General features: G+C 42.9%; 1 protein-coding gene across 1 annotated transcript; it reads left to right on the top strand.

The window, feature by feature from the left end:
- The first annotated feature begins 32,726 nt into the window (after nucleotides 1-32,726).
- Bloc1s5 (biogenesis of lysosomal organelles complex 1 subunit 5) lies at nucleotides 32,727-69,344 on the top strand. The gene is made up of 5 exons (XM_038335128.2): nucleotides 32,727-32,883; nucleotides 37,028-37,110; nucleotides 49,876-50,005; nucleotides 57,187-57,245; nucleotides 65,894-69,344. Exons 1-5 carry the CDS (start codon nucleotides 32,763-32,765, stop codon nucleotides 66,071-66,073), a joined length of 573 nt encoding a protein of 190 aa, XP_038191056.1. The 5' UTR covers nucleotides 32,727-32,762; the 3' UTR covers nucleotides 66,074-69,344.
- Nucleotides 69,345-72,089: the final 2,745 nt, after the last annotated feature.

Below are 72,089 nucleotides of genomic sequence, written 5' to 3'. Positions count from 1 at the left end.
GTGCTGACGAGGAGGAGGAAAGATTGGAAGAGCCAGACATGGAGCTGACTCCAGGGAAACAGTGTCTTCAAGACACTGCAGGACTCAGACACAGATGAGCCCACAGAGACTGTGGCAGCAAGCACATTCAAGCCGGAGGGGGTCCCGGCACTGGGGGGAGAGGGGGAAGTGGACACAGTCTCCCTCACCCCCCCCCCACAAAGAAGCCATCTGCAGCTGACACCTGCTGGCAAGAGGAAAATCAGCTTTCTTCAATAGATGTCACTGGAGACATCAATGGCACCCAGAGCGTGCCCCATGCCCAGGAATAGGTGGCCAACACAAAATAAACTATACGGGTTTTATGTTGTTGTTGGTTTGTTTGGGGGAGACTGTTTTTAAGGGGGGTGTGTTTGGTCATATTTTTTCTTTTTTGTCTTACTGACTTTTTTCATTGTTGGTTTTGATTTTTGGTTTTTTTTGTGGGGGGGGTGTTATTTTGGTTTTTCTTTAATTTTTTTTTAAAGAGAGAAAGTACATGAAACTGGGCAGATAGGGAAATGGAAAGAAAATGAGAGGTGTTGGGGGAGGGGAGAAAATGTAACCAAAATGAAAAAACTTTAATTAGAAAAATAAAATTAAATTAAAAAATGTTAAGTCCTAGTCAAATTTAGATTCAGTCAGCAAGATCACTACACAGGTTCTAAGCAATGCTGACACCAGGGGCACATTGTCTTAGTCAGGGCTCTCTGAGGCACACAGCTAGCAGAATGAATACATATTGAACCAGAGAGATGTTTCCGAAGATAAAGGAGTTCACGCCAAGTCTTACACCCTGAGTTCCATTCTCGGGTCCCACATGATAGAAGGAAAGAACTGGTTCTTGAAAGTTGTTCTCTGACCTCCATACACATGTACTGTGGCATCCATAATTCTACACACACACAGAGAGAGAGAGAGAGAGAGAGAGAGAGAGAGAGAGAGAGAGAGAGGAGAGAGAGAGAGAAAGAGAGAGAGAGAGAAATGTAATAAGAAGCATATCATCAAAAGCAAATTATATATTACTGAGGGTATTTATTAAACTGGCAATAAACAATACTGCTATCTGCAAGCCAGAGGACATTGAGATCCCAATAGCTATTTTGTTTAGTATATGTGTCTGGATGCCTCAGCAGTCCCAGTATGGTGCTCAACAGCCTGATGGCTTCCCAGAAAGCCACTGGCTTTCAGTCCACATAGGAAAGCTGAAGGAAATTGATTTCCAGTGTTAGTAAACCAAGGCAACAGCAGCAACAGAGAAATGTGGTCATCGGCGGGGATTGACAGCGAGCAAGGAAAGCAGCACTCTTCCTGCCTTAGATCTTCCGTTCTGGGCTACCTAGAGGTAGTGCAACTCATTCTGTGGGAGAGTCTGCCCCCTCAAGCGATGCTTCCATACAAGTCCTTTCACAGACTGTTCAGTTGATTGTAAATCCAATCAAGCTGATAACCGAATTAACCATTACACTAATCAGTATTGGGGTGGGTATCCATGTATATGAACATAGAGGGGTGTTCATCCCCAGGGATGCACATGCAGAGGCAGAGGGAGAGACCAGGTGTCTTCCTCAACCTCATGCATTTCCTGCCAATATCTAGAAATGGCCAGTCTCCAAAGAGCACCTATAAATTCTGTGGAAATGTCAGTGGAAACCAACATTTGTGGTTGGGGGTCGGTACTCTTTGCCACTAAGTTGTGTTTGTTTTGAAACTTTGTTTGTTGTGAATAAACCGAGCAAGCTAAGAAAACTATTATTTCTTAAGACAGACGCATCCAAGGTCATCTGTATATTTTGATTTAAATTCAGCGACAAATGAGTTTGATTGTAACCTGACCTATCATGCTGCCTGCAATGCCCAAATCCCAACTTCCCAATAATGCTACTAGGCTATTCCTTTGTTTTATCCCACAGTATATACATGCAACCCCATCAGAATAATGCAGCTACTCTAAAACGGTCAAGAAGCTGGAGACACAATGTCAGCAACAAAATGGCAAAACATTTTCCATTGAATGTGTTTGCTTGAGTATCCATGATTAGAAACTTACTGATAATCACATATCAAGTCATTAAAAGAACACCACACTCAGGGATGGAGACATGGCCCCCATGGTTTAAGACCCCGCATTGCCCTTCCAGAGAACCTGAGTTCAGTTTTTCAGCAACAATATCAGTGGGCTCAGAAACACCTAGAGCTCCCCACTCCAGAGATCTGACACCCTCTTCTGACCTCTATGGGCACTGCACTCTTGTGCACACAACCACAGACATGTAATTAAAAATAAAATCTTTTTTAGAGAAAGAATTCCATAGCCTGTGGACATCTCATCAGTCTGATGTACCATGTGTCTTGTATTGCTTTTCTGGAGATTTCTTTCTCAGTTTGATAAATTTATAATGACATAAAATGTATAGCCACACAGCCTCGTCCTAGTTCTTGTCTATACTTTATAAATGTTTGAGTATATAATTTGGTTTTTAAAATAAATACAAAATGTGTTTTCATTTGCTGCACACCAAATGTTATTAGATGGAGAGTACACCATAAATTCTTTCTTGCCTTGTTTTTTTCGCTGACGAATCCTAGAAACCATTATTACCACTATACTGTTCAACTATGTTCATGGCAGCATTATTTGTAATAGCCAGAACCTGGAAACAACCTAGATGCCCTTCAATGGAAGAATGGATGGAGAAAGTGTGTAATATATACATATTAGAGTACTACTCAGCGGTAAAAAAAAAATGAGATCTTGAATTTTGCATGCAAATGGATGATCTTTTTTAAGCATCCATTCACACATTACAGACTCTGGACTTTTATACTATTATAGGTTACCATGGTACTAAGTTTTTTCACCTGAGTCCCCCCTTCTTTTTTTTGTGTTTGTTTGTTTGTCTTTTAAGACAAGGTTTCCTCTGTGTGTAGCTCCGGCTGTCCTCGAACTCGCTCTGTAGACCATCTGGCCTCAAACTCAGAGATCCACCTGCCCCTGCCTCCCAAGTGGTGGGATTAAAGGTGTGTGCCACTACACCCAGCTCTGACCCTTATTTCATGCATGACTTATATAACTACTCAAACTCCTTATTTCTGTAAGCTTGTTTACCTGCAGTATGTACATACAGTGTGGATGTCAGTGTATCGGAGGGCAGAGGTGCAGGCACCACGGGGCACATGTTCTTAAACAAGAACAAACTGGAGTATCAGTCATTGCCCTCCACTTTGTCTCCGAGCAGGGTCTCTTGTGCACTGCCGCTCACACCAAGGCTAGTTGGCCTGCCTGCTTCCAAGGACTCCTTCTTGTCTCGCCTCTGGAAGAAAGTGGGCGGGATTGCGTATGCTGGGAAAACCATATCCAGGTTTCTCTGGGTTCTGGAGATCCAACATTTTTGGCCCCTCAAGCCTAGCTGCAAACATTTTTATCCACTGAGCCACGTCTCCACCCCAGCCTCTATTTGACACAGTCAGATATAGAAGCCATCTTTATAACTTGTGCTTGGATCTGAATTCATGCTATAGATTAACGCCCCTCACAGTCTTGCGTGGTGCTTGTGAGCTTTTCACTTTGTACAGGTGAGTTTTTCACACACTCGGAGTTTATCAGCATGAAGCTAGCAAACACTGTTTGGTAAAAGTCCACCTCAGGGGCAGAAGAGATGATCAGCAATAAGAGGACCAACTGCTCTTGCCGAGACATGAGTTCCATTCCCCAGCACCCTTGTTACACAGCTTACAACTGCCCATAACTCAGTTCGGGAGATCTCAGTCTTTAGCTTCCCAGACACGCACACACACACGCACACGCACGTGCACGTGCACACGCACGCGCGCACACACCACACACTTACAAATAAAAATAATTTTAAGTCCATTTCAGGCTGGCAGGTAATGGCACTTACTATCAAATCTGATAACCTGAGTTTGATGCCCAGAACCCATGTGGTGAATTGAAAAAAAGATAATAGTTCTTAGGTTGTCCTCTGACCTCCATACCGTACTGTGTTACAGGAGTGAAAGCCCACATATTTAATAAATAATTACAAAAATGCATATGCCTAAAAATCCATCTCGAAGAACTTGGGATATAGCGTCAGTGGTAGAGTATCTGCTTAGTATACCCTGGATTTGCTCTCTGAGCCCTCACACAAAAAGTAAAAAGAAAGGCCCCATGTTAGACTGAATGAAGATTGACATCTATATGGCAGATTGAGCTGTCCATTTACTTTAAGTTCCAGTTTGAAGCATGTGTGGCATTTTATTACCATAATCACTATAACCAGTTAGCCGATGGGTTAACTCTGAGTGTGATTTTGATTGAGATTTTCCATTAGTGTAAGTAGTAGGACCTTCTCTTCTTTACTTTCTAGTATGGTTTTTTTGAATACTGTTCCTCTGTTTGCTACTTTTTTTTTTTTTTTTTTTTGGTTTTTCGAGACAGGGTTTCTCTGCCGCTTTTTTAGCAGCCTGGCCCTGGAACTAGCTCTGATTAGACCAGGCTGGCCCTCGAACTCACAGAGATATGCCTGCTCTTGCCTCCCGCGTGCTGGGATTAAAGGCGTGCTCCACCACCGCCCGGCTTCTGTTGCTACTTTTATAAATTCTCTTATTGTTTGTAATTTTTCTTCTTGATGAGTTTTTCAAAATATGAAACTACACAGTCTGTTAACAGGGTCAGTTTTGGCTTCTTGCTTCAAAACACATGCTTCTAGTGATTATCTACTCCAGTGTAACACAGTATAACTAAGTGGGAAGCTCGGAACTTAACCAAGGATGCTCAAAATGTTTCCATCATTTGTCTTAGTTAAGGTATCTATTGCTGTGAAGAGACGCCATGATCATGGCTACTCTTATAAAGGATAATATTTAATTAGGGCTAGTTTGCGGTTCAGACATTTAATCCATTATTGTGGGAGGCATGGAGGCACACAGGCAGACGTGATGCTGCAGAAGGAATCAGAGAGTTCTATGCCTGGACCGGCAAGCAGCAGGGAAAGAGAAACACTGGCCGTGGTTTGGCATCTGAAACGGAAAGCCCATCCCCAGTGATACATTTCCTCCGATAATACTACACCTACTCCAACAAGGTCACACCTCCTAATAGTGCCACTCACTATGAGCCTATTGGGGCCATCTTCATTCAAACCTTGCCATGATCAATGGCCCTCGTCTATCATTTTTAAATGATGCATTGGTCTATAGTTTCTTATTTGGAGAAACTACTGTGATGGGTTTGGGAATTGATGTTTTTATATTTTTAAAACAAATAGCCTAAACTTTTCTTCTTGTTTCTACAATAGTATTACAAGCATTGCAATGATTCTGTCAAACTATCTGGACTCCATGCTTCTCTGGTGGAAGGTTTCTTCACACTCCCTGCAAAGCAATGCACCTGTCTCTGACCGTAGTGGGCCCCGCCCTTTATAAGACCCGCCCCTTGCGCAGGCGCGCTTGCCGTCCCATCAAGCCCAATCGTGGGGACACAAGCGTGGGGGCCGGACATTCCTGCTGTATCAGTGCCCCTAGCAGTTCTCGGGTTCCGCCCCCGCCAGGAGCTGGGCCAGAAGATGGCGGGCGGCCCGCGGAGCTGAAGCTGCTGGAGAAGTCTCTGGGACTGAGGCCAGGGAAAAGTACAGCGCTCAGGGCGAGCGACAGGTGAGGCGGGGCACCGTGGTGGGAGAGTGGCGAGTTGGACCCGGCGCCTACCGGGACTCGTAGCAGTAGAATTCGGCCGGGGCTCGAGACGTGGACGCATGCGCCCCCCTCCACGTGGTGCTCTGGACGGGCCGCAGGCTCTGTCTGGACTTCCAGATCAGTGTCATCATCCCCCGCCCGGGAGCTGCAAAGCCGGTCGGGAGGCGTAGGCAGAGCCGTGGGTTGAGATCACTCCAGGCCGGAACCGTAGCCGAGAGTGCTCCTTTTTATTCGGCGCGACCACCTTACGATCAGTCACGGGGAATGGGGCAGGGGAGTGCGGCGGAACCTCGCCCCTGCAGGCGAACAGAATCTGAGTGATTCCTGGAAACCTCTTGGCGGAGAGAACAAGGGCAAGGGCGCCCTGCTCGTTCTGGGGACATCATTGGCTTAGGACATGCAGTGTGCAGGGAATTGAAGTTACCCGGTGTGGGACTGTGAGGCTCCTGGTGGAGATGTAAGGAATTCCGATTTTTTTTTTAGGGTGTTGGAAATGAGTTGATTATAACATTATTTGCCCAGGAAAGACTCTGTACCTAGGGAAGAATGGTGGTGGGAAACCCAATATGAATGTGTATTTGGGGGAGTGGAGTGGTTCCAGATGACTTGTCTTGTTTGGGCCCCTAATGCTTTTTGCATTAGGTACAGCTTAAATTTTTGTCCAAAACGTAGCAGTAGTGTGGGGTTTACACTAACTAAAAGTGACACTGGAAAGGTTAAGCCTGTGATAGGCTGCCTTCCCAGGGGTGATAAGGGTCTCGGTCTTCACCCGTTTCGTTTGCATCAGCCACTACTCCCACGTTTTGGAAATTTGCCAAGATGTGAATATTGCTTTCGAAGATTACTTAGTATGAGGGACAGTCACCAGCAGTTAAGAGCCTGACAGAACAAGCATTGGGAAGGAAAACGGTGAGGAATGGCCCAGGGGAAGTGGGAGATTGTTTGTTTGTTTATTTGTTTGTTTGTTTGTTTGTTTGGGTTTCGAGGCAGGGTTTCTTTCTGTACCCCTGGCTGCCCTGGAACTCACTCTTTGGCCACGCTGGCCTTGAACGCTTAGAGATCCACGCCCCCTCTGCCTCTGGGATGTGCTGATCTTAAGGTCCCTAGTTAACACTTCCACCAGGCATGTTTTTAATTTTCCAGATAATCAAGGTCCCTCTTCTGGTCTCCAAGGCGTGCTTGTGGTGCACAGACGTACAAGGCGAGCAAAACACCCATATACATAAAATTAAAAATTAAGTTTTAAAAGAAAACCAAGCAAACAAGCCAGTCCCTCATGTCTTGGGGAATTTCTAGCCTATAAAGGGGGGAAAAGAAACCTGTTTCCTTTGTCTTGTAAGGGTTCCAAAGTTGGTTGTAGGTAACATCCTTGAGAGTTCTCAGAACACGGTGTGTTGGGTCATGGGAAGGTTACGTTTCCCACAGTCTTCCCTGAGTCAGTGGTTCCATGAAGAGGTATGAACATCACTCCCCAGAAGGAAAACATCTGATTGCTGGCACAAGTAGCTCACACTGGCTATTCCCCTGTTGTGGTTTTAGAGCTGCTTCAAGGAACTGCTACAAGGCACAAGCCAGGGTTGCTGAGGCCCTGGCACAGAGTCTCCTCGACTTCTCATAGGCTTTTGCTTAAGTAAGAGACTTATGGGGCAGGGGCTGTGGCTCAGAACAGGGAGGGCCCTGGGTTTCTATCCCCCAACACCACAAAAATAAATGTATAGACTTATTTTTACTAAACCAATAAGATTTTAGATTCGAGAAGCTGTATAATCTAATTGTCTAAACAGGTATTATTTGGTTATGGGTAAGGGCAATCTTTTTTCTTGTTTTTTTTTGTTTGTTTGTTGTTTTGGGGGCAGGCCTGAAACTTATAATTACTCTTGCCTCAGCCTCCCAGATTGCTGTGACTATGTGTGGCAAATCATGAGTGAAATTAATCAAGTATTGTGGTTTCTGTTTTCTCATGTGTATGTTCCTGGTTCTGAATTTTGGTAACATTTAGCCAGTAGTACTACCAATTACATCATCCAGCATGCCATTAAATTATAAACCCCTATGACTGCTGGTGTCCTGATACATAATTTAGTATTATAGAGCATTTCCAAAAATTGGGGATTTTAGTGCTTACCTCCAGTTTCCAATCATGATAGTCTTTGTTTTTAATTTTTCTTTTTAAGGTTCCAGTTCTGCAAACAAACAATGGTCCCAGTCTGATGGGATTGGCTACCATCGCGACCCATCTAGTCAAGCTAGCCAATAAAGAACACTTGCTGGGGAGCACCCCAGAAGAGAAGGCAATCGTTCAGCAGTGGTTAGAGTACAGGGTCACCCAAGTGGATGGACACTCCAGCAAAGAAGACACCCACACTTTGCTGAAGGTATCGTGACTGTGTCTGTAGGCTGTACTGCAGGAGCCTCGAAGTGGGAGACCTTCCCCTCAGGGTCGTTACTTGGTGGCCTTCTGTCCTATTCCCCTTTACACTGAGTGAAATAACTGAGTCCCCTGAAGCATCTACACAGAGACCTAGCCGAACAGTGGTTACCAGTGCCTAGAGGAAAGGGGGAACCATTTAATGGCGGTGCTTTAGTTTTGTATGATAGAAAAGCTCTGGAGATTGGTTTGAGATTAGTGTGAAACTGAACAGGCTCAGCCTTGCAGCTGCATTCTTAACCATTCTTGAAATGGTTGGGTGATCAGCTTTATGTTATTCATATATAATTAAAGTATTAATGTATATAACAGTCTTTGAAATATACATATTTATTTGTATTTATAGGTGTGTATATATATGCACATATTAAAAACCAATAACAATTTCTAGAGATAATCATCTGAGAAATTTTTTGTGTTAGGAAAAATTTAACAAGAGCATGATTTTTAAATTTTATGTCTGTAGTTTGTGTGCACGTGAAGGTTGTGTATGCATGTGTGTGCACATGCAGGCGGAGGTCAGGGCTAACCTCAGGTATCTCCTATTTTCTCCATCTTGTTTGGTTGAGACAGGTTCTCTCACTAAACCCAGAGCTCACGGGTGGCTAGAGAAAGTTGGCCAGCAAGCTCTGGGGATTCCCCGTCTCTGCTTCGTCAGCACCAGGGTTACAGACAGGTACTTACCTACTACTGAGGCATCTCCCTAGCCAGAGTGAGCATGGTTTAGACATGATAAGAACAAAACACTATACTCTGACGTACTCAGATGGCATTTAGAATGTTGCTTCTGTTGTTTTTTTTTTCTTTTAGATGATTGACATCTAATTTGTGATTTCTGTTGTCAATATTTGTCTGTTTCAAAAGTGTCTCCTCACACTGCTCTCTCCCCAGTCAGCCTGCCCCATTCTCCCCAGAGCTGACATGCGCCACCACAGCCAACTTAAAGATTAAGTCCATGAAATTTAAGTCTCGTGGGGCAGCAGTGATGCACACCTTTAATCCCAACACTCAGGAGGCTGGGGCAGGAAGATCTCTGTGAATTTGAGACCAGCGTGATGTACAAGAGCTAGATCAGGACAGGCCCCAAAGCTACAGAGAATCCCTGTCTCGAGACCAAAAAAAGAAAAAAGAAATTAAAATTAAGTCTGAGTCCTTTTCTTTGGCTAGACTTCTGAATGTTTCAATTGTATGCCGCAACAGCTCATTTTTACTCTTTTTAAATTAAAGCATTGTTATTCTTTTTTTAGGATCTTAATTCCTACCTTGAAGACAAAGTCTACCTTGCGGGATATAACTTTACCTTGGCAGATATCCTTCTGTACTACGGGCTCCATCGTTTTATTGTGAGTATTTACAGGGTGGTTAGCTTTTATGTGTAATATTCAGAATCACTTTTTTTAAATGTTGGGAATTTTAGTCAGATTTACATTTCAACTTATCAAAACAGGGGTTATTTTTAATCAAGGCACTATGGGCAAAACCCACCACATAGTCCATTTGCGGGGTTGTGTTCTCTCTTTTCCTCTTGACTCCTGTGTTTTCAGCTTCTGCTCCCGTCCTTCGGGGCTACGCCTCTGGCTCTGTCATCATGCCCCCCCCCACACACACACACACTCATGCCCCCCTATATACCCTACCTTCTGTGCGCCTTCCTACCGAAGCTCTTGAATCCAGTATCTTGGTTGCTAATCCTGAATTAATGACTCTTGTTTACTTACTGCCATCAAGTGTCACCCCTCCTGCTTGACTTCAGCCGCATCTTCTTGGCACCTTCAGCTTCTTTGCTGTGCTGTCTAGTTACTGCCATGTTAAATGTCTTCATTTTTTGTGCACAAAGCACTCTGTTTTAGAAATTACATAAGTATAGGTTGCTAAATCTGATGGCAGCTAGGCTTGTGTAGTGACCAGCTCTCCTTCCTTCCAGGTGTCTGTAGGTGTTTCTCCCTCTGACTTCCTTGCCGTAGAACCTTTCTTCACAGGCTTTCTCCTCGTTCATTGAATTCTTTCATCTTCAGCCTCCCTGCTTATAACCTCCCAAGTACCCTTCTCCCATTCCTGGCCTCAGAAGAGCATCCCCCAGCCTCACACCTTAGCTCCTCTACCTTGCCAGCCCTTTCTGGGTCATCTCCCAAACTCTGTTTTCTTTTTTCTCTCATTCTTTCACATTTATGCTTTAAGTACTTGGTTACTCTCTACATTTTAAATCATGTGTCATCATCCAAACTCACTGACAACTACAGACACCCCGTTTTCTTTCACTGTTCTTTATTCTGTTTAAGCATCAGCTCATTGGTCCTTGCAATGTTCCAGTGGGCATTATTAATTGACTGAGACACGGCGAGGTCAGTCAGGTATCAAATAATTGACAGACCAAGTCCCAAACCCAGGCACTTTGTCTCGAGTTCATGCCTTCTTAGATCTTTTTCTCTGCCTTAAAAAAATAAAACTCTCAGCTCCCCAATACCCTTCTTCCATTGTGGGGAAAAAAACTTCAGAACATTTTCTATATTCTCTACTTTGTGTATCCAGTCAGGGTCTGGTGTCTCCACTCGCTGGGTCCTCTCACCCCAGTTTCTTCTTTCCTGGGGTCTGGAGTGAGTTTTGCCTGTGTACCGGTCAGTTTTATTATTTCTAGTCCATATAAAGAAGATAGAAATAAGACGGCCTCTATGGAGTGAGCCTGGTGGCCACTAGGCCAGTCTTTCTTAAGACCAGGCTATTTCTCCCAGTAGTTCAATAAATCCCAGCAAGTTCAGTTTGTCAACATGGAAGGGCTTTCTTCTGGCTCCTGCCACCCTTCTGGCTTTGGCCCTGTCTCTCTGCCTAAGCTGTAACCCACCTGAGTCTGACTGTCGGGTCCTTCCTGATGTCTGCTGGCTGCTGGGAATCTGTAACCCTCCTGAGTCTGCTGGCTTTGACACTGTCTCTCTGCTGAATCTGTAACCCTCCTGAGTCTGCTGGCTGCCACACCTTTCCTGAAGGCTGCTGGCTGCTGGGAAGCTGTAACACCCAGAATCTGCTGGCTACTGGGTCTTTCCTGCATGTATTTTTACATTGCCCTTCTCTTTTTCATCCTGGTCTTTGGTACCTTCCTCTCCAGTTATTTCTTTTTCCTCAGACATCTGTCTCCTCCAACTTTGCCTCCTTGCTTAGGGCTGTCTCAGGCTCCTGAAGCATACTGAAGTGCTCCTCTCTGTTTCTGTTTGACCCTCGTGAAGGACTTCCTAAAGCTTGACTTTGTTTTGCTTGTACTATAATTGCTATTTGGTAATTTCTGTCACAAACTGCTTACATCATAAATGTAGAGATTTCTGTCTCACGTAATTCCTAGCACATATAGTCAGGCTTCCATAATACCCAGTAAACGTGAGCAATGTATGCTGTCCAAGGGAAAGGATACATATATACTTGTATAGATATATTTGCAAGGACCAAGGCGGATCTTTCTAAAGGTCTTACTGTATAGAGAAGCCCTTTGTAAACCCTAAACCACCACAGTAAGAAGTGATGCAGTTACATTCTGCCCTCTGCAGCAGCAGGTTCCACGTGACCAGACTGAGCCAACCACAGCAGAAATACAGAAAAAATGACGTCTGCACTGAACATGCACAGACTTGTCTTTACCTCACCACTAAATTGTAACATCTGCTTGTCCCAGCGCTTACTGTTGTATTTGATAGCACCACTTAAGCCATACTTCTCAATTTGGATTTGCTTAACTATATTAACAGTTATTCCCCAAATTGGGAACAGCGACACACACCTATAATGCTAGCACTTGGAAGACTGAGGCAGGAGGGTTGCCCCAAGTTCAAGACTAACCAGAAGTACATAGTGAGATACAGGACAAAGGAGGCTTTCTTAAGTGGGTGCATTATGTTCTGTAACACGGCAATGGCCTACTTGATTAGCTTAGCGCTCCCTGCTATCCACCTAAAATTATCAGGAGCCTCCTGAGTTGCCCACTACGCTGTATTTCAGAGGGACATAAAAAAGAACACAGCCGTTCTTTTTCTTTTTTCTTTTTCTTTTTTTTTTTTTGCTTGTTCATTCGTTTGTTTGTTTGTTTGTTTTTGTTTTTTGAGACAGGGTTTCTCTGTAGTTTTAGAGCCTGTCGTGGCTCTTTTAATCCCACTTGGGAGGCAGAGGCAGGCGAATCCCCCCCATGTGTTCAAGACCAGCCTGGTCTACAAGAGCTAGTTCTACTACAGACACCAAAGCTACATAGAGGAACCCTGTCTTGAAAAACAAACAAACAGGGCTGGAGAGATGGCTCAGAGGTTAAGAGCATTGCCTGTTCTTCCAAAGGTCCCGAGTTCAATTCCCAGCAGCCACATGGTGGCTCACAACCATCTGTAATGAGCTCTGGTGCCCTCCTCTGGCCTGCAGACATACACACAGACAGGATATTATATACATAATAAATAAATATTTTTTTTAAAAAAAGAGGTAACACAGGGGAAAGACACATGACAAATATGACAGAATATGATTGTCCTTGGCTATGTAGTTCCTAACAGGTAGAATGGCCATATAACTTCTCATCAAAAAGGAGTGGCAGCTGGGACAGGATGCTTTTCGCTACTCTGCTGGTGCAGGGAAATAGAGTCCCGGAACTAGATAGAGTGGACTCATTTACACAAATCCAGGAATGCTTACATCGGTGTCTTATTTCTTTTCCCCCCTCCTGACTCTGAGCACAGTGGCTTTTACAGATGCAGGCTTATGAGATTAGCAGTATTAGGTATTATGTACCGTATGTGTTCCTGTTTTACGTCATTCATCTCCAGTGAAATGTAGTGTTTAGTTATGTCCTTCAGTGCGTTTAGAGTGATTTATTTACATGTGAAGAAAGCATCATCACTGCACCTCTTTTTATTCCGCTCTAGCTTCAGTGTGTCTTAGTAGCGTCTTGAACTTAGAAGGATGACGTGGCACAACTTACCTCATTTCAAAAATAAAAAAAGCCTCCAAGGTAAAAAGGATTTGCTGCCAAGGTATCTAAGCATTTCTCCTGGTGGCAGACACAGTCTTTCAGCTTGGGGACCCCTGATTGGACATGAGCAAAACCGTAATGGCCTTACTGACCCAGCTGTAAGAGCAATCACACTCAGCAGAGTTGTCCGCTTTACACATTTAGCACATACTTTGGCACATATTTTGTGTTATTTGATATTTAATACTGGGAGAAATGTGCAGTGACTATCAGCAAGCTAGTGATTGTCTGCAGAGCTCTAAGGTCTGATCCTTTAGCGTGGAGCTGTCATGAAGAAGGAAGATTCCTCCTATCTAATCCACACAAAGACTATAGTAAAGTGTATAAAACTCAAGCGGGCTAAGTGAGGGTTTGCATTCTCCTCTGCTGGGCTCATGCAGATTATGGGCAGGAACCTGTGCAATATTGCTCTGCCATCGCAGCGAACAAAATCATAATTTTATACTGCAAAATACTGCAGTTATTTAACTATGAGTCAGGCATCTTGAAAGGCCTTTGATTTCCAGGAGACTTTCAACTGTTTCCCTCAGTTCTGAATATTAAAAATCAGAGTTATCCTAATCTTTAGCCGTTTAAACCTACTGACATTTCTTGTTCTGGAATATGTATCTTCTCTCCCTGTAGTGACTATTGAGATGGATTAGAGGTATTATGGTTATCGTTCTCAAAGCAACATTGAACAGAATAATTCCTAAATCTCTTTGTTGACCATTGTTTTGGGCTTGTACAAGTCAAAGTGTGTGTCCTTTCCCAATGCGAGAGCAGGCAAAGTATTCCCAAGGAGAAAAACCTTAAGAATAGGCCTCATAAACTAGAACTCTGGTGGTAGGGTGACACCATGGTGTTAAGTGGCATTTGTTAGTTGGATCTGAGCATACACAGGTGTGAGAAAAGTGACTGCTAGGTATTAAGTTTGGCTTGGCCACCTGCTTTCCCAGCTCTGCTTGGTTAACAGTACACTGATGCCTGCCCAGTCCTGCATTCCTTCACTTAGTGTTTTATGTTGTTGAATCTTTACTCTGTAATCGGCACAGTCTATGAAACAAAACCTTTAACAGTCAAGGAACCTCTGGGTCATCAAATCACACACATACACACACCCCAATTGTTTCTGTTGGCTGAGTTTTTGAGACCAGGTTTAACTTAACACATCTTGGCATATTATATTGTGTTTGTCAACAGTGCCCAAGTTGTGACTGTTGATTCTAGCTCTAGTACCAACTGCTTTCTTCCGTGATTCCACTAAGAGACAGTCCCTTATAATCAGACTGTGTCTCAAGATTGTTAGAATCCTTTGTGATGCTGTGGCTGGCCCATAAGACTGTTCTGAGCAGAGATGCATTTGTTCTGAGCACCAGTGGAATGTGGGTTCTTGGAAGGAAAGGAGAAGGGCACGAAGTCAGTCTGAAGCAGCCCCGAGAACACCGTCCAGAGACAGTCTGGTGCCGGCGGAAGGACAAAGCCAGCACTAAAGCCAGGCTGCAAAGAGTTGGTTTGAATGTTTCCCACATTTCTTAGTGGAAAATAAGTAAATCAGAATGTTATCTGTTTGGCTTTAAGGTTCAAAGTAATTACTAAGTTCCAATATAAACAAAAATGAGTACGTAGGAGAAAGAACCGGCACCACCAGAGACAACTGTTGTCTAGACCAGTGAGAAGCAGGAAGCAGCTTTTGCATTGTGTTCCCCAAGTTAAAAAAAAAAAAAAGTAAAGTAACTAGGTGGTAGTGACATAAAGCTGTGCTATAAATGAAATAGCCCAGGGATGGCAGCAGAACCGTTTTGTAAAATAGTGTGAGTTCGGTAAAGAGATCTCCTGCTTTTTTTGTTGACAGTAACTTTATGTGAAAAATGTTTTTTAAAGAGTAGCAGAGGTAACATGCCAAGTTAGTCATCATTTTCTCAGACTCAAGCAGAAGGACATTAACAGTGTTCTCGGATCCATTCAGGAGGCCTGTGTATTGCTAGTAAAAGAGTAAGTTAGCTCAAATCAACCAAGACAACTGTGCAATAGATATCGGTCCAAAAATTGTCAGATTACATTTGAAAATATTAGACTAAGAAGCTCTTAGAAGCTGGGCAGTGGTGGTGTATGCCCTTTAATCTGGGAGGCAGAAGCAGGTAGATTTCTGTGAGTTCAAGGCCAGCCCGGTCTACAGAGTGAGTTCCAGGATAGCCAGAGAAACCCTGTCTTGAAAAACCAAAAAGAAGGAGGAGGAGAAGTTATTAGAATAAAATGTTTTATCCTTAGGTTAGATTATAGTCCTTTATTTAGAGTGTGGAGTTAGTAAGGTGAAGCATATTTATTTTGATTTGTCATCAATTGGCATTGTTTTAAATAATGGACCTAGTAGCAACAAATACTAGTTCTGTATGTTAGCAAATGTTTCACAGTATAGAATATGAAATATGCATATTCCTTTTCACCTGGTTCCAAATCTCAGTGCACAAACTAAAGAGAAATCAGATAATTGTTACTACCTTCATGTTTGGAAATGTATTATTCTTCATTTTATTGCATATTGAAAAATAACACACCATGAGATGGTTATGTGCGGTTTTGGTTTAATGAAATAGAATAAAATTCTACGAAGTTTATCGTTCATTCTTTCATTTAGCAATCAGTACTGGGAATGGAGCCTAGGTCAGCTACATGGGCATGCATTCTGCCACTGAACTATACCCTTGTCCCTAAACTATTTTAAAACCTTGCTTTTCAGGGCTTAGGCAACTCAGTGGTAAAAGACTTACCTGACATGGCAAGGCCCCATATTCAACCCTTAGCCCCAACCAAACAACACAAAAAGAGCAAACAAAAACCGAGTTTTCTCTTGAAAATTTATAATATATTGGTAGAGTTTTTAAAAAGTTAATTCATTTATAAAGTGTTTTGAGTACAAACTAAGGCCCACAAGTGTACCTGCTATTTCTATGTTGATGTGGCACGTGCTTCTGTTATTTCAGATGTAAAAATCAGGAACATGTGGTACCATAAATTCTCTTGTAATAAAATTAGCCTTTACAGTAAGGTTGTTGGTAATAGTTATCACACACTGGTTTGTTCTTCATCTCTCAGGTCCTGTGACTTGACAGGTATTTGTCTCTAGGCACACCTGCCTACAGCCTTGGGATGTCATCTCACTAAAAGTGCCTCCAGACATACAGACCTCTGCCTGGTGTGGGCCTGTGGGGCCCAATTTGTTTCTGTGTTTATTTTCTCTGTGTTATAGAGACTTACAAGCCCTTTATAAATGTAGAATTAACCACAGGAGAAGGGGCAATATCACCCACACATGGGATCATGGCTGCCAGTTATCGCCCTATTTGGCTTCCTCTTACTGGACAACTTAATTCCAAAATTTGTCTTAAAGAAAAATCTTGAGTTACCATCTAGTTTGGAATTTGATCCCAAGGGAATGATAAGCACCTGTCTTTGCATCCAAGATAGTTAAGTGCCTTGAATCCCTGCTGCATCTAGTAAAGCATAGATCTTTACTGCCCACAGGTTGAGGTGTGTTTAATCAGCTCCTAAGTCATGAGCCACTAAATAGCCTTTTCTTGTATTAAACTGTAAGCACTTAAAGTTAAGCAGGTCACTGACTTCATGTGGGGTTCTCCCTCTCAAGCTGAGAAGGAAGATAGCAATAGTCTCTGTGTGTAAGTGCGTGTCTGTGTGTAAAATGTGATGTGTATATACATAAATAATGTGTGTGTCCGTACTCCTTTCTTTTTATTAAATTGTGTTCTCTTGTTAAGTATGTTAGACATCAAACATTCTTTGTTTTTAAGGCTTGCTTATAAATCAGATAAAGAACCTTAGCTTTTTGAAAGCTCTTTTCTATCTATCTATCTATCTATCTATCTATCTATCTATCTATCTATCTATCTATCATCTATCTATCTGTTGGCTTTTTGAGACAGGGTTTTCTGTGTGACTGCCTTAGCTGTCCTGGAACTAGCTCTGTATCTGCCTCTGCCTCCCGAGTGCTGGCATTAAAGATGTGTACCACTACCACCACCTGACTTACTTTCTTTTTTCTGATAAAGTGATGAAAAATCCTTTGGGTTTCTAAATTCAATATTAATGTCAATTTTTCTATTTATGGAAAGCTTGATATTTACCTAGAAAGCACAACTGGTTTTGAACTGAGCATTAAAATATTAAATGTATTGACTATCAAAATTGCCTGCAGCTTTCACTTCTGTGTAAACATGTTGGCTTTGAAAACTGGGGGGCTAGGTGTTATTCAGTTTCTGTCAGTCACCTCCCAGTGTTGACAGCTCTGCTTGTGTACAGTGAATATTATCTGCTGTGTTTTTAATCTGCACTTAGGTTGACCTGACAGTTCAGGAAAAAGAGAGCTATCTGAATGTGTCCCGCTGGTTCTGTCACGTTCAGCACTACCCCGACATCAGGCAGCACCTGTCCAGTGTTGTCTTCATCAAGAACAGACTGTATGCTAACTCCCACTAGAGGCCCCTGCTGTGCAGCAGCAAGATTGGATGTGTAATAGAAAATGTATTTTGGACCATGGTACTAATGTAAATTAACATGACGTCGTATCTTTGTTAATGTTGGTAGAAGTTTTAAAGTGTAAATTTGTCTGAATGTTTTATTTGTCCCTTAGTTGAAGCTTTGCAATTTTTTAATGTAAAAATTCAACTGTTATTCAAACAAATCACGATTGGATTACAAATTATCTCGTTATTTATAGGTTAAATTTATTAATAAAATTTGGAGATCAGTGGCTCAATCTTAAAAAAAAGCCATCCTGTCAGTGTTTCACGTCTGGCTTTTTCATGTTTTTAAAATTCATTTTCCTCTTAGATATTTATAGTAGTTTATTAAAACTTATGATAAATTATGCTAAGGATTCAGAAAGGGAAGATGGATATTTGTTCTCAAAATATTTATGTGAGCTAGTAAATGTGAGTTTAAAAATCAGCTCTGCTTGTTTCTTTCTTTCCTGTAGTCAACATTTACTGAGGTAACACTGACTTCTGAGCCCCCACCAAGAGGTTATTAAAGGCATTCCTTTAAGCTTATGACTTCTTCCTCTTGTCGGGCATCTTGAAAGACAATGTGACTTAAGAAACTGGGCCTCACCCATCTCACCACGTGACAGAAAGCCGGCCGGCACACTGTGAAGAGCAGGGACCCTGGGACACTGTTAATCACGGCTCTCTTCATGTTGTAACTCACCAGTGCGATAGTCGTGGGTTATTGAGAGTTAAAGAGCCTGTCTGTCCAAATAAGAGAAACCAAGTTGGGCATTTCATGACCTTGCATGTTCATAACCCAGCCATGGTCATTAAGGATCGCAGATTCAAGGGCAGCCTAGACTACACAGGGAAACATTGACTTAAAGAAAACAATGAAAGGCTAGGGTGTAACTTAGTGGTGAGTGCCTACGGAGCACCCCAAGTCCTGCGTTCAGTCCCCAGAGACAGAAGGGAGGGAGAACCTAGGTAATACTATCCAAAGTTCTAGGGAAAGAGTAAGAAATTTGAAAATATTCAGCACCGGTTGAATCTTACTGTTACTGCTAAGCATGAGATTCTGAGCAAAGCAAAAGCCCTGCTTCTAAACATTACTACAGTGGAAATCAGTCTTTCAACACTTGTGCTTTTGGGGACATCTTAGCTCCAAACCATCAGTGTTCAGTAAAATAAATGTACTTAAAATGTCGAAGAGCAAATGAAATGGTTGCACACTGTAGCGATCATATTACAAGGATATAGCTCAGTAGAGAAGTGGCGTAAGTCCGAATTAGACCACTCTCACCCTATGGTAGCGATGAGACCCTGGTTAAATCCAGGCGTCTGATGAAATTCCTCTTCTGGAGTGGAAGTAGGAGTCACTGATCTTGTCTCACTTTGATGGGAATCATAAACATTCCATGCCAGTCTCTTCCCACTCCATCCCTGAGACGCCAACCTGCTCAGCATGTGACTGCATCTGAGATAGGACAGGAGGTGGCAGTGCTTCATCTAATTGTGGAAAAAATAGTCCCGTTACTGCCTGGAAAAGCCAGTCTTTGTTTCCCTCAAGGTGTTGTAAAATGTTCCTTATCATTTGTTCTTATGCTTCTGAGATGTCCATGAGATACACGTGAAATGTGAGCACTCAAGTGTGTGCTGCTCCTTCTGAAAAGTGCGCGTCTCTTTTCCACCCTGTCTGTCTGTAATGCCCAAAGACTTGCTGCACTGACCATTCAGTGATTGCCTTAGTGTGCTTTTAGCACTTGCCATAGATAGGCTTCAAGACTTGGGGGTAACATACAACACATTTTCGCTCTTAGAGAATCTACACCCCAACCACCTGTGAACAGGGTCCTGAGGGAGGGCACACAGATTCTTTTGGGCGCTGCCTGACCCCACCATTCCCTGGAAGTAAATACTAAATATTGAATATAACTGTCTGCTGTGTTCTGGGCCCTGCACTGGAAACTTATAACTCATGCTAACTTACAAAGCAAGGAGGACAGACTGTGCCACATGAGAAGCAACACTTCAGACCATAGTGGAATAAATGAGAATTATAGTACCTTTCAGGATTGGTGACGGCCTGTCCATATTGTTCATTGATGCTCCTGTGCTGATGGGTCTTTATTTCACATACATGTCTATATTCCACATGCAAATTTCAGAAACAGATAAAGAACTCCAAGTAGGAAGGCATTGCTTTTCAGTCAGGAGTTCTTGGGTTAATTCATTAATTAGGATAAATACTAGTTTAAGTTAAGAAAGTAATATCAAAAAAGGTCATTTGTTCATAGACAAAGTTACATAAAATTCATGTATTCTGAGCCAACTTCCCAGCTGAACACCTCCTCCAGTTAATGGATTATTTCAGTAAAGTTTTTACAGACTTAGTTGTCCCCCACCATCTATCTGCAGACAGAAAAATGGTATAAGGAACCCCAGCTGATAACTGAAGCTATAGATAGTACCAAATTCTATATATACTATGCTTTTCCCTATATATGCATGTATTTGATGAAAATTATAAACTAAGTACTGTAAGAGACAAATGATAGAGTAACTTTGGACAATTAGGACAATACATTTCTGCCACAACGGTTAGTCTGACAGCCAGGACAGTTACTAAGCTACTAATGGGTCGGTAAACTATACAACGTGGATACATTGGACAAAGGTACTTGGCATTAAGGCAGAATTTCATAAAGCTGCTCCAAAACCATCACAATGTAACATGAATTGTCTATTTCTTGGAATTTCCACTTTAATATTTTTGGTCTACATACACCTGTTAGTGGGTAACTAAAACCAATGTGAAATCTTTCATGGGGTGGAACTGCTGTACATGGGAATTTTCATGTTAGACACTGGTTTCACCTCTTTCTACCTATAATTAGGGGACAGAAACAGACACTGAAGGTTTCCTACAAGGACAAGGCAAGAAGGTGACAGCAGTAGAAAGGATCACCCACTGCCAGCACGTCATGCCAGCACGTCGTGTCACTGCCCCTTAGAAGCGTATCTAATTTAGGAAATCCTTGCTGGAAGTCTGTCCAGAATTGTTTCAAGATATGATGATAAAAATTTAAACAGACCTACAATTAGGAAAGTATAGAACTGCCCTGTAATCAGCTACACGTACATCACTGCAACAGCTGACAAGTCATCAGATTAGAATCACTGTGAACTATCGCCTTTTCAGGTATATTTTTTTTCTTAACATTTGACTTCATTCCTTTAATAATAAAAAAAAAAGACAAATGTTACATGAACTTTAATATTAATCTAGCTTTGGCAGAGATGTGGTGATTTAATGGATTAGAGCATTTAGCTTTTTTACCCCAGAGAGCAATATTTCTTCTTTCTCTCCATAATTAGATAATCTGCTGCTACCCATTACCAAGGGCACTAAATTTCAAATTCTCTGTACACCTGAACAGGCTGCTACATATCTGGCCATCTTAATTTTAGTCTTGATTTATGGAAGCTGAATTACATTCCCAACCCTTCCTGGAGCTCTGGGTGAATTTCATTGCGGAAGCAATGGAGAGAAAAGTTAGCATCATATATCTCTCTTGCCGGGCAGACTTTTCGACACACAAGGGGCTCCACATCCCGCTGTTCCATGTCTTGTATGGTGGATTTATAACACTGTGAAGGTCAGCTCTAGGGTTACACACAAGCATATCGCAGATGAGGTGGGGAATTTGATTTTGCAATAATGATTACTTGTTGCGGAGCCCGGATTCCTGTAGGCTCTGCCTCTATTCCCCAAACTGCCTGTGAATGAAACTAATTCCTGCTGCTTCCCAACCGAGTCAGACTCATCTCTCACAGAGCTGAGGGAGGGCAGAAGAAGGCAGGTGGAAAGTCAGGAGAATCCAAGACCTGGCCCTTTTTTCTGTTATGTCTCAAGTGTCTCTACTTCCGTGATTATTCTGATTTTTAAGATTATTGCTTCCTTGTGAGGGAACAGAAGCCCTGAACCTTTTCCAGCTCGGTGAGTTAATTTGATAGTCCCTTCATGCTGTCGCTTCCACTTCTACAAGGCCAGGTCCCTAGGGCTTGCCGGTTGGATTATAGATCCCGCAGATTTGGCCTGCCGTGCCTGCTGAGTGTCATCTGTCCCTGCAATCTTGCCATGAATAAAATTTATTCTCCCTCACATCATCTGCTTGAGAAATCTGTGCCTGGCAGGCCTGTCTGTCCATGTTAAGTTTGAGCCACAGTAGCCATACAACTAATTTGACAAGGCATGACTTTAAATAAGAAGGCCCCAGGCTTGCTTTGACCAAGACGAGAAACTTCCAATCCCCAGATTACCAATTCCGAAGTGCAGTCTCAGAACTGGACCGTTCCTGTGGTATAAGCTATCAATCTGCACAGCCCCATGTCTCCTGCTCTTCTGCGGCACTTACCTCTCATGTCATAAAGGTCCTTAGAGACTAACTTGCCGACTGGCCTCTCCTGTCCTGTTTTCCGCATATGAGCCCCATCTGTTGAATTTAAAGAACTCAGTATAGGAGAGTCCCTTATTGCATAGAGGATAAACTCTTACCATAGAGGAGACATTCTGATGCCTCAAGTGGATGCCTGGAACCCTAGGTAGTACGTATGTTAGCTTTCCATTCCAGATAACAAAATTCCTAGGATCATGAACTCAGAAGATAGATTTACTGTGCTTGATGGTTTGAGGAATTCCAGTCCACGGTCTGCTGGGCGCTTTTCTCCTGTTGCTTTAACACCTGAGGTGAGACAGCATATCAAGGCTGGGAGCATGTGAGTTAAGTGCTCACCTACCTCATGGGGGGAGTGTGGAGAGGGGGAGAAGAAGAGAGAGGGTGGCATCCCAAAACTTCCTTCAAGGATATGCCACCAGTGACCTAATGGCCCTCCCTAAGGCCCCATCTTTTAAAGGTTCCACCACCTCCCAGTAGCCCCGAGCTGAGGTCTGAACCCTTGTTGGCACACAGGCATTTGAAGAACATTTCAAAACCAAAACTAGAAGTATCATATAAAGTAGCGATATATATATATACATATATATATCTTTTTATTAAAATCCAAATTATAAGTTAGACCCATTAGTTAATTTTCTGTTGCTGTGATAAAATACCATGACTTAGACTTTATTTTAGTTTATGGTTTCAGAGGGATAGAGTCTTCATGGTGAGAAAGGCATGGCATGAAAGCAGGAACAGGAAGCTGGCTGATCACATTTTATCTACATACAGGAAGCAGAAAGAGAGCAGGAAGTGGGGTGAGTCTGTAAGTACACACACACACACACACACACACACACACACCTCATGCCAACACTTGCCCAAATCAGTGACATACTTCAACAAGGCTACAACTCCTAAAGATGGCATAACCTTCCCAAATGACATCACCAACTGGGAACAAGTGTTCAAATAAATGAGCCTATGGGAGCACCTAAATTATCACAGGCATAGGTAAGAAATGAATAACTAAAAATAATTATGAGTGCGTTGTAATGAATTTAAAGCATGAGTTATTTGTCTGTGGGACTTTTAATTTAATACCTTCACTGCAGCTGACTTCATGACTGACAGTGGGACAGTCACAGAGGAAACACTCTTCAAGCCTTGTTACCAGATGCCTGTGGAGTAACACTTGGCGCTCAGCCGTGATTCTCTGATTTTGGATGTACAGAAAGCACCTGAGGCTTCTTCCAGTGGATTCCTAGGCTCATTCAGGTTTCAGTTTACAAGATCTAGAGTTGGAGGGCTTGAGAATGTGTGTATCTAAGTAATGCTGGAGTGATGACTGTCCTAAATAGGCAGAGTTTTTCACTGGGACTGCCAGCTCCCCAAATAACTACACAGATTTATTATTAGTTATAAATGCTTGGTCAATAGATTAGGCTTGTTACTAACTAGTCTTTTAACTTAACCCATATTTCTTGTCTGCATTCTACCACGAGGGAGTATCTTTTTTTCAGCATGGAATATTCATCTCCTGTTTGCTCTGCATCTGACTTTTGACTCTGCCCTTCTTCCCAGTATTTTCTCAGTCTGACTCTCCCACCTGGCCTTTTTCTGCCTAGCTATTGGCCAGCTGACTCTTTATTAAACCAATGAGAGCAAAACATCTTCACAGTGTACAAAAGGATTATTCCACAGCAGTCCTGTGAGAACCTCTGTTATACCTATTCCAGCCCAGAGAACTGTCAGCCTTCAAGGTATCCCCCCCCCCCATCCCAGAGCTCAAGTCTTCCTCTTTTGGTGTGGCTGAGCCGAGTTTTATTTTTTCCAGCATTATTGGGATGATTTGGTGGCTTTGTTCCAATGGAGCAGCTGTCACAAGAGCTTCCTCACAACTCACGGAGCATCCTCTGAATGCCGTGTCACCAGAAGTATCTCTCAGGGGAACTAGCTGCATTCAGGTCAGGAAGGTTCAGTATGAGGTCTATGGGATTGCTGCCACTAATGAGCCTGGTGACACTCGTTCACAGCATGGTGCTTCACACCATGCTGACCTTCACACTGGGCATGCCATATGTGTTTCCTAAGCCAGGAAGTTAATGCATACAAATTTGTAGGCTTTTACCCCCAAGACCAAAGATCCTCTCTTCTTGTGTGTGCACACATGCCCACAGAAATCTAACTAAATGAAGTGTAATTTTGATGTTTTCAAAAATATGTATAGAAAGCTCCATTAATCCAGATACAAGAAAGACAGTAAAATCCCTTCAGAAGAATGATAGAGAGTTCCTCTGTTGTGGTTTGGATTTGAAATGTGTCCCCAACACACACACACACACACACACACTTGTGTATTGAACAATTGGTCTCCAGGTGGTGCCGCTATTTTGGGAGGTGGTGGAGACTTTAGCAAGTGGGGTCTGGCTGAGGCATGGGTCACAGAGGTGCATGCACCTGTGAGCTGCCCTACTCTGTTCTCGAATTAAAAATTTCTGCACAGTAGAAGGTACAGAGGCATATGCTGACCTTGCCCATCCCAGAGAACAGTACAACTCCACGACATAATAAAGTCTGACCTGGCCAGGGCCGTGGTAGTGCATGCCTTTAATCCCAGCACTCAGAAGGCAGAGGCAGAGGCAGGCAGATCTCTGAGTTCGAAGCCACCCTTGTCTACAGAGCTAGTGCCAGGACAGTCTCCAAAGCTACACAGAGAAACTCTTGTCTCAGGAAAAAAAAAATCTGGCCTGAAGGTCACAGGTCAGGTTGATCACGAGGTTCAGAACATCAAAATAGCAGGAAGGCAGTATGTTCTCACTGCGTGTCGTCTCACTGGTAGGCTGAGAGCTCTGTGAGAGAAGAAAGATGCAGAGGCAGCCTTGGTCTCTGCTCTACACAGCTCTTAACACCGTATTGAGTACATAGCAGGTGTTCAATGCGTATTTATTGTGTGTTTTTTTAAATAAGAGCATGAAGGATTTATGTGCCCTGCTATAGCGAATGTGTTTTCTCTCTTCTTCCACAATCTCCCTTCCCCACCATCCACCCACTCCTCCCCACAAACACACGGAGACATTTGCTGAAGTAGTTATTCCCGGCACATAAAAGGCACATAGTCATTTAGCCACATAGTCAGAAAACTGGTACCTGTTTCAAAGGAGAGCCAGAGAGTGAAGTGAATTCCTATTCTTGGGGTGCTTACCTCAACACCTGGCAGGTAGCATGTGCCGCATGAATGTCTGCTCAGGGGCAATGCAGTTCGGACACTGGCTACCTGGAGCTAGCATAGGCTTCAGAGGTGGAGAGCACAGTGCTCACAAATTCCTTATATTTTAGACTGGAACCACAAGCTCCAGGGTTCCTAAGACACCGGTGGATTTGATAATTCACTAAAATAACTATAGCTCAGGAACGTGCTCTATTTACACTTAGTTTTACTATAAAGTTGCACAAGAGTATCAGTCAAATGAAGAGACACAAGGAGCCTTGGAAGAGTCCCAGACATGTGACTCAGGCATCCTCACAAAAGCATCTTCCTCTTGGCACATGGATGTATGATTGCCAAACAAGAAGTCCACCCGAGCTCCAGCGTCCAGAGATTTTTATTGGGGTTCCTTTACAAAGGCACAGGTGATCATATCACTGCCCATGAAATTGAACTCAGGCCCCCTCACCCTGCCCTTCTCAGTAGAGCAAAGCATGAGGCTCAAATATAATTGACTATGGACCCACCTTCAGTCACCTTGCTAGCATAAATTTAGGTGGGTCCTGGGTCCACCATGAATAAAAACAACACCCCCATATAATGATATTTTATTTATGTTTTATAAGTAAAGCTTGCCTGAAGACCAGAAGGTAAAACTAAGCCACTAGAGGCCAGGCAGTGGTGTCGTGCACCTTTAATCCCAGAATTTGGGAGACAGAGGCAGCTGGATCTCTGTGAGTTCAAGGCCACCCTGGACCACACAAGATTAATGCTGAAACAGATCCAGGTGGTGGTGGCTCACACCTTTAATCCCAGCACTAAGGAGGAATATAAACTGGAATGGGACAGGAACTTGTTCTCTTCCAGTCTGAGGATTTCTTAGAGGTAAGAGCTCTCTAGTGGCTTAGCTGCTTTACTTTTCTGATCTTCAGGTTAAACCCCAATATCTGTCTCTGGGTTTTTATTATTCGTCCAACACTCCCATCCCTTGGAAAGTTCCAGAAATTTATGGGATTACCTTCCAGAAAGGAGGGAGAAACATCAGCCAACTTTTTTAATTTAAAATTTATGTCTATGGGTGCTTGCCTGTGTGGAAGTTCTGTGTACCACATGCATGCTTGCTGCCCAAGGAGGGTAGAAGAGGGTTTCAGATCCTTTGGGACTAGAGTTACAGACAGCTGTGAGACACCACACAGGAGCTGGGAATTGAAACCAGATCCTCTTGAGAAGTAGCCAGTGCTCTTAACTGCTGAGACATCTCTCCAGGCCCCTAGCCAAATTCTTTACTGTACAAGTTAGTTGGTGAATTGAACAGGTAGTGGGAACAAATGAAATATCCCAGAGAGAGAAAGTTAAGAAGAAAATGATTGGGAAACAGCACAGTAGGAAAAATCTCCACCTCACTAACTGCTAGTTTGCTACTTTGAGATCTTCTAGCAACTCATGACCACTACTTTGACCTTGGCTCTTCTGTTGACTGCTCAAGAATGTTAACTTGTTTCTCTGTCTCTCTCTCTTACATACATACACACACACACACACACACACACACACACACACACACTACAGGGCTTGATCTGGTGGTTTCTTGCACTGCATGCAGATCATGTGACTACAATTAGCTGGCTGACCAGCTGGAAAAGTCTCACGCCTCTGGGACAAGAGAGGAGCTGTTGGTCTGCCTTGGTTCTCACCCTGCAGCCTCTCTCTACATGTGTCTAAACTAACATGCTTCTACACACGATGGACTCACTCAAGCAGGACAGCCTGAATGTCCTGGCAAGGAAATGAGGGCAGAAAGCTGCTGGGTCTCCTAGGGTCCATTTATAAGCACAGCGTGTTCTGATGGTCAAATCAAGTCACAAGGCCAGGCCAGATTCGAGGCGAAGGGAAACAAATCCATCTCCTGGCAGGCAGTGCTGGTAATCCCACCGGTGAGAATAAGGCCACTACCATAAGTTTTGAGCCAAATTTGAAGCAAGCTTTATTAAATACTGGCCAGGATGATGGACACTGGCCAGGTCGATACCAGGGATTCCGAGAGATGGCAGAGAAACACATTAGTCAGAGTTTTATAAAGGCAAAACCTACAAGGCTATATACTTCCCACCTCTGTCCAATCAGAGGCAAGCATAAATCCTGATTACTTCCTGTCTATGTACCTCCCGCCTGCACGAGATCAAGCATATCCTGGGCAGTTGGGGCAACCAAGCTTGTTTACAGAAGCAAAAGCAAAGGTCTTGTTATCTTACATGAACAACAGGCCCCAGCATTCCAGGACGGTATCTGCCCTTGGGCAAGTGGGGCCTACAGTAATTTAAACTTAAAACATAACTTTATCCTTCCCAGTGCATCATGTAGCATGTTTCTACAGAGAAGGCAGGAACTGCTGTGGCCGTTCTGACCTTTAGTCTCCTCATCTGAAAATGGAGACGTTCATAAGTCAGCCCTCCTCATATTCTGCATCCACAGATCAATCACAGAGAGAAAGTGCTTTTTAAATGTCATATTGTTGATGCATGTATCACAGAATTAAGCCTATAATGACGGCGTCTGTACTGAGTAATGGCCTTTTATCCTATCCTTGTTCTTACTCCAGAAATAATAGAGTATTGATGAGAACAGGAAGTAGAAACTGGTCAAATAGGGTAGGGATCCCAAAGCAATGCTTCTAAGAAAGTCCTTGCTGGAGGGTAAGAATGCTGGAGGGAAGCTCTGGTTCCTGGCTCCGTTACCTCGGACCCTTTTCTGGAAGCTGTATGTAAGGGCCCAAATGAAACTGAAACATCTGGATCACTCAGCTGGGCCAGCTCTACTGACCATCCCACTCCCATTCCATGCTGCCCTCCTATTTCACCAGACTAACAACTCAATGTTATCCTATTTCTTGGGACACCTCCTGTTAGATAGGAGCTTCCTCTCTCCTTCCCGCTCTGCTTTCCTCCCCCTTCTTTCCTCTGAACCTACAATAAAATTCTCTCGGAAACTCACTTTCCGTGGTCCATGAATTTTTCTTTGAATTTGAGAAAGAAGAACCTGGAGGTACCTGACTCAGTGGAAGCTTTGTGTGACCGTGAGTATCCCATGAGTTAAAAGCCCACACAAGAGCCAAGGAAGTTTCTGCTGTTCTCAAAAGACCTCAAAGCTTTCCCTTAACAGTGTAAGAGCTATTTACAGCACACTTAGGTTGTATAAAGTGTTAAAAGCAATCTGGAGATGATTTAACAACTACAAGAAGGTATGTCCCAGTTCTTGCATGAAGTACATCATTTCATACAGGATACCTGAATATCGTTTATTTCAGTTCTCCATGGGGATTCTGTAGCTGATACTTTCTTGGACCCTTGGTTAATGACAGGTTTAAGAGATAAAAGGTGTGTGGTGGAGTTTTGTATATTTTAAAATGCTAGACAAACAGAATAAACTTTGGTGGTGATGATAAAGAAAGGTTAAGTAGAAGAATTGAAGCTGAATATACGATGTCCTAAAAGCAGAAAGAGGTGCCTGGAGGGATGGTACTGACCTGCAATTCCACTACTTGGGAGACAAAGGCAGCAGAATCAGGCGTTCAAGAACACCCTTAAATATACAGCAAGAGCAAATGTGAGTCCAATCTGAGCTACATGAGACTCTAGAAGAGGGTTTTGTAAAAAATACTTTGAGGTTTATTTATTATGTGCCAGGTATTATAGTGATGGCTTTGTATCATTTTTATTGTTTTTTATTTATATTTTTTTGAGACAGGGTCTCGTGAGCTAGAATTCCTGATCCAGGTGATAGGACCACAGACGCACATGACCTTACTAAGCTTATAAATATTATCTTTAATTACCACAAACCTCCCAGACAATTAATTACCTTCAAGACAATTAAGCAGAAAAGAAACTTGGCAATAAGTGGCAGCGCGAGAATCTGAACCCAGTTCTGTCTCCAAAGTGGGTGCTAAAATTCCTTATATCACTCATAGCACAAGGTTGGCAAATTTCAGAGAAATCCAGAATCAATTTTTTATTATTTATTTATTTATTTATTTTTGCTTTTTAGAGACAGGGTTTCCCTGTAGTTTCTAGAGCCTGTCCTGGAACTAGCTCTTGTAGACCAGGCTGGCCTCGAACTCAGAGATCCGCCTGCCTCTGCCTCCCGAGTGCTGGGATTAAAGGCGTGCGCCACCACCGCCCGGCCAGAATCAATATTTTTTAAACGCCATATTAATATAAGAAACACATTCAACTTTTTTTTTGTTCAAATTGTTTTATTTCCATCTTTAACACTAGCGGGAGTCCCAAACAGACTGATATCCATGAGCATAGTTTAAATGTAACAAAGAAAGAGTTAAACTATATACATTAAGGAAAAAGGAAAGAGATTTTTTTTCTATACCAACCTTTTCCTATTAATTTAGTTTCTGATTAGTAGAACTAAACACAACTTTTTCTCAATTTAATTTAGGATGAAGTAATAGAACTTTTATGATCAACTTCATTAACTGTCTTTAAGGAGAAAATGAATTTTTAAGTGGGTGTCACGATATTTACTAGTAAACTGGCTGCGTGGTCACCTTGGCTTCTTTAAGTCTGGCTATCATTAGAACTAACAAGGGCAAGTCCATGAGGCCCACAGGGAACTCAACGGCTGTGACATCCAAGGGGAGGGCACACTCCACACATCTCAATGGTGAGAGCTAATGCTCCCACCCTCTGAGTCCACGTAAAAAAAAAATTACTACTCTTATTCAAACTAACTGGAAGTCAAACAGTTTAAAAAGTCAGAGTAAAGAATAAAACTACTTTCTTTTCACTTAGAGGAGGGACACTCCTTCAGCTCCATTTAAAGTGAGTTCTGTGCTGAGTCCCTGCTCCATCAGAATGGTAAACTGAAAGTCAGTTACTGCCAGCAAAGCTCCTTTCCCACCTCAAAGAAACATATTCAGCTTACACAAAAAGCATATTATAGTGAGTCTTCATAGGCCTTCACCAATCCAAAGTCTTAACGGAAAATGATATTTACAGTGCAGGAAAACACGATTGAATAAGGAAGTTTCTTGAAAGTGGGGAGTGTAATGTTGAAACTGCAGTACAGTTCCCAGAGGGGCAGCAGCGGGCGGGAGACAGCAGCGGGTCATCCAGTCAGTCCCAAAGGAGCTGTGGCGGGGGAGAGAGAGACAGAGGGATAGGCACGCCATGCAGAGTGAGGCTGGATATTTATTTAGTGGAATATGAAAGGGAAGGGGAAAGGGGAGAGGGAGGAAGAAGAGGGATGAGGAGAGAGGCAGAGAGAGAGAGAGGGGTGGGGAGAAGCTACCTCTTCAGGAAAGGTAGAAAAGAGAGCTCACAGACTGGAAGTGGAAGGAAGATTCACTTGCCTAGGTGGAAGGGGAGAGAAGTGGGAGGGGCTTGTCTCTTATAGGGACAGGACAGACTTACAGTCCTCTCTCTCTCTCTCTCTCTCTCTCTCTCTCTCTCTCTCTCTCTCTCTCTCTCTCTCTCCTCTCTCTCTCTCTTAATAAAAAGGTGGGAGGTTAGCTACAACAGGTTTAAGGAATTGGGATGGCGAATTCTCAAGACTGCTTCCTGCTTATTTGTAGGTGTTGTCTTGAGGGGGGGCAACCTGAGAAAGCTGGGTGCTGTTTAAATCGTGGGGTAGCTGGTCTCTTTGTTCCTGTCTGGTGTTTGTGGTATGGAAATGTGTGGTGTCTCTTATACCTGTTTATAAAGTATTGGCAGAACAGCATACAAAGTTAAGTTTTGTGAATAAAAATTTTTAGGACTAGGGAACTGAGAGAGGTGTATCTAACCTTAAATAGGTGGATCCTTTAATTAGGCTCCCTGGAACTCACAAGAATTTTGGGGGTTTATGAAAACATAAGTTTTAGATAGCAGCATATTTATATCAGAATGACTGTGAGAGATATTTTTTTAAAGATTTATTTATTAGTGATGTATACAGTGTCCTGTCTGCATGTATCCTGCCCGCCAGAAGAGGGCACCAGATCTCATTACAGATGGTTGTGAGCCATCATGTGGTTGCTGGGAACTGAACTCAGGACCTCTGGAAGAGCAGCCAGTGCTCTTAACCTCTGAGCCATCTCTCCAGCCCCGTGACAGATATTTTTTACATAATGAAAAGTATCTTTAAGGCTATGAAAACATGATAGAGACTATCTTATTGAAATGTGTTTGGTGAGGCTGTCCTTTTAAATGACAAACCTCTCAGTTATCAAACTGCATCAGGGAAGATAAGTGCCCTCTACATATTGATTAGAAAGCTGGGAGGTGAAGTTTTGTATTCGTCCTTGCTTTTGGGTTTATTATTTCTTCTGCTAATAATCCCCAAATTCCTGCTTCACCTAGTCATCCTCTCCACATTCTCACACATCTCATTTCAGGCCCGACAGCAATCACTCGCCTCTTCTGGGAATGCAGTCCCCCATCCTGTTGTTTATGTTGCTTTACATTCCTCCTAAAGCACTGGCTTAGGTCCTTTAGGATGAGCGTTGTTCAGAAGATAGGAGCAAAAAAAGGGGGGGGGGGGAGGGATTCATAGCTAAATCCTTAGAAGCCCTGGACGAACAGGAGGTAAATGCCACTGGGAAGTTATGTATTGCTCTTTGTAAAACATGAATATTTGTTGAGAAAATGAACATTACCTAATTTATCACATATCAGCAGTTAGATGCGTGGCAACTGGATGCTTTTCTCTTCATTTCTAGCCATTCCAGCAGTCAATTCTTTTTAGAGTTACACATATTTTTAGTCTGTATAACAAATGATTGGAATTTTGTAACTAGGAAAGACACAGCAGGTATTTCTTTCTTCACATGATCACAAGTGAACCTGGTAAGTAACTTGTGAAAATGAGGCATGGTGGCAGAGGGCTGTAATCCCAGGTAGCAGGAGGATCCTCAGCTCAGCCTAACCCAGGATGCATAATGAGTTCAATTTAGGAAGACCATCACAAAAAACAAAACAAAGAAAACAAAAGTCACTTAACCTCTAACCATGTTGCTTCATTTGTTAAAAATTATGATCTATCTCCTCAGGTTGCTATAATGGCCCCACTGTGACAATTCATGTCAAAATGCTTTATAAAATAGTAGCGGCCAGTAACAATATAGAAAATAAGCATATACTACTACAGTTATTCTTCTGTACTCCACTCCAGCCCTAACCAGTGAGTTCCTGCGGGCGTAGGAAGGAATAACAGAAATAACTGTACTTTTCAGATTTTTCAGATCAACTTTTCTGTATTTCGAAATATTCTCTATTAACTTAACTTTCAGATTAATTTTCCGTATTCAGATCACCACTCAAAGCCAGCATCGCAGCCTCCGCTACACTCCGAGCGCCTTTCCGGAACCCAACGACTCCGACGCCCTGTGATGACGTAACGCCCCTCTGCCCCGCCCCCTCCCGCGCGTGCGAGCGTCAACCTTCCAAACTAGCCTCCTGGTTTGCGCCTGCGCAGCGGCGCCCGCGGGTGGGCGGAGCCGGCAGGCATGAGTGGCGGAGGGACCGAGACTCCCGTGGCGTGTGAGGCCGCCCACGGCGGCGGCGGCGGCGGCGGCAAGAAGCGGGACTCGCTGGGGACTCCGGGTGCGGCGCACCTCATTATCAAGGGTACGGAGTGGAGAGCGTGCTCTTCCGTGCGGGGTAGGGGAGCGTGCTGGGACCCGCCCCTCCCGGTGCTCCCTGGCCCGCCCGCCGCCCTCAGCCGCCTGGCCTGACCCTGTCTCCGCCCCACGGCCACTTCCCAGCCCTCAAGACCCACCTTAATGCCACCAGCGAAGGGCGCCCAAGTTGGGAATGGGAACTAGTTTGGGCCCCACACAGTCACGTAGTAGAGTGACCCCCTCACTACCCTCTTCCCCTGGCTCATGTCAGGGAGAAAGGACAACTCTTGGGAAAACGTCCTGAAACTCCCGTACCGATCTGACCTGTCTCCTCGGAGCCTTAGAAGGCTTCGATCTAAATTATTACAGTAAGTCAACTAGGTTTAATTCCTAAACTTCAGAAAGTCCCTGTCTCCCGAGGAAGGACCTCTTCGGTTGCATTTTCCACTGCTCCCTTTAACTCCTGCTTGCCCGGTCCATCTCACCAGCTTCAGCTACAGACCCGCACTGCGGGGGGAATGGTGTCTCATCATCGGTGTGGGTGTCCATTTTAATCTTACCAGATCTGTGGACAGCGCCACAAAGCTGACTGTGACTGTTTTTCAGGTTGTCTCTGAAGTTTCATTTGGAGTCAAGGTTAAGTAGTATTGTCTGTGTACTAAGACTAAGTAAGAATTATTTCGGTGTGCAATCCTAGTGAAGAATTTACTCGTTTTATGACTGTTGTTGGCCAACCGTCACTCCACACATGTTTTTCATCCTGCAGAACTTTGTACATATTAAACTATAACTCATATCACATCTCTGACAAAAATCTGAATTTGCTCCCGCGCCTCTGTGGAGCTGGGCGGCTCCACTCTGACTATTGGAAACAATGCTGCTGGAGCTGTGACTGTACAAACATCTTTTCTGAAGCCCCCTTGTTCGGTACTTGAGGATATATCTCCAAAAGTGGGATTCCTGGCTCATATGATGATTCTTTACACTTTTTGAGGAGTTGGCATTTTTATATTTGCTACACCATTTTCAATTCTCTCAACCTTACCACTTGTTACTTTCTGCCATTAGCAGTAGTCATTCTAATGAGTGAGAGATGATGTCCCTTGTGGTTTCGCTTTGCATTTCCTGGAATGTTTGCTGATAAGTGTGCTTCTTCTTGTGCACTTACTGACGACCTGTTTTTATAAAGATGACTATTTAATTCCTTTACTGAGTTAAAGTTCTTGAAATGTTCTTGGAAGGCAGATGTGCTGGCCATTATACCGTCTGTTCTGTATGTATATCTTTAGTGTCTTTGAGCAGGAGTTCACAGATATTTTCTCCCATTTCTCTGGTTGTCTTTCATTCTGTTGATTGTGTCTTTTGAGGGCAGAAACGTTAAATTTTGAAGTAGTACTGTACTGGAGACCAACCCAAGCCTCCCACGTGCTGAACAAGAACCATACCCCTAGAGGCTACATCACCAACCTCCTTTTCTGTATTCTTAGTTTGACACTGATTCTCAGCTCCACATTCAGGACCCAAACACACATCCCTCCCTTATGGGGTGCTGAGAGAGCTGCATATTTGTTTCTTCTCATCCTGCAGCTTTATGGCTCTTCTGTCAAAACACTTCTCTGTATCTTTGTGAGGAGATATTTATCTAGCTTTTATGAACATGCAGAGATGAAAAGATTATATATTTTAGTAACTTATTTGTATGACAAACAGTAAAAGAATACATAGCCTGGCTAGAATCGATTTCTATGGAAATCTGTATTTTACACATACATGATTAAACTAGAAGAATTTATATTTAATATTTAGGATGCTTCCAAACTGAATTATTATAATGGACTTGTTTTGTTATAGTGCCACCAGGTAGCATTATAACCAACTAGTGACTGTGGTAATGTATATTTCATGATATGTCCCTCTACCCATAGTTTTCCACAGTTGAGGTTTTAGAAGCGACCGTAAATTTACTCTGTGTAGAACTCGATTATCTCTGCAGAGTTAAAGTGCGCTCCTGCTATATCAGGCTGCAGAAGCAGATGTCTCCAAGCCAGCAAACCTTAACTGCTTCTCAGTCATGTGGAGAGAGACAGTAACTCATGTGTGCTGTGAGACTAGCACAGACAGCTTGCTCTGAGATACTGACTGGGGAACATGTGATTTGGGGACCTCATGGTACACGGTATGCTCTAAGTAGACGTCTCTGGTGCCTTAGGAACACAGCGTGCAGGCTGTCTCTGAAGCCTGGGAGCAAGCTGGTTAGCGTAAAGGTCAGAAGAATGAGGGCTCGGCCATTGTAGAGGAAAATTGGTATTGCATGAGATGAGTAGTTGGGATATAGAGTTCCAGGCCATGGCAACTGTAGGAGCCGCATCAGGATACCCGAGGCAGCAGGGTGTGTTTAGAAAACTGCAGGTGGTTCAGAATGGAGAACTTTTAGATGGACTTTCTGGAGCCGAACCAAATGTATGTGTCCTGTTGGCCAGTTGTGCTTCAAAGACTCTTGTGTTCTTGGGCTGCAAATAGATGCTCTCTCTTGAAAGCATATTCTTTGAACAAAGTCTATAAGCTCCTACATTCTATTGATCTTACACAGCCAGTTATAACTCTTAGTAGACCAGTGACTCCAGATCCTAATAAAGAACTCTACGTACTCTGTTGCGTATCATGTTTCTTAGACTTTCTAACCATAGAACTTCCTTCACTGAAGAAAACTTCAAATAGCTACTTATAGAAACTGTGGGTAATAACCTACTGAGATATTTAAACAAAAATTGTGCTTCTGTTAATTTTTTCTACTTAGATACATCCTAATAAAGCTTATAAAACATAAAATTGAAATGTTATTCACTTATAAAAATATAGGGAAGCTCTTACCAGCACATGAATATAGAACATACCTATTTTTATTTGGGCATTTAATTTCTCTGGGCATTTTGAAGTGCATGTCTTAAACTAGTTGTTTTAAGAAGAATGAGTAGACTGGCTTACCCAAACAGTTAAAATTCAGAATTTTTCCTTCATAGCTATGGCTTTTTCTTACCTAGTATAAAATGAAGAATACTTAAAATCAACCCTCACCACCCACCTTCACAGATAAATCACTAACAGGCTTGCTGGCCTAACTAAGGACATAGCTCCACAGTAGAGCACTTGCCAAAAATGTGCAACGCCCCAAGTTCAATCCCCAGTACTTAAAAAGTCTCGCCTTGCTCTTGGGCCGTCTGCGGGGGCCACTGGCAGTGGGACCAGGATTTATCTCTAGTGCTTGAACTGGCATCCAGGAGCACATTCTCTTTGGAGGGAGACCTTGCTCAGCCTAGATACAGTGCGGAGGGCCTTGGTCTTGCCTGGAAGTGAAATGTCAGACATTGTTGACTCCCCAAGGGAAGCCTTATCCTTTCTGAAGAGTGGGTGGGGGCTGGTGGTGGAGGAAGGGTGGGACAGGAGGAGGGGGAGAGAGTGGGACCTCTCTCTTAAATATATATATTTATATAATATATATATATTATATAGCTATATAAAATGAGAAGAGATTGTATTTTTTAAAAAAAATCTTTAAAAAATCTACCGTGCACTTCACTCTTTGACTTTCATTGCCCTCTTCTCCCTGATGTCAGCCTCTATCTTATATTTGGTGTCCCAGGGGAAGTATCATTTTGCATATCTTTAAAGTTTATGTAAATGGATTTGGCTCTTCTGAAGCTTACTTTTATTCAATATTATATTTGTGAGACTTATCCATGTTAATAGGTGCCAGTCCGGTATATACATTTTTATTCCCTGTTCACAATATTCTGTTGTGTATCTATACAGAGTGTTTCCTTTTAATTATTCTTATGATAGTATACATGCCTCGGTAAACATGTATAGCTATCATGTTCATGTTCATTTGTGTAAGTTTTTTTTTAGGTAATATATCTCAGCATGGAATTGCTAAGGATATATGTCTTTCAATCTGTTAGCTATTGCTAGATGGCTCCCAAAAGTAGTTCTACCATTTAACATAGTGGAAGTGGTGGGATTCCCTCCTGATCCATGGTCTGAACTGGATTTTAACCTGTTTTCACCCGTTCTAGACAAAGGGAAGAGGAAAATAGGCCAGGGGCTGCACAGGTCAATATGAATTAATTCTCCATTCTACCTTATCTTTCTAGATCTTGGAGAGATTCATTCAAGGCTTCTGGATCACAGACCAGTTACCCAAGGGGAAATTCGATATTTTGTAAAAGAATTTGAAGTAAGTATCTAACTTATTTTGTTGAAAAACATTACACTAATTGTTAATGACCTGCTACACTGAAGGGTAATTTCTGAGATTTAAAACCTGACTTTATTTTATGTCTTATTAAAAATATATGTAGTAAAAATTCTGAAAAGATAAAATGTACTTGCTAAGTCCAAGACCAAACAACAGGAGATGGGGCCACATTCTGGTAGCTACTCTAGACTATTTAGTGTTTGTCAATTGTAAATCTTTTCCCTATGAAATTAGATATTGTGAAAAAAAAAAAGTACTCTTAGGGATTGATGGGTCTGAATTTCCAGACGCATTTGTTGCATTTTTTTTCCTTGGTTGGAACATAAACAGTCAAGCTGAAACATGAGAACTCTGCTTGCCTCTTCCTTTCTGTTTATACCCATGTCCATGACCAAGCCTTCTACACATGACTTCATCTAGGAATTCCCGTTGCTTCTGACTGCTGTGCCTGTCTAATATCCAGTCAGATACAGTTTCACTCTGTCTCTCCGAGAAATCCAACAACATTGCACTTTTTAACATCCTTTGCCAGTTGCAGGATGACATTCAAGCATCCTTCTGTGACCTGCCCCTCCTGTAGCCCCACCACCTGCCGCTCTTCACTTTGCATGGGAGAACGTGCAGTCATGTTTCGTGTTATTCTACATCTGCCCAAGCATTGAGAAGTAATCTCAGAAGCTACTGTTAGATCGTGATTCTATGTCAGTTGAAGTTCTGTCTTCAGATGAGAATGTCTGAACCTGTCAAAAACAAAATCTCCCAAGAAACCCATAACCGCGCAGCAAGTCTATGTGCTCAACCCTCCAGATAGAGCCGTAGCACCAGCCAAACACTTTGTGGCCCAGTCGGTCCTGTAACTCAAAGCTGCCTAATACTCCACAAGGTTTTGAAGTTTAAAGACATGTGTAGAGGTGATTGTACCTCAGGCCTGTCTGTTACTTGTTTCTCATCACTTTGACCAAACACCTAACAGAAACAACAGAGAGAGGAAAGTTTATTTGGCTCACAGTTTAAGGAGATGCTTCTCAGCCTGGAGGGGAAGGCATTAGAACAGGTTGAGAAGGTGGGACTCTCCACACCCAAGAGGATCAAGAAGCACAGACAGGACAGGAAGCTAGTTCCGGCTGTAAGCCTCCAGGGGCAGCCTCAGTGAAGAACTTCCTCAGTGACAGCCTTCCTTCTCTAGGTTCACAACTTAAAACATTCTGCCAGCCCAGAAGAGTTGAGACACATGAGTGTGTAAAAAACATTTAATACTCAAACAATAATCCCAGGAATAGTTAGCAGTTTTCAACTTATTTATTTTATGTGGATAAGAACAATGTAGGACACAGAAAACCACTCAAAGGGTGTTATTACTTGTCATGTAAAAACCATTACCAATTCCTACAAACTTGCTATGATTCTTCAATATTACATGAAGATGTTTAAAAATATTAACTATTCCATATGAAATGAGGATATAATTATCCTTAAGCCCTAACTGAACTCACTGTATAGACCAGGCTGGCCTTGAACTCCCAGAAATCTGCCTGCCTCTGCCTCCTGAGTGCTAGAATTAAAGGCAGGCACCACCATGCCTGACCTTAGTTATCCTTTTTAAAAATGTGATGCTGTTTGTATAACTTCACAGACTTTCTAAGCCTACAAAAACAGCAATGTTACCAGCCATCTTTGAGGCCAGAATGTGCTTGAATATTCATTGCTGTAGTGGTCGTTCACTCTGCTGACAATGACGAATTCTGCAGTTTGTTTAAAAAGTTTAAAAGCTACCACACTTAACTAAAAGAAAAATCCAAACACTTCCTATGCCGACTCATCAACTCCTCCTCCCCTTTCTCCATAATTAATGTCAGCTGAATATTTTGTCACTGTGTACAAGACATCCTGAAGCTAAAAGGATGCCCACTGCAGCAGCAACACATCCAGCCTCACAGCACGTTCCATGGGCTACGGCAGAAGGCATCTTCACCACAGCCTCCACCACAAGCAAGGAGCATCAGCAGTTTGCTTGGTGTCTTGTTCTCTTTACAAAAACTAAGATATGTGCAGCTCAGGATTTCTGTCCTATAACCACGTAGTTAATGCCACCTTACAGAAATGCTAGGAACATCTTCAAATGCCTTGTCGCACCAACCAAAGTGCAGACTGAGGGGAACACGGAAGTGCCTTTTCATTTTAAGAATATTTGGATGGGCTGGAGAGATGGCTCAGCAGTTAAGAGCACTTGCTATTCTTGGAGAGGACTTGGTTCCAGTACCTAGCACCCATGTCAGCTCCAAAGGATCCTCCTCAGGCACTGTATTGATATGCACAGACACAAACACACACATAATTTAAAACAAAATATAAGAGGAAAATACAAATGTTTGGAGATGTGTATAACTTGGATACTTTTAGGATGCTCTGGACACTTGTATAATCCACTGACACTTTGAAAGACAATATGATCATGATAATTTTGTAATAAAACCTAACAAGGGTAATAGACATACCTCAAATAGATAGTTCTCTACTCTAAGTAGACAAAGAAATGCTTGTTGTTGTGTGTGTTTAAAATGCACCTTCTCTCTCCTCTTAATCTTCCTAGTCTACCTTTTACTGGGCAACCTTAGCAGGATCCTTAGCACCATCAAACTTCCCTTCGATTTAGATTTAGCATCACCCTTCCATCTTTCTTCAGCTTTGTGGCCTTGGTGATGTGTGGTGTATATGTATATGCATGCCTGGTGCTGCAGAGGTCAGAAGAGGGTGCCAAGTCCCCTAGAACTGGAGTTAGGGATGGTCGTGAACAGCCATATGGGTACTGAGTCAAGAACCTGAGTTCTTTGCAGTAGCAATGACGGCTCTTAACAGCTGGGCCATCACCCATCCCCTAGGTTCAGTTGTTAGTAACTCTAGATAAATAGGGATTATCTAGACCAATTCTCTCTACCTTTTCTCCATCCCCCTTTCCCACTGCCTCTTCTTCTGTTTTCCCCATCTTCTCCCCTCTCCTGTTTTTGTTGTTATTTTTGTTTTGCTTTGTTTTTTGAAGACTCTCTGTACAACCCACTCTATAGGCTACTCTGGCCTGGAACTCATAGAGATCCTCTTGCCTCTGCTCATGAATGCTGAGTTTAAAGGCATGTGCCACCCCAACTGAATTGTATCAGTATTCTCTTAAAAACATGTTTACCAGGACCTGGTAAGAGGGCTCTACGGGTCAAGTCACCTGCTGCCAAACCTAAGAACTTGAGTTCAATCCCCAGAACCCACGTGGTAAAAGAGAGAAGTGCTTCCTGTAAGTTGTTCTCTGACTTCCTACATGTTTGTGTGCACATACATGAACACACACACACACACACATACACATGAAAAAAGAAAATGTAAAATATTTTGAAAAAGGAAAATTCTAGTAAGTTTTCCACATTGGCCATGATAGATGTAACCATATAGAGAGGGTTAAACAAAATATGTTGAGCATTTGTGTAAGTCAGATGTCAGGAAATAAAATCGTACGATAAATAAAACAGACACAGACACATGGTGACCCACCCTCCAGGAAATAAGTCCTGTTTTGAGGAACTTCTCACTCAATGGTCTTTAAAGGACCCAGGAATGGAGTCTTGGCCTTGTTTGGTCTGCTCTTTTTGTCAAACACTCCGTCTGTTCCTTTCCCATGATGACCTCCCATGTTGTTCTTCCAAGGGCTCAGTGTAGCACAGATGCTCTGGAGTGTCAGGATCAGGATCTGCTCCTCTCTGTGTCTGCTGTTCCGCATTAGAAGGGAAAAGCTGGGGGCTGGGGACCACCTAGCTGTTGAAAGCTCTAACTGCTCTTGCAGAGGACCCAGATTCAGGTTCCAGCACCCACATGGTGACTCACAGGTGTCTCTAACTCTAGTTCGAGGGGACCCAGTACTCTTTCCTGGTCTCTGTGGGTACCAGGCACACATGTGATACACATACTAACAACATACTGGCAAACACTTATATATATGAAGAAAAATAAACCTTAAAAAAAAAAAAAAAAAGGCTGCAAGCAGTCCAGAGACGTGAGAGTCTAGCACCACTTTTAGCACATACAGACAGATGGCAATCAGTGTGCTAAGAAGCAGCTGTCATCTCCCGGGGTCCCATCTCTAGTGAGCCTCTCTGCATCTTCTCTTGTAAAATTTTCTCTGCAGAAGAGGGAATAAGTGCCACATGGTGGCAGCGTTTCTCAAAATTCCTCAAGTACTGGTAGACTTTGACAAGCTCTGTTTTCTTTTGTGTGTAAGAACAGTTGACAGCCTCTCTCCTGACTTTATAGCTCCCCCCTGAATTCCAGTGAACACGATGGGCAGAGCTTGTGAAGGCGAGCAGCCTATGTTAGGGTGCTCTCCCACTCCAGCCCTGCAGTGAGGGGTAGCATGGTGGTTTCCTGGGGAGAGGCTTTGCCCTCTAAGTCACTGTGTTGCTAGCTGTCAATGAGACATCATGGCCTTTCTCATAGAGAAGAGAGAGAGATGTTAGAGTTTCAGGAGGGGCTTGCAGGGCGGATAATTTTATGCATATTACTAGAAAGGGCTTGGCATACCCTCTGCCTTCAGTGCGTTAGTAAACACTTAATCACATTAGTAGGAATGTGTTTAGTTACTAGGAACAGATAGGTGGAAAACAGGCCTCAACAAGGGCTTATTTTTCTTGCCTAGTCCTGAGACAGATTTGGAAACTCCAGGGCTGGCATGGTGGCTCTATGATGTCAACTTCTTCCAGCCTCTGTCTCCTTGGCACTTTGCCCTTACACTTAAGAGTGGCTTTGGATCCTGAGTCATTGTGTCTGCAGGTTGTGTGGTAAAAGAGGGCAGGCAGGAAGCAGCAGTCAGCCTCTTTCAGGGGCACGTAACTACCTCAGATACAGTTCGGGTGTTGGTGGCATGGCACACAGTGATGCACAAGTTTCTTCAGCCCAGTGAAACCGAGTGAGAAACAATCCTTACAGACAGGAAGTGTCCAGCTGCAAACTCAGAATGTTTACAAGAAGGAATCCCTGGAGGTCCAGAGCTGCCCTGCTGCAGTTACAGACAGGCAGAGTCCCTGAGAGAGGACAGGATTCCAGGGACAGTGCCCTGCAGGGCTCGACAGGAGAGTGCCACAGAAGGGTGACACTGGAGCACAGAAAGAAAAATAGATGTTGGGGGGGGGGGGAGAATTGGAAAATAAAGAGGCCATCAAAGTATGACAGAAATGCTGTAATACAGGAATTGAAAGGAATCATGTTGATGGGTTTTAATATGGGATAGTGGCCATGGTGGTATGCTCTGTAATCCCAGAATTTGGAAAAAAGACAGAGTGATTGTTATGAGTTCAAGGCCAGCATGGAATGAATAAATAAATAAATTTATTCAAAAATGAATAAATAAACTCAAATGTGAGATAAACTGGTCAAGAAAAATCTCCTTAAAGACAGCACCAGCTAGAATTTTATAACGTTCCAGTCTTCAGCCATTTGGGGCCCACTAGCGTTGTGAGTGAAAGGAGTTGTGGCCTTGTTCCTCTAGGGCCATCCAGTTACATCTCTGGTATAAACACTGTAGTTACGATTACTAGGCATTGTCGTAAGCATGTTACATCAGCACTTGTTATTAATCAACTCAAGGAATTAATGTATGTAGTTTTATTCAGGGTTACATGTCATTTTATTGGTGCTAGGCATTGTGCCAAGAGATTTTACCCTGGAAATAAGATGGAACTTTGAGTGCACACATTACTCTAGCTTTTTCCTTTTGTGATTGATATTGATAGTGGTCCACATCAAATACATCAGTTTAAAAGCAAGCACATATCAGATATGAGGGCTCAGTGAAGAGACTATTTACAAGACCTGTGTAAAAGGCAAGCCACTTCCACAGGCCTCGTCATTATTTAGGCATATCCTTGTCATTAGTGGGCTGAGAGGTGCGACTGCTAATTCCCTTATAGAGCTAAGGCTGTACTTCAGTTGGTAGACTGCTTGCCTAGCGTGAACTTGGTCCCCAGGACAGCAAAAACCTGTATAATTCAGCACTCAGAAGGCTGCGGCAGAAGAATCGTATGTTTAAGGCCATTCTCAGCTACAAAACAAATTCAAGGCTGTCTTGGACTCCATGACGCCATTTGTCACAACAGCAGCAGTAATAACAATGCCGGGTGTGGTGGTTGCTGCTTATAATTCCAGCCCTTTGGGATGGAGGCAGAAGGGCCAGGAGTTTAAAATCAGCAACAGCTTCATAGTGAGTTTGCGACCAGCCTGGATTCTGTGAGACCCTGTCTCAAGAAACAAAAAAGCAAAGGAGGGAGGGAGGGAGAGAAGGAAAGCCTACCCAGAAAAAAATAGAAAAATAAATAACAACAATTAATTTGCTACAGAGAGTGATTAACAATCCTTTGTTTGACTGTATTTCAAGGGGATCCTATTACCCTCAAATTTCTCATGGACTGGGAAGAGCCTGTCCCCTGCCAGGAGCTACAGGGCTCTGCTCTCTTCCCTTTGTTTCTGCATTGAGAGACTAGTCCTCTGACTAATGATAAAGGAGTTAATTTATATAAGAACTGATGTATCTCCCCTAAACGTGATTCTTCCCAGTTTCAATGCCATCTGGAAACAGCAGCATTAATAGCATAGTTTTTAACTGCCAGTTTATTCTTCCTCTAATCTTGTCTGTGAGAACATGCAGCAAAACTCAAAACATGGTCAGCAAATACAAGCAACAGCAATAATAAAGCCAAGGCAAAATGGCTCCAGAATAGCAAATGGCCAAGTCATCCATAGCGTAAAAGTTTCTGTGGTGGCTTGGAAGAAAATGGCCCCCAAAGGGAGTGGCACTGTTAGGAAGTGTGGCTTTATTGGAGTAGGAGTGGCCTTGTTGCTGGGGGGTGGGGAGGCTTTGAGGTCTTCTTTGCTCAAGCTATGTTCAGTGTGAACGTGGTTCATTTCCTGTTTCCTGTGGATCAAGATGTAAAACTCTCAGCTCCTTCTCCAGCACCATGTCTTCCTGCATCCCACTATGTCCTGTCATGCTGATAAAGGACTAAACCTCTGAAATTGTAAGCCACCCCAATTAAATGTCTTCCTTTATAAGAGTTGCTGTGATCACGGTGTCTCTTCACAGCAGTAGAAATTCTAAGAAAGCATTCATGACACCAGAAATGCCAGAGGAAGTGGGGGGTGGGGGTGGGCAGAGGGATTGGGAAGGCCCTGAATGCTACAGACCCTCCAAGCCCCTCAAAATTCCCATCAAAGGCCTCTTTGGAAACCTTGGGCCTTTTGGAGAAGAACAACAGAGCCTAGCAGATGGAACCAAAGGCTCTGTCTCAGAGTGAGGAGGGAGACTCACAGAGTGAGTACCCTGGAGGCCACTCCACAGTGGCCACACTGTGGAGAAACTGGAGAAGCTGAAGACTGGAACATGGGGTTCTCTGCCTGAAGTCAGAAGTTGTGCCCATTCCTCCTTCCCAACAACAGAGGAAAACAAGTTCCGTCTGCTTTGAGCAGAGCTGGGTTCCTTGGAGGGTGCAGAGCATGCAGCTGTCCTTATGGAAGCAAAGTGATGGTGGGAGGAGTAAAGATCACGGCTGTTTGAACTCAAGCTTAAGGGACAGAAGAAAGATGTAGACAAAGGTAAAGCTGGAATCAGAAAACCTGTCCCAGTGATTGGGTAAAATGAACAGTAAAAAAGTAAGGGGAAAGAATCTGGGAAAATGAAGTTTTGTTTTTTGTTCTCTCTCTCCCTCTCTCTGTCCCCCCTCTCTCTCTTTCTCTCTCTCTCTCTCTCTCTCTCTCTCTCTCTCTCTCTCTCTCTCTCTCTCTCTTTCTCTCTCTCTCTCTCTCTCTCGTTTTGTCTTCTCTTGTATTTTTCAAGACAGAGTTTCTCAGCTGAGCTTCACCTTTCTACTCTTAGACCTGTCTGGCCAAGATCACCTTCCTCTGCCTTCTGAGGGCTGGGATTAAATGTGTGCTTCACCATCCTGGCTTCACCATCCTGGCTAGGGAGAATGAAATTTTTAACTTATTTCTGAAGTGAGAATTAAGCAAAGAGCCCAGGGAGGAATGGACAAACTGTCGTCCTAAAGTAGATTGAAAAGATTTAATGTTAACAAGAGAGGGACTCAAAAAGAAGGAATGCATACTGATGATGAGTACAGAAGACCCAAGACTGACAACAAGCCCAAGAAAAGATTACCAAAAAAAAAAAAAACCCACAAAACAGAATTCAGAAAAACTCTCCTTAAATTGCTATTGAACTCTTGTTGAAGTATGAACTACTTTCCAAGAAGTGTAATTCAGAGTAGCTGATGCTTGAGACCACTTCTAAAAGAAAGAAAAAACAAAACTTGGACTTTATAGGGGGAAAAAACTCCTCTGGGCATCCAGGCTAAATGAATAGGCCCTTTGTAAAGGGAACTGTTAGCAGGATTGTCTGTGTTATGCTAGAAAACAAAGGTATAATGACAGTGGGCTTTGTATCTAGCTGTCTGCACCCTAGCTGAAAAGTGACATATGCACTAGTAGGGTTGGGCAGGGCAAGTAGTCTTAACCACTGAGCCGCTTCTCTAGCCCTTCACTGGGTCTTACTCACGAGTGATAAAAGAAACATCTCTGTATCCTATTCTGTTTTAAAATGAATTTAAAGCGTATGTGTATATACTCGTGTGTGTGTGTGTGTGTGTGTGTATGTGTGTGTGTGTGATAAACACACTGTCTAGACATACCTGTGCATCCAGGTATTTGTATCCTTATACTTAAACCAATGGTTAGATACATTAAATATCTAACATGAAAGTATAAAAAAGGGTACATATAATTTTGAAGCCATGTAAATATTTTGTATATTTTAAAATACTGACTGTCAAAGATCAGTCCCTAAAGCCAGGTTACATATAAAGAAGCTCCTGTGTGGTTCTGAGTGGTGACAGTGTTACTCAGACATTCTTACAGATAACCCTGAGCACAGTGATTTGGTAGCTGTAGAGATGTATCTCTGTAGTCCCCACACTCAGGAAGCAGAAGCCGGAAGATTATGAGGTCCAGGCCAACCTGGGCTACATAGTAAGATCTTTTCTTAGACAAATAGTGATTTAACTGTACATTTATAGAATAATACATCTTCAGAACAAAAAAAATTCTTTTAAAAACATCTTAGTCTTTAGTAATCATGTTGGTGTTTTAATTTAAGTCAAAGAAAAGGGAACTGAACTGAGTATGTTGGTATTTTAGAAACTGGAAAGAAACACAATATATGAAAGTAATTTGAATTTGGTCAGTATGACCTCAAGATGTAATTTTTCTTTATATAAAAATTGGGTAATTTCCTAGGCCAGTCAGTCATGGTAGCTCATAGCTGTAAACCAGCACTTGGGAGGCAGAAACAAGAGAATCCAGAGTTCAGGTCCAACCTGTAATACATACTGAGTTCCAGGCTAGCTTGGGCTACAGAGGTAAACCCTGTCTCAAAAAGCAAACTTGTGAGCCGGGCGGTGGTGGCACACGCCTTTAATCCCAGCACTCGGGAGGCAGAGGCAGGCGGATCTCTGAGTTCTAGGCCAGCCTGGTCTACAAGAGCTAGTTCCAGGACAGGCTCTAGAAACTACAGGGAAACCCTGTCTCTAAAAAACAAAAACAAAACAAAACAAAAAAAAGCAAACTTGTCCCCTGTGTGTTAGACGTGGTAGCCCACCCCATGGCTGTGAGCAGCCTTCCCCCTCCCAATTTTGTCTCTTAGTGCTATCAGTCTTAGAGAGAAGTACCAGTTGAATGAGGACACGAGGTCATACCAAAGCAAAGAGCCCGATCAGGAAAGCCAAAGCTCACTGAAGCCACCACAGCTGGCTGGAACAAAGCTAGAGCACTGTGCTCCTCAAGTTTGGAAAGCCCGGGTACCAACAGAGTGTGCAGTGACTGAGATGCTCTGGGTTAAACCTTTGGGATGCGTGTAAACACAGTCTCCTTCTGATTGTCCTTAAATGCCTGGGAAATGACTTAGCGCTGTTGCTGCTCCCAATACCCCTGAGATAAGTGTCTCTCTGAGCCCAGGCTGGCCTAGAACTGCAGCTGAGGATGTCTTTGAACAGAATCCTCCTGCCTCTGCCTCCCAAGTGCTGTGATCACAGGCATGTGCTGCCATACCCAGTCCAACTTGTTACTTTTTAAATTGACAAATAAGGGAAGGAAGTTGTGTTTTTTTTTTGTTTTGTTTTGTTTTGCTTTGCTTTGCTTATATGACTGTTGCCCAGAATACTCAAATTGCTGACAAAAAGCAGTCTTCACTTTCAGTATCCCTGTTAGTAAATGAAGATGTCATGCCACCTCCATCCTGTTGCAAGAGTGGACATCCGCCTTTGAAAACTTCATGCAAACAATCAGACAACTCCTGAATCTGATTGCACACGTACTTCTAACTACTGACTTACAGGAAAGGGAACAGACAGCAGAGGATGCTAAATTACACCATGGAGAGTCATTCATTAAAACAGTCTGTGGGAAACTGCAGAACAGATGACTCGCTGCTTCTAGTGAATGCCAGGGGAAATGTGATAGAGGAGAAAGCTGTAGATTGAAAACAGATTAGCCATCTGCAGCATGTAACTCTTATTTATATTTTGGTTCGAGTAAGCTTGGGTGAAAAGAGCATTTATAGAACAAGGGACTGTGAAAGCACCACTATTTAGTGATATTAAAGAGTTGCTGCCTTTGTGTGTGTGAGACTTTTATTGTAGCTGTTATTTTAACTTTTAAGATTATCTTTATTTGTGTGCACCTACATTTATGTATGTGCACCATGTGCATGGTAGGTACCCACAGAGATCAGAAGAGGATGTTGCATTCCCTGGAACTGGGATTACAGATAGTTGTGAACCTCCTTGTGATGGCTGAAAACTGAACCTCAGTCCTCTGGAAGAGCAGTCAGTGCTCTTAGCCTCTCTAGCTCTGTATCTTTTATTCTAAGGAAAGGCATATGTTGAAATGTTTACAGTAAAATGGTATACTATCTAGAGTATGCTTCCCAGTGCCCTGGGGGAGGTGTGGTACATGGAGCTTTAGAGAGAAAATGAGTCAGTCTGAGTTGAGCATTGCTAGGGCTTGGCGATGGTGCGGGGCATTATGTCCTTTTCTCTCAACTTTTGTATGAGTTGTAAGTTTTTTGTCATAGAACAATGTGTAAAATATAAGAAACTAGCCACAGCTGCTGCATAAGCTCGCTCAGAATCCAACAAATGCTTCAGCAATGTAACTAATTTGTTATTTTCTTGCAATCAAGCTTAGCAACCTTCCTTTTTAGTTAACGTTTTGTTTTATATTAATTTTAGATCTACAGAACATTTTCAGGGTAAATACAGTGTTCTCGTGTATCCCTAGCCCATTTTCTCATTCCCAGTGTCTTATTTTACCACATTTGTAAAAACTGAGAAACAACACTGACAAATTGCTATTAATAAAAATCTAGAGTTTATTGTCCCTTCATCATCTTTATTTTGTGACAGTTGCTCGGTCTTCCATTTTCTTCCCTGACCACCACGGGTCTAAAGTACCGGCCAGGGTTCTGTAGCATGCCTCCCTACCTGCGATTGTCCCATTTTTTTATGATTAGACTGGGTTTATGGACTTGGGCAAAGAAAAGTAGCCTTGCAAGACGTCACATCCTGCTGCTGCCATTAGAGGGCTTTCACTGTGCATGAACCTGCCTCGGTTGGCCGAGGGAGCTCTTGCAGCTTCCTCCACTGTGGAGTGAAGTGCTTCATTTTCCTGTGCTATTCTTTGGAAGCACGTCACTCAGTCTAGCCCACACTCAAGTCAGGTGGGGAAGGTGGTTAAACTTTCCCTAGTGGGATGCTGAGACCACACAGGTTCAGTGATTGGCTGAGACTCACAGGACCTGGCATGAGGCTGTATGTGAAGCTGTGCTGTCACAGCAGAAGCAAGGGAGATGCCTGGGGAAAGATTTGAGAGAAACCAAACAGAAGCTTCCACAAGTCCTCACTCCAGGAGTGCTCCAGGGGAGTACGACTCCTCTGCAGCAGCTGTGGCAACGCTTGCAAACCAGAAAGATCCAAAGCCGCTGAGTGGAGAAGCCCAGTGTTGTCTGGCTGGTTGCACAGACATCTGCCGAGCATGGGTCAAGATGACACATACCTGAGGAAGCAGATATCGGCATTAACCACATTCTCAGTACAAGCACTTCAGGCTCACTGGAGTCCACTTCCAGCTTAGAGGTAGAGTCATCCCAGGGCAGAGACCTGGTTCTGAGGCAGGTTGCCAGCCTTGAAGGCCGGCACAGCCCGTCTAAGAACAGCTGGCCTTCACTGCTCATTTTTCTGTGTGGTAAGGTGTCTGTATATCATTACTTTGACTGCCGCTGCTATTTTGAAGAGAAAAAAGGCAATAATAAAATATGTAGCACATTATAACATAAGTGATATGGCAATAAGTGATTAAATGAATATTTAAGTCAGAGCAGGGCTCTTTCTACTGAAATATGTGGCCATGTAGCTCTTTGGTTGCTTCTCTTAACATCTCCCTCCACCCCCTGTTTCTGAACACTACTATGAAAACATTACCCCTACTGCGGCTTTCGGAGTCTTTCATAATAAAAATGCCTCCAGGTTTTCACCTCTTCTGCCAGAGAATTAAAAGGCAGTATGTGTGTTCCATAGTAATAATACACTAGTAACGCAAGCTCATCGGGGTGGGATACAAGCAGTGACTGCTGAGACCTAGGTACTACTCATTTACTTTTTCCTATAGGAAAAACGTGGCCTTCGCGAATTGCGAGTTCTTGAGAACTTGAAGAATATGATCGAGGAAACAAATGAGCGCATGCTTCCCAAATGCAGAGAGACCATGCAGGATGGTCTGGAGGAGACCCTGCAGAAACGTAAGTCCAGCTGCTCCCGCAGCCTTGATCAGATGCCCCCGTGCTCAGGCATATTCTCCTGAGTGTTGTTGATCAGATGCCCCGTGCTCAGGCATATTCTCCTGAGTGTTGTTGCGGAGGGGAGGAGAGTTACCAGAGGGCAACCCAGCCGCAGACAGTGGTTGTCCAGTGTCGTCACGATGTCGTTGGCATTGGTATCCAAAGGGAGATGTATGTACAGCATCTCATAAGATGCTTTTTATCTGTAAAAAATTTAAAATTTTCTCTCCAAGAAAATATATGATGACCAGGAAATGAGTTTCCTTTTCAAATGGACTTTGAGAGGTTTTGGTTGTTTCCAAAAAAAAAAAAAAAAAAAAAAAAAAAAAAAAAAAAAAATATTTATAAATGTTTATATTTTATCAATGTCAGTATTAAACAGAGAAGAACTAACAGACAAAAGAATATTTGTTAATGTTTTTTAATATTAGACTTTAACATAAAAGAAACTTGTTGCCGGAGTCTGATGTTAAAACTAGGCTTGCAGAATAGCATCAAGGCATTTCCTTAGATGTCTGCACTAAGAACTTGCAGCTTGCTCATGGAGAGATGATTGATTGACTAAAGCACAAGGTGGGGCCAGCCTGTGAGGGAGGGGGACGAAGCCAACCTGTGAGGGTGAGGCCAGACTGTGAGGGAGGGGGACAAAGCCAGCCTCTGAGGGAGGGGACAAAGCCAGCCTGTGAGGGATACAGGAAAGAACCCTCAGTTAGCAGTGCAATCTCATGAGGGTCATGTGCACTATGAAGTTGAAAATATCCCAAGATCACATTTGATTTCTTCATGTCAAACAGCAGAAAAAAACTTTAAAAAAAAATTGACATTAGACTTTTCACACTGCTTGTTCCCTACCTGCTTGTTCACACTGCTGCATCCTTAACCGACAAACAAGCATTCTAGGTAGTTTGCTATGGGGGATGGAGTTCCTCTGCACATGTGTGTACATGGAGGCCAGAGGTCAGCTCGGGTGTCTTTCCTTAGGAGATGTTCACCTTGCTTCTTAAGAGAGAGTCTCTCACTAGGACCTGGGGCTCTCTGAGTAAGCTAGACTAGCTGACTAGTGTCTGCCTCCCCAGTGCTGAGAATTTCGGGTGTGCCCCAATGTGCCTGGCATTTCTATGTGGGCACTGAGGATCAACCAGTTCTTCATTCTTGTGTGTGCTTTACCAGCTGAGCCCTCCCACCCCTGGTAACTGTCAGTTGGAATGCTCAGATAGGAACTGAGAAGAACTCTGGCATGGAGAACATTGCTAAAGCTGTTGAATAAGATACAGTGAGAAACGATGGGCAGTTGTGTGACTGATTTTCTCTTTAGACTGAGGTTATTCTGCTCTCGGGCCTTCCTAATGATGTCAGAAAGTTTTACCAATAATTTAGAATCTGAACCAAAAGTAGGTTTCCTTGACTGGAAGCATTATATCCTAGTGATTAGGAATCCGGCCTCTGAAGTATTCTGGGGCATAATGTTAGTGTGGGAAACTTGGCTGTGGCCATGAAGCTGTTCTTCGCTACCACAGGTGAAGCTGTTCTCCGCTACCTAACAGGTGAAGCTGTTCTCCGCTAGCCATGGGAGAAGCTGGGGCAGAAGGACTCTGGGGTTTTCTTGGGCTGAGTTTGCTAAGTCTCATGGATCCATTAGTTCCATTAGGAAATAATGTTGTACCTGCAAACCGGATAGTTTTAAGAATTAACCTGAGTCTAGTGTCATCCCTAGCAGAGTTATTTTGTAAAGCTCGGTGTTTTAAGTACGTGCTACCATGTTTCTTTTCACTCGGGTAAAATCATCCAAACAAGCTTCCACGGGGAGTATTTTCTCATCTAAGTAGAGCAGCAAAAGTGGTAGGTGTGTACTTCTGTGCCTGTCCTTAGAACCGTCTTCATCTTCTAGAATTCATGGTTGAGGCCCTACAGATGCAGACCTTGTTCACTTGGGCAGAGTGTCCTAGGGCTGGGTAGGCAGAGACTGTCAGGCCAAACTCTGTCTGTGCTCATCAGAAACCTCAAAAGGCACAAGAAGGCATTTCCTAAGGGAAGAACATCATAGCCACCCCGTTCTGAAGACACAAGTGTCTGTGTCCTGCTTACCGATTATTTAATAGGCTTCTAAATTTCAGCAGGTTTTCAAGTAAGGACAGGACGCCTGCAGGTTCCCTACTCATATAGCCAGACATGGCCACACTAAGGGAATGTTCCCTCACCCATCCCTTCTTCTGAAGCATGGTGACTTTATATTATTTAAAAGCAAAAGGGTATTATTAATAAGACAAAAAGAAAACCAGGCATGGTGGCTCACACCTGTAATCTTAGCATTTGGGAGGTTGAGGCAGGAGAGTTGCTAGAAATTTGAAGCAAAGCTGGGCAGTGGTGGCGCACGCCTTTAATCCCAGCACTCAGAAGGCAGAGGCAGGTGGATCTCTGAGTTCGAGACCAGCCTGGTGGTCTACAAGAGCTAGTTCCAGGACAGGTACCAAAAACTACAGAGAAACCCTGTCTCGAAAATCCAAAAAAAAAAAAAAAAAAAAATTGAAGCAAGCTTGTAGCACATGGTGAGCTTAACCTAAAAATCAGACCCTGTTTAAAAAAAGAGAGAGAAAGAGAAAGGAAGGGTGGGGGAGGAAGATTAAAAAATTTGTTCTTTTTGGTTTTGAGGCCTGAGCCCAGGGTCTCACGTGCTGTGGATGTACTTACTGCTGCTTGTACAACCAGCAAGAAAGCTTTAAACGAAAGGAAGAATGTAATATGTTACAGTAAGTAGTTGCATAAATAACATTGCTTCCTAACTGTGGTGAACTTGATTCCAGCTCTCTCCATGCAGAGCAGAATGGGGAGGGGCTTGATGAGTGACAGCCGGATGATTAGAGAAGAGATTGGGGTACAGATGAGGGGACATTTGATAGGAACGGGATGCATAATTGATGAGTGACAGCCGGATGATTAGAGAAGAGATTGGGGTACAGATGAGGGGACATTTGATAGGAACGGGATGCATAATTTTTAAGTTAAAGTTTTAAAAATTCATTTACATTTTAACAGAACAAAAAATGAGATTAAACCCCAAAAAAGACAAATGCTTTTGCAGGACAGGCAGACGTTACTGGAAGCTTGTTCTAGGGAGAATAATGATGTGAAGCCTTTAGAAGGTGCACCCACGTTCTCCCTGTTTGTGTTGTCTCAGCTGTTTGCCTCTCCGGGAAAGATGACAACTGTTCTTGCTTACACTACCCAGTCCCTGTTTGTTTTAATTTTGTTTGGTTTTGGTTTAGAGACAGAGCTCTCCCATATAGCCCAAGTTGTCCTCAAAACCGTGGCAATCCTACTGTTCCAGCCTCCTGAGTGCTGGGTTTACCCTGTGTGCACCATGCCAGGACCCTTTCTTTTTCTGCCTTATTTTTTGCATCTGATGCTCCTGCTGAGCTCACTGTGTTTCTAGCTTTGTGGTCTCATTTTCTGTTCATTGTGTTTTATCATCACATTTGTCTCTTACTAAAACAGTGTTCTTTAGGTAGCAAGGCAAACCGTGGGGCAGGGCGCGGGTGCTCCCTGCTGGTCTAAGAAGAGGCGTCTGGCCTTGCTTGTCTCATGCTCTGCTCCCTTCTCCCTTTCAGTTGTATTTCTACAAATTAAAGCAATCTTGAAGTTCTAAAATTTTCTTGAACTTGTTTTCTCAAACTAAATTTTTATAGGTGGGTTGCTTAGGGTGTATTTTGGAGTCTCAGTATTTACTAGAACTTGCTATGTAGCCCAGGCTGGCCTCAGATTTTGTATCCTCTTGCCTACGCTCCCGAGTGCTGGGATTATAGGTTTGTGCCACCACTCCCATCACTAAGATACTAATATTCATGGGCTTCACTCATTGGACTCTTCACCTGCCTTTGCTTTTGTTTTGCTTTTGAGACAGGATTTGGGTATGTAGCCCAGGATAGTTTGCACTCATGGTAATCCTTCCTCCTCAGCCTCCTGACTTTGACTCATGGTAATCAAAGGGTGTAGCTAGAATCTGATATGAAATGAGAGGAAGCCTTTACAAAATGGGCCTTCTCATGTTCTCACTGGCCATGAAGGAAGGGAATGTTTAGTCAGGTGGTTATTTTATTTAGATTTTAGAAAGACAGATTGCATGAGTTTAGAAAAGCCTTTTCTGAGCTTGAGATGGCTCAGTGGGAAAAGACACTTGCTGACAACCTGAGTTAGATCCCTGGAACCCACACATTAGTCTGAGAGAAACAGCTACAAAGTGGTCCTTTGACCTGTCGGCTCACATGCCTGTACATATGTACAGAATGAAATTTAAAAAAAAAAAAAAACAACAAAGACCTTTTCTGTTTTGTCTCTAAGTGGCTGGAATGTGAATAACTTCACAGGAAATCAAGTTCTGAACCTGGATGTTCTTTCCAAACATGGAGACAGTTCTGTTCTATAGAGGAACAGAATTGTAGGTTTGTCATGCATCTGAAGGAAGTTTTTAAAGTCTGTGGCGATCCACAGGTAATTGTAGTCTTCACTGCCTCATCAAGGAAACTTCTTACAATAGAGATGGAGACTACCACAGAAAATCACAGCCAATCAAATTGCAGATACCCATTGGATACATCTACATAACACTTCAGGAAACATTGAAGAAGAAGGGCCAGAAAGACTGTAAGAGCCAGGGAATCAGGGAGTTTGCTATGAGACTATGTATTCTAATTCTAATAATGTCAGAAGCAACACCAGTAATGTCTCATCAGCATGACTGCCTAAATGTGAGCTGAACATGGACAACACCAGTAGACATGCCAGAGTGGATTGGGAAAAGCCCACAAGGCTTCAGCTGTACACAGAGAACAAAGGCAGCTAAGGAACCCTGAGAGTGGGAGAAACAGCCTTTCCAGAGAAGAGCACACCAGTTGATTATCCAGTACTAAATGGTCAGCCCTGAAAACATACATATAACTAACATTATACAGATTGTGTAGATTATATTTAGGAGTGTGTGTGTGTGTGTGTGTGTGTGTGTAGATAGATAGATAGATAGATAGATAGATAGATAGATAGATAGATAGATAGATAGATAGGTAGGTGCTTGTAATAATGAACAAAGAGGCTGTGGAGGATATGTGGGGGAGGTTGGGAGGGAGAATGATACAGGTATAATCTGGAGGAGGGGCCGTGATGGGGACAGCAAAAGTGACATGGTCCACAACTTTTCTTTAATTGCACTCAGAGTGTTCCATAAATGCAAAGAATACAGAAAACCAGATTTTTAAGTTCTGTTCATAGAGCCAGGAAGGAAAAAAGACAAACAGGAAACGATAGTACCATACTTAGGAACGATGATGTCATACTTTACTGCCACAGAAAGAAGGCAGATCTAATCAGTGCCTCTCATTTTCTTTTCACAGTTTTTGTTAAGAAAAAAAAAAAAACTGGGAAGCTAATCCTCAGTCCTAAGATGTCACCTGTGATCTAGCAAAGCTTGTTACTTGTCACCGGTGATGCAGCTTTTGAACATGAGGGGAAGTGGAGGTTCACAGATTTCTGAAAGAAATCACAGCCCCTGCCCTGGCGTGGGCTTGTGTCCTGATCTGACCAGGCCTGAGCAGGGGAGGAAGGCAGACAATTAGATGGCCTCCAGCTTCAGCAGCTGTAGGAGAAGGCGACCCTGTAGTGCTCTGCTTCTGCTAAAGGTATTTCACAATTGGAAAGGGATAGAGAGGGAGCACTTCATGTGAGGGCAGCACAGAGTAAGGTGCTCAGCCTGCCATCCCTTGATGCTGCTTGTGCGAAGAGCTGCTCTTTTGTTCTTGTTTGTCCTTTGGAGCCAGGGCCTTTCCTGTGGCTAAGACTGGTCTGGAACACACTCTGTCCAGTCTGTCCTACAGATCTCTCATTAAACCTGGGTCTTGGCATTTTGGCTCAACTGTCTCTGTCCTCAGTACTGGGCTTGGAGACATAGGAGCTCAGTACTTAGACCAAATTAGGTCTTCACATTTGTGCAGCCATCTCCCCAGCCCTATTATATAATTCTTATTAATAAAACGTAATATCTTATCAGGCATGTTTACTGTGCTTTATGATAAATGAACATACCCATCCTCATGTATAAAATGAGTAATGACACCAGACAGAGACTTGCAGGAAAATGAGAGGAATGGTGTCCTAGGACAGTAGCAAGTGCAGAAGCCCGGTGGCAAGAGTGTGCTTGGTGTGTCGGAGAAGAACAAGGAGGTCATTGTGGCCAGAACAAATGTTTGGTTGCAAAGGCAGGACTTGTAAGATGAGGAGCGGGGGACGGGGTGCACAGCAAGATCAGAGCCTGGCATGTTAGCAGACTCTGCAGCGTGTGTGGAATCAGTGAACAAGCAAGACAGAAGACCAGTCACAACTGGCCAAGTTAGTCTGTAGGCTAACTGCCTTCATTAGAGTAGAAGCAAAGTTCAACTGGGGATGGGATTCGAGGAACTTGGGGATTCCTATCAGCCTGGGAGCGGTTTTGTAAGATTGTATGACCACAGTCTTTCCTGAGACCCGCCACATGAGGTGTGGTTTCCACTTGTGCCATCATGCCAGCACTATGAAAGTTTTAGATTTGAGAGCATTTTGAATTTACGGGTGCTCACTGTTTATTAGAATTTTGGTTCTTAATGAATGGAAATGATTTTATGAATTTTTAAGCTGAGGAGAGGTGAATGTTGTAGCAGCATCCGGGGTGAGCTACAAAACAGGAAGGGCAGGAAGAGGGAGCAGGAAGCTCTGTAGGACGTCTAGCTGTCAAGCCTTGCCTGTGAGAGAACAGCCCCATAAATCAGAAAAAAGGAGGGATTCAAACTGTTAAGCCTTTAATTGATCTGAACGTGACTTTAAGTTCATCTGGCATTTTCCCTTTTTTGAGAAATATTGAGGTAGCTGTTGCCAACTTGTTGGTGGGTATTGGTGGGCTTAGTATTTCTATACCCTTTGGATGACAACTCAAAGCTCAAAAATTACGTTTTTTCAGCTATATCACCCTGAATGTATTGACAAAACATACTTTTCCTCCAACCACCCCTCCAACTGGCAACTAGTATCTATTTTTAATATGTTTATTGCAATCTAAAGAATCCAAATAGGTGTATTCCTAACCAGAGGCTGCCATTCAAACCCCACTGTCTGTTTTATTTCAGTGCAAGCAGCCAACGACTCCATCTGCAGACTCCAACAGAGAGAACAGGAACGGGAAAAGGTAAAAATAGGTAACTTGAGCAAAGGGGCATATAATTCTTGACATCTGTTATTATAATATTAGCATTTACTTTTAATCCAAGAGTTCTCTAATTTCATTTTCTGACATTTCTGATATGCTGACATTTTAAAAAACAACTTAAGGATGGGGCTGGAGAGATGGCTCAGCACTGGCTGCTCTTCCACCAGACTTACAATTATATGTAACTCCAGTCCCAGGGGGCCCAATGCCCTCTTCTGGCCTTCCCGGGCACTGCATTCACATGACGCACAAATATATGTCCACATAAAACAACTCATATGCTAACAAATATACAGGGGGGGAAAGATTTAAAGATGGCTAAAACACTAAAATGTGTTGGAAACATGGTGGTACCATCATCACCTTCTTTTTAAATGTTTATGTGTGTATGTTGAAGGGTATGCAGGCACTTCTGTGGACATTTGTGCTTCTGGAGGCCAGAGATGGACATCTGGTATCTTCCTCAATTCCCTGTGCCCAACTTTTGGAGACAGGGTCTTGTTGACCTTGGGCTCATCAGGTGGAATGCCGGCATAGTGCTGAGTGAAGTGGAGTCAGGGACTGGAGTGGATATGCCGGGGTGGACATATCCTGTAGAGACAGTTTAATCCTGTTCTTTACCAGCTGCCACCAGGGGATAAACACTTTATTTGTTATGATTAAGGCAGTTTTTAGACCCAGGGAGCTAAAATCCAGGAGTCATAAACCACAAATACTAATAGAAAGTAGGCCAAAGCCTGCATTATAGTCAAGTTACTGGAACCTTGTGTGACTTTAGCCAAAGGAATGCTTAGGAAGTCGAGGCCGTCCATGCCCAACCCGACTGGCAAGTAAGAATCCAGTTGCTGGCGGGTAGAGGACAGCTGCTAGAGGGGGAAGAGAGACAAAGATGGGGGGAACCAGTGTCCAGCCAAGGTGGACGTCCAGGTGACAACCCTGGGGAGAGTGTGGAGGGTCCTCAGTCCTGGGTTGCACACTTTGTTACTGGGGCACAGGAGCATTTTTGTTTTTGAGAAACAAAATATCTGGTAGAATGCAGGCTGCACATTTTGTTTATTTTATTTTGAGACAGAATCTAATATATATTGCCTAAGCTGGTCTTATGCTTCCAATGTAGCAAAGGATAGCCTTAAACTCCTGATCTTCCTGCCTGTAGTTCCCATGTTCTGTGGTTTAGACTTCTGCACTGTGCCTGGCTTTAAAAGTGAATATTTTTGAATATACTGAAATGCTGTTTCGCCAAAAATTAATATAGAGTCAGTGGGCCTTGAATTTATAAGGACCTACCCTGATTATTCCCCTCAGATAGTTTAATAAATTAGCAGTCTTGAAGTTATGAAAGAGGTGCATTTTCATAGACTAGCAGCAAGTGAAAATTCCTTACATTCTTACTGGGATTTTAGTCTAAGTCCTAACTTTTTTCAGTCTAATTTACCTAATTATCAGAACATTGGAAGTGTATGACAGCAGGTACTTAAAGTTGCTTGTTTGATTTTTACTGCCACCCCACTTCCTCCTGAAAGTTTGACATGGCCGAGGTTTTAGTAGATGTGTGTACACACACACACACACACGCACACACGCACACACACACACTTTAGTCATAAAGGTGAAGCTTAGCTCCTTGGACAGCAAGTATGTACAGATGAAAAATGACCTCTCTTTGCACTTTCCTGCCTGATGTTAGTTGTTGCCTTGGGTTATCCTGTTGGCCACATTTTATGTATTTGAAAGGCTCTCAAAACAAAGAAAGATGGGAGTAGTAATGGAATAAAATAGGCTGTTACCATTAATCAGTAATTCTTTTATGTTAAGACAATTTGTGGAATTCTGTGGGAAGTAAATTGATAAGCGTCATTTGTCCAAATCACATTTCCCACAATTGATATCTAAAAGTACATTCAAAAGAACAATATATGCGCATTTTGCAGTTGTCCAGCATGTCTTGAGAACTACCGCAATACAGAGTTGGATTCCGGCACTGGCAGAAGAGTGAACTGAGATGTAGCTGGCTCATGAAGTCCACTGTTCTCACCAACAGGCTGTGGAGAGGTGAGGTGGCCAGGCATGGCTGTCAGAACGTAAACTTGGTCTGTGTACTACACACATCCACTTGGGCAGCCTTGGCTAGCCACCCCAGTGAGCTTCTGTTTTATCTCGACCACAGACATTTACTAACTTTAGCAAGCTTCCTTTATGATATTGTCAGGAGAGCAGTGACATTACATGAAGCCTTGTTCTTGATTGAATTTGAAAATAACCAATGTTCTTGATAGAATTAGAAAATACAAAGTAACATGAGTACATATTGCTCCATGTAAAATAGTTTTAATAGTTCTTATAGGGATACTTCTTTCTGAAGTCATTTCCCCTGTGCCCATAGTAAAGTTTGTGTAAATGCAACATCATGTTCCAAACCTTCCTGATGCAGGATCTCACCAGAACCCCTCAGGCTGGACTCTGAGTGCTAGGATTATAGATAGGTCTTAACTGCCATGTTGGCTTCCAAAAGACCTTCCCAACCTCAGTTGACCTGTTAAAAATTTTCTCTTAGTAGAGTTCCTCAGCCTTGGTGCTGCTGGCACTGTAGACCACAAGCATAATGGGGTCTCCACGGCGCTTTCCTTGGCATTGGCCTCTGACCTCTAGTTACCATAGCATCTCTCTCTCTCATCCTTTGTCCCCATGCCAAGCAACTCTTAAATATGAAAAGAACTACTACTTAGACTAATACATGCAAAAATGTTTCTCCTTCATTCATAGACTTGGTTTTAGATATAAATTAGTTTCAGAATCATTTTCTACTTAAATGTCTCTAATGTGGTTCTACCATAAGCCAATTCATTAATACTCTTAATTTCTCTGTTGACCAAGTAGATAGCTATTCACTTTGGCTGCACAGTTGTAGCCCACTGACTAATTTTCAGAGCCATGAAACTCAGTACTTGTTAACACTAATTTATCCTCTACTCCATGCCTGGCACCCAGCATTCTACTTTCTGTCTTTATGAATTATATCATAATAAAAGTGTACTCAGGTGGTCCTTGAACTCACAATATAGTTGAGCATTGTCTCAAACTTGATGTGTAGCAGAGGACGACCTTGAACTTCTTACCTTCTGCTTCTACCTCCTGAGTGTTAGGATTACAGGTACCTGTCTCCAGTCCTGGTTTTTTGTTTGTTTTTGTTGTTTGGTTTGGGTTTTGGTGGTGCTGGAGATTAAACCCAGGATCTTATGCATGCCAGGCAAGCACTCTACCAACTGATCTATGTCCCTAGTTCAAGATGGCTTATTTGTTCAGAATTGGTTTTCAAGGCTTGTTCACATAATAGTATGCTGCCAAAGTTTTGTCCTTTTAAAGGATGGATGGTTATATAATTATGCATATATAACTATATAGGTATGTACACACACTACATTTGTGTGCATACATGTACACACACTCACATACACTTGAAGAATCTGTAGCTTTCTGTGAACACCTGCGTAAACCCTTGGCCACCCTAAATAATACTGCCATTGACATGGGTTTACAGTATCTATTCATGCCCTTTCCTTTAATTCTTTTAGGCAAATATCCCAAAGTAGAATTCTGAATTATATGGCAATTCTATATCTCTTTTTTGAGAAGCAATCCTAATACTAATGTGTAGCTATAACTACCACAAATCTTAAGTTTTTATTATGCACAGTATTTCATGATTTTGGTTGCCTTTAAAATACTATATTCCATGTTCTTGTCTTTTTTGAAGTATTTCATGTTTTAGGTCAGTCTTCGATAGAATTGAATATTATTTAAAATACAAAAGTTTAGGTGTCTGTAGTATTTACCGTAGCAGAAGATGGAGAGGTAAATACTGTGCCATGTTCTATTCCAGATTCCCTGGGGTCCTGTGTTGGAGTGTTTACTCCTCTCTGCCCCTGTGCTAATAGTGTTTCCTCCTATCCCATCGATGAGCCCTTTACTCTTCTGGTGCTGTCTCAGACACCAGATAACTGGTTAGAATGTGTGAATGTTGTATGCTTATGCCCAGTGTCTTCTGAAAATGGCAGTATTTTTAGCTAGACCTTATAGCTTTTTTGTTCTCTAGCTTACAAGTGTACACGTACAGCGTTGTCAGCATGTGAGCATATAGCTAACTTATTTAAAGCAGGAGATTAGGCAAGGATAAAGTGGAGTGACTTCAGGAACTCCTTGGTAGGAAAGCCACAGAAGATCTTCATTTGGGTTGGGAACTGTCAGTTTTCGATCTAATGGTCACCTGGGCCTTGAGATCAAGGAACGATTTGCCGGACAGCAGAATGCTACTTGGGTGTGTGTGTCTTTAGTCAAAATATTCTGCACTACAGACTAGAGATCCTCGGGGCTGGAGAAGTGGTTCGGGATTGAAGAGGCATACTGCTTTTGGACTGGGGAGGGTGCTCAGTGGTTAGGAGCCCCCCACCTCCAGAGGACCCGAGTTTAAGTCCCAGCACTCACTTCAGGCAGCTCGGACCTGCTTGTCACTCCAGCTCCAGGAATCCAGCACCCCTTTCTGTCTCCAGGGGACCCATACACACGTAACATCCACTCAGACACACACATACATATAATACAAATAAATAAAAAATCGAAAAGACAGAACATATATTGTTCTTACAGAGGAGCAGAGTTCAGTTCCCATCATGACACAGTGCCGCTGACAACCTCCTCTGCCTCCAGTTCCACTGGCTGCACATGCACACACCCTCTTTCCTTTTAAGACTAGAAATGCTGATCTTTGATCTTTGATGCTGGCCTTCCTAAGAATCTTTTCTAACAGCCATCTGGCTAACAGTGAATCCGTCAGGTGGAATGAATTGAACACAAAGGTGGGAGAACTGTGGTTTTGCCCGAGACACCTGTGTTGTCTGAATGATTACAAAACCCTATTGCTGAAAATTGAAAACTATGTTATTAAAATTAAGAAACACACTTTTAGCTGGCTGGGGGGTAAACGGTGTGGTATGCTTTTTAGAAGCTTACTGTGACTTATATAATAATATTTACCTTTCATTAAGTTCCTCAGGCACTGAGCTAGGAACTTGGCAGACATTGCCTCCAGTATTCATAAACTTTATTTATGAACACAAAGTATAATTTTCTTCAGTTCTTTGGGCCAAAGAAACTTGTATCTTGCGCAGTGTCTTGATGTTGGTGGTGGGGGGTCGTGAATTTGAGATGAGGCTGCCTTGCCTCCTCCCAGGTCTGTATTTTTCTCTGTTGAACTGCACTGACTCGGATGTTGTTTGGCAGGAGGGCAGCCCAGGCCCTTATGAAACACATCAAAAGGCCAGCTAAGCCAGTGATGACTTTTCAGTTACAAAGAAAGGGGAAAACTGACATCTGAGCATGTATGTTACTATTGCCTGTATTTATTAAAAAGAAGAATTTGGGCTGACAAAGGGGCACACAATAAATAAATAAATAAATAAATCAAGTTGAACAAGGTGCCATTTTCATGAAGTGTGTTTATGTTTTCTCTTCTTAGTATTTGGTGTTCCCTTTAGACTGTCACGGTTTTTGTGGGTTTTCTTTTTACAAAAATTTCTTCAAGCTAATGTCATAAACTCCTCCTGTTTTGTTCAGTTTTTGGAGAATTCCAACCTGTAACATTAACAGCTTGAAGCAATAATGTATTAAAATGGTTGTTTAAATTATTTCTCAAATCACTTGGAGTAGCACCCTCGTGTGGCCCTCGCTTCCCACTCTCCACTGCCACTCGCCTCCTAGTGCTCTGTGCAGCGTATTTTTAGGGGAAATGGAACTAAAACCACATCTTCAGACTCATTTAATTCCCACTTAAAGACTTCAGGTTCTTGACAACATTGAACAAATTGGCAGAAAACCTATAGCCAGAGCTTTTTTCCCCTTGAAAAGAAAGGCTTAGCAGCCTGTGTAAAACTGCCTTTCCAGAGACCTGCTGTGCAGCCCTTGGTAGGAAAGGCATGGGTCTCCGTGACTGTGACTCAGCAGCCCAGCTATTAGAAAAGGGACAGTGGAGGGACAAGGGTCTTTCCTTAAGCCTTCGTTCATTTGTCTGAAAATGAGATAGTATGGTTCACAAGAGGCACTTTTAGAAGTGGGTAAATTTTGCCAAGCAGCTAGTTCTGGGGTACATTCCACAGGCACTGAGAATGCACTGGGGTACATTCCATAGGCACTGAGGATGCACTGGGGTACATTCCACAGGCACTGAGGACGCACTGGGGTGCATTCCACGGGCACTGAGGACGCACTGGGGTACATTCCACGGGCACTGAGGACGCACTGGGGTACATTCCACGGGCACTGAGGACGCACTGGGGTACATTCCACAGGCACTGAGGACGCACTGGGGTACATTCCACAGGCACTGAGGACGCACTGGGGTGCATTCCACAGGCACTGAGGACGCACTGGGGTACATTCCACGGGCACTGAGGACACACTGGGGTACATTCCACAGGCACTGAGGACGTACTGGGGTACATTCCACAGGCACTGAGGATGCACTGGCCTTTGCAGAGGCCCCCGAACATAGAAACTGTCAGAAATAGTCACCGTTCTCCTAGTAATAGTGCTGTCATTCAAGGTCAGAGTCTATTCTCTGACCCTTTTTTTTTTCAATTTTTAAAATTGTAAATTAAAATATAATTACATTATTTCCTCCTTTCTTTTTCCTACCTCCAATCCTTCCTAGGCACCCCATCATTCCCTCCTAAATTCATGGCTTTTTTTCTGATATATACATGTAAATAAATAAAAGCAATCTGCTGGATCTATTTAGTGTTATTAGTTTCAGGGCTGACTGCTCCCTAATTGACTACAACCAATTAGGGAGCTCATCCCTGGAAAGTCTAGTTCTCCTACTCTCAGCTTTTGTTAGTTACCTATAGTTCTTTGTCGAGGGGTGAGGCATCATGAATTTTTTTTCCCTTCCATGTTAGCAGGTCAACTGGTATTATCTTGTTTGGGTCTTGTTTTGATAGCCATATTATTGAGATTTCATGTGTGTAGTTTCCTTGTTATTTCTAGGAGATACAGTTCCACAGCAGACTTTCTGGTCCTCTGGCTCTTAACAGTCTTCCCACCTCCTCTTCTAAGATGTTCTCTGAGTCTTAGGGTAGAGGTAGTACTGTAGATGTATTAATTGGGGTTGGGCACCCTGTGGCCAGTTGTTCTCTGCATTTTGACCAGTGGTATTCTGTAATAGTTCTCATCTGCTGCAAAGAGAGCTTCTTTGGTCAGGAGTAAGAGCTGCACTTGCCTGAGGGTATAAGGATAAGTTAGACTGCTGTTGGTTACAGCCAAGATGTGAGTGCCGCTATTGCACCTTAGGGACGTCTTCCACGTTAATCATTGATGTGATCCATAGGCATCGGATGCTTTCCTCTTTGGACACTTACATAGTACCTCAGGGAGACCCAGCTCAAGTCTCCCAAGTCCTGTCTGACATATGTAGCATCTTCAGCAATTCAGATTTACCTTCAAGCTCTGGGAAGCAACTATGGACAATAGCAGTAGCCTGTATTATTTGGGGAGTCTCTTGGGCCCTTTGGAATTGGTATGCAGGAATCTAGAAGGACTTCATGTTCTGTCTAGGTTCTGGTGGTTTGTTTCATAGAACTTAGACAGAGTCCAAATACTTTTTTTTTCTTTTTACAATATTCTATCTGTATTTTATGATACTCAAAAGAAAGCAAACCTTTGTAGGTACAGAAATGAACACCATCCTGAAAACAACTTAGATATTTGACATGAGGTGGTAATCACTTTAAAACTAGACTGAACCTTGAGATGTCTTGGAATCTCCTATGGTGACTGCTAACATGTGATTCTTTTTAATGTATCAGAAAATGTAAGAAATTTTAACTTCTTGCAGTGATATTTCAATATGTATTTTTTTAGATTTTATTAAAACTATATTTAGTTGCCAGGCATGGTGGCACACACCTTTAATCCCAGCACTTGGAGACAGGCAGGTGAGTCTCTGAGTTTGAGGCCAGCCTGGTTTACAAAGTGAGCTCTGGGACAACAAGAGCTGTTACACAAAGAAACCCTGTCTCAAAAAACCAAAAACCAAACCAAACCAAAACAACAACAATAACAAAAAACTATCGTTAATGAGAACCATGAGAGAAATAAAAGGGTGAAGATGACTTGAATTTTTGTCATTTACTGATGCTAGAAGCCCTGGAGACAGCTGGTGGAGGACCAGCCCAGGGATCTCTAGGCTCGGGGTTCAGATCCCTGGCACCATAAAGACACTGAGCATTTTAGAAATTCTAGAAATGTGAGTGTCCATGTTCACTTATAGTAAGGAAAGTTTCAAATATTTCTAATATCATACATTTATTTATTCATTCATTATTTACTTATAAGGCAAGGTCACTCTGTACCCCAAGCTGGTCTTGAACTCAAAGTGACCCTCCAGCCTTAGCCTTCCAAGTGTTGGGGTTACAGACCTCATGCATCATGTTCTTAAAGGATATTGAAACAGTCACGCACTTTTAGTGCTGTGACGATCTGCGGTTGTTACAGTAACTGTCAGGTGACAGCATTCTGTTGTGTCATCTGCATATGTGCAAAAGATGCTATGTGGCTTTCATACTCTCTTTTCTCAGGTGATTCATGACCACTTGACAGCTAGTGAGAAGCAGCGTCTGCTCCAGTGGGAGGAGTTCCTGAAAGAACAGCCGCAGCGCCGAGCTGAAGTGGACGATGAGCACAGAAGAGCCATGGAAAGGCTCAGGGAGCAGTATGCCGCAATGGAGAAGGACCTAGCCAAGTTCTCTACCTTTTAAGAATTTGATCTACAGGGACAGATGAATGAAAAGGCACTGGCTTCCCCCAAATCTTTCTACCAACCACAGAGCCGCTTCTGCAAGCTTAGAAAAATATGCAGTGGCACTCCTAGGTCTGAAGAGAGAAACTTCTGGAGCCGGATCAATGTCCACTGGAAGAAGAGTGCTTGCGTGTCTGAATGTGACCGTCTGGAGAGGAGTGAAAAGGGGACAGATGTGTTGCTAATCCGATGTGGTCTTCTCGGTGATTAGCTCAGATTGCTGTGTGCACGGTTCTTCAAGAGTCCACTTCATTGTCACCAAGGGTAAAGGGTTTATTATTGTGGGTTAAATGGCAGGTGTGACCTGTCACAGCATCCTTGGGGAAGGGTCAGAACAGCTCCTCTTGTGACAGAGATGCCATGGTGGGCTTTAACAGCTTACTTGGAGACACCAGATTTTGCAGTACAACACAATATTGTGTGTTTTGCTGGGTGACAAGACACATGCCTTGTAGCATTTAATATTTTCATCTCCTAAACTATGCTTAGGAGAAAAATCCCACCAAAATGTATTTTTGACATTTAACCTCTCCAAGGATCATCATCTTGCTCATAGTACCCCCCTCCCCTTTTGTGTCCATTTTGCTTTGCGCGGGCTCTTTAAGGAACAGCATCTGTGCATGCTTCAGCTGCTCAGTAGGTAGTCAGCAGAGTCTGCATGGAGTCCCTCCAGAACCATGTAAGACTGGCTCTGGGCAGACCAGAAATGTCCGTCCACACAGCAGATGATGTGTGTTAGGGGTAAATCCCCTTCGTATTAATGTCCGTCCTCTAGCAGGTGTGTCCCAGTGGACACCACTATCCGTCACCGCTGTGATCATCACACACTTGCACTTAATCTAATCGAGGAACCATGTTGAGTTCCATTTGCTGTAAATTAAACAGACGTGCATGCAGTCATTTGAGGAGATGGATAGCCAGTGGATTTGAGGTGTGGGTGAGTCTTTCTAGTATTTTCTGTTGCTCTTCAGTCAAGAAAGGTAAGAAAGAAAATACCTCACTCATGATATCTCAGTGTTTTCACTGCAGAAAATTGACAATGCTTGCCTGTGTAAATGTATGGCCGACTGTGAAAGCTTCATTCTTGGCTCATGCTGAAATGTGATTAAAGCTAATAGAAGAGATGAAATAAGTATTTGAAACTTCTTTCAGTAACACTGAACTTCTGCCAACTTTCTCTGTTTGCTACTGTAGGCCTGACAGGCTCATCAATCATCCTCTGGTCCCTGGGCTGAAAGAGCACTTGCTGACACAGAAGCATGCTAGAATTTTCTTAATTCTCTTTCGGTGGATGGAAAAAAACATTTCCAAAAATAGCCAACACGTGAAAAGGGAAGGGAGAGGGCCACAAGTAAAAAACCCCTTTGTATCATAGGCACTCTTTGGAATGTTGTTAGTGACCGCCACACCATTAATAGTTGCTATCAAATCAGAATTCTGTGTGCGGGTGGGCGTGTGTACTGTGCTCACTGGACACATAGCACAGCAGAGATTTCTGGTGCTTTGTGTGCATCACAAACTAATAAGTGCTTTATCTCCTAAATTTGCACACAGCAACATCTTTGTAAGGAGAGCAGACCAGGACAATGTCTAAGCTTCCTTGTTCCTGCACTCAGTTTTCTCCGCCACTGTTAAGGGTCAGTTGCTTTGCCTTCCTGTTGTCTTGTTCAGTGGTGGACACTTCTCCTTTTCTTCCTTTCCAAATCAACTTTGTTACATATTTTAAAGAATTCAGTTGCATAATTTACATTTGTGCTGTGTTGAACAGAGATGCTGTGGTTATATGTGGCTCACAGGATTCTAACAATCAAACGAAATAATGTGTTATAATTTTAAACCATTAGGAAATGTTGATTTGAGTGTAAGTTTTGGTTGTAATTAATTTCTCTTTGACATGTGACGTTTTCTTTTTTGTTCCTAACTGATAGATTTTAAATTCTGTTCTTATTATTGATTTCTCCTATAGTTGAAGTCTAATCAGAGAATAGGTACATATACAATTGAATTGTTCAGATTTGTTAGGGTTTGCATTAGTGAAGATACAGTCTGTTTTACAACTGTTCATAGTGTGTGGAAAATGTGCACTGCCAGCCAGGTGTCCCTTAGGCCAGGCCTGTTATGTACAGGGCTTCTGTCCCTTTCCTTCTACGTGACCCTTCAGATTCTGCAGTATGTTAGAATTTCCTTTCCTGTTGGGTTTACTATTTTATCCCTAAAACTAACTATTAACTAACACTGTTTGCCCAGACTTACCCGCAACCTATGTGGGAAGCTGTTAGGGTGCAGTTGCAGGGTGGCAATTATTTTCTTCCTCCCCGTCTTTTCTTGTTGCTTCTGAAATGACACCTGATCAGCACACCTTGGTGACTTTCAAGATTCTTCTCTTTGGTGAGAGTTAAACATTCTACTTTCCCAGCACCACTGATTTCTCCCTCGCAACACTGCAAGCCCCAGACCATATTCCCTTTACCCCTGTGTATAAAACGAGTTGTACGTTCTTACCTGTCCTGTGAAGGAGCGAGATCTGATGCCTCTCAATGGCGGTTGATTGGTGCCTGGGGATCCGAGGCATAGAGGAAAGAGTTGAGCCTGCAATACCCACTGTGACCTGCAGCTGCCCTTCTCAGCCATGGCATGAAGATTTGATCTTTTTGTAGCCAAAGGAAAGAGAAAGAAAAAGACTGAAGTGTGTGTAGGAAGAGACAGAGGCCCAGAACATGTGCTCCTGTTTTGCTCTTTCTAACCCAGTGAGCATAGGGAAAAAGGTCACGTGAGGGTATAGCAAGAAGCAAGACTGGCTGTTTGATAACCAGGAAGAGAGACCTCATCGCAAGTGACTCGATCTTTGATATCATGGCTGCTAGGTCTGAGAAGGGTAGTTTCCTTTGATTGAGCAACCCACCCTATGACAACCAAAGTAGACTGTAGACTGCCACCATCCGTGCCTTTTATTCTTGTCACTCATGTAGACACGGCTGCTTGAAACCCAGATCCTTGTAGCCAGAAGGGAAGGGGCACCTCCAGGACAGCTCTAATACCAGAGCTCAGTTACCCTGTAGAATTGCGTTGTCTCCCAGATCAGCTTCATGAACTCAGCTTTGAATAAAGAATTAGATCATTTCTTGTAGATTTTTTTCAGGGTATTCCATAGTCAGAGAGATCTCTATGTATGGAAACGGCTAAGGAAGTATGTGATGATTTTGCCACATTAAAATTTCCTACAAAAAGAATATGTTTGTTTCTTTTGATATTTGTGCCAAAGAGTTTCTATTATTTTGGTTCTTATTCATGAGCAGATTTGATTGTATCTATTTCTACTGTATTTTTTTGCTATTCATAAGTTAATGAAAGTCAAAATGAGTACAATAGTCTTATTCTAAGTCTCCATAATGGGTTGGTAAAATGGCTCTGCAGCAGGATGCCAGGGCTGCTGACCTGAGTTCAGCCCCCAGGAACCACATGGTAGAGGGAGAGAACCAGCTCCTGCAAGTTGTCCTCTGACCTGAATGCACACACATGTACACACATGCATACAAAATAAGTAATATGATTTTTAAAGCCATTTCTTAAACCTGCATAACTTACCTGAATACATAATCTTAGATGCCTTCGATTTTTAGGGCTTTATTGTGGTTGGTGAAAAGGCCCAAGCTACTACCATAGACATGGAGTTCTGTATCTAACTGGAAAATACTTCAAATATTAGTTCATCCAGAATATATAAACCTTTGTTTGTTTTATTTGCTTGTTTGATTTGAGGGTTTGGTTTTGTTTTTGAGATGAGGGCACCTGGAACTCATTGTGCGGCCAACGATAGCCTTGAACCTATGGTCCTCTTGTCTTCACCTCCCAGATGCCAAGGTTACAGATACATACTACCATGCTCCATTTATGCGGAGCCCAGGGCTTAATTCATGCTAAGGAAGCATTGTACTAACTGAACTCCAACCTCAGTCCCTGAAGCTGCCCTTCCTAACATGTATTTTTTAGTAGTTTAATCTTTGTCCTTTTTGTTCTAGCTGCATTCTGTTTCTGTGATGAAACACTTCAAAAAACAGCTCGGGGGGGGGGGGGCTGGAGAGATGGCTCAGCGGTTAAGAGCATTGCCTGTTCTTCCAAAGGTCCTGAGTTCAATTCCCAGCAACCACATGGTGGCTCACAACCATCTGTAATGAGATCTGGTGCCCTCTTCTGGCCTGCAGGCATACACACAGACATAATATTGTATACTAAATAAATAAATAAATAAATAAATAAATAAATAAATAAATAAATAAAACAGCTTAGGGAGAAAGGGTTTGTTTCAGCTCACAGGTCCAGGTGACAGCCCAACATTTGGAGGAGTCAGAGCAGGCTCTCAAGGAGCCAGTCACATCACGTCCACAAGAGCGGAGAGAGAGGAATGTAGCCACACTGCCTGCTTGATTTCTTTAGTCGTGTAAGTCAGGGCCCAGCTACAAAACCTCACAGACACACTCGGGCAGATCTGGTCTAGACTGTTCCACTGTGAACCTCTCCGTCAATTCTGGTTGTGGCAAGATAACATTTAAAACTAAGCACACTTTACAGAGATTTTACAGCTGTCTCATGTATGTTGGCAGTTGATTGATACTGTAGCTCAGGGTCTGGTGGGGAAGAGGGCGGAAAGAGTTACCGTGCTCTGGCTGTCGTTCCTCATCCTAGGGCTCAGCGTTTCTCCTGGACTGCTCCGATGATAGGAAAGCCAAACTCAGGTGCTTACACTTGTGCTCCTTAAACAGGAGGGGAAAGCTTAGGTTTTCAGACGTGACGCTTTTCATGGGGCAGTAAGTCCATAGGAACACTGTCTACTAACATTCTGTCCTCACCAAAACTCAAGGTTGAGGTAGTCTATGAAATAGTCAAAACCAGCTCATGGTAAGGAAATAACAATTGATTTGTATTACAGCTTAGATGATTTCTCAGTGCCTTATGTGTAATTTGATCCCATGGTATCCTCATAACCAGGAAGTACTCACTTGAACTCTTAAAGGCTCTGAGCTAAGAACAAATACTATATCAGGTAGACTTTAAAGTTCTGTAAGTTCTATCATAAAAATCTGTTTTATGGGTAGATCCCAGTTTTTTCTTCATAACTTACATAGCTTAATGCAGTATGTGTGAAGTTTGTTTTTCTAGAACCTTCTACAGTATTAAAGATGGTTACTATTATTTGACTATTCATTGGGTCATGAGGCTGGAGTTCATCATGGGATGTCACAGAAGGTGAAAAAAATGTTAGTAAGTCCAGTTCAGTCACCCTACAGTGTCCGTGCATACATCAGAACCCGGCTGACGGTGTGTATAGCCTTGGTTACGAGACAATTGTTAAAGGCCTGAACATGATTCAGTCACCAAGCACAGACAGTCCCTTGATCAGATGGCACCACGTTCACTGACAGGAGGAAGAGAGTGTGAGGGATTCCTCACTGGAATGCATGGTCCTTATGGCCACCACGTCCCTCTTCAGCCAACAAGAACAGTGTTGTCCATTCCTTTTTTAAATAGAAGGGAAAGGGGCTCAGGAGATGACTCAGTGGGTCAAGGAGCTTGTCACCACACCTGAGATCAATGCCTGGGACCCACGTGATGGAAGGAGAGAACTCAGCTGTCACCAGTTGTCCTCTGACCTCCACATGTGCTCTGTGGCACATGCACACGTGCACCATGTAAATAAACAAAGATATAAAAAAAAGTGAAGAGAGCGTGGATATGTGCTTTGCATCACTCCGTGCTGCCATCCTCTCCCGCTTAAATTTAACAAAAAGGCATTCAGTGAGATCAGGCACGCATGGTTGTCAACCGCCAGAGCAAATGTTATCGCCATGTAGGACTGAATTTCACCATAAAGGAAGTCAGTGTGTTTGGCCAGCTAGACTGGGCTTCAGTTTGCTCCACATGGATCCCACTCCTACTTGGTGAACTTGCTCACACTGCTAACATTAACTTCGCTTTTG

This window comes from Arvicola amphibius, chromosome 6 (assembly GCF_903992535.2).
Source record: "Arvicola amphibius chromosome 6, mArvAmp1.2, whole genome shotgun sequence".
NCBI lineage: Eukaryota > Metazoa > Chordata > Mammalia > Rodentia > Cricetidae > Arvicola > Arvicola amphibius.
The sequence above is the reverse complement of the archived record's forward strand: the minus strand, read 5'-3'. Positions and strand labels throughout refer to the sequence as shown.

Bases quoted from the DNA above. Each gene is read 5' to 3' on its own strand.
- Bloc1s5 (XM_038335128.2), top strand. From the start codon at position 32,763: ATGAGTGGCGGAGGGACCGAGACTCCCGTGGCGTGTGAGGCCGCCCAC. The intron at 37,111-49,875 runs GTAAGTATCTAA...TTTTTCCTATAG, and splicing joins ATTTTGTAAAAGAATTTGAA to GAAAAACGTGGCCTTCGCGA. The intron at 50,006-57,186 runs GTAAGTCCAGCT...GTTTTATTTCAG, and splicing joins GGAGGAGACCCTGCAGAAAC to TGCAAGCAGCCAACGACTCC.